The 72,089-nt window shown below is 35.3% G+C and overlaps 5 protein-coding genes across 7 annotated transcripts in view; 3 read left to right on the top strand and 2 right to left on the bottom strand.

Annotated features, from left to right (window-relative positions):
- The window catches only part of LOC127832569 (uncharacterized), a 67,867-nt gene extending 64,602 nt beyond the window's left edge, over window positions 1-3,265 (top strand). The window contains exons 1-3 of one of the 2 annotated variants that reach the window (XM_052358098.1): window positions 805-1,237; window positions 1,558-1,785; window positions 2,232-3,265. In XM_052358098.1, coding sequence (XP_052214058.1) covers window positions 949-1,237; window positions 1,558-1,785; window positions 2,232-2,503 — 789 coding nt within the window. In that variant the 5' untranslated portion in view covers window positions 805-948 and the 3' untranslated portion in view covers window positions 2,504-3,265. Of the gene's footprint in view, window positions 1-804; window positions 1,238-1,557; window positions 1,786-2,231 lie in introns of those variants that run through there. The other variant, XM_052358099.1, reaches the window with a different exon arrangement.
- Window positions 3,266-8,718: 5,453 nt separating this feature from the next.
- Window positions 8,719-10,500, top strand: LOC127831311 (uncharacterized). Its single transcript, XM_052356281.1, has 2 exons — window positions 8,719-9,314; window positions 9,627-10,500. Exon 1 carries the CDS (start codon window positions 8,865-8,867, stop codon window positions 9,312-9,314), a length of 450 nt encoding a protein of 149 aa, XP_052212241.1. The 5' UTR covers window positions 8,719-8,864; the 3' UTR covers window positions 9,627-10,500.
- Window positions 10,501-14,561: 4,061 nt separating this feature from the next.
- Window positions 14,562-19,940, bottom strand: LOC127831310 (NOP protein chaperone 1-like). The gene is made up of 4 exons (XM_052356280.1): window positions 19,782-19,940; window positions 19,545-19,628; window positions 17,380-17,516; window positions 14,562-16,911 (listed from the first exon to the last, which is right to left on the bottom strand). The coding sequence occupies exons 1-4, from the start codon at window positions 19,840-19,842 to the stop codon at window positions 16,717-16,719; spliced, it is 477 nt and encodes a 158-aa protein (XP_052212240.1). The 5' UTR covers window positions 19,843-19,940; the 3' UTR covers window positions 14,562-16,716.
- Window positions 19,941-33,873: 13,933 nt separating this feature from the next.
- LOC127881028 (solute carrier family 41 member 1-like) lies at window positions 33,874-66,005 on the top strand. Of its 2 annotated transcripts, none has more exons than XM_052428613.1 (11): window positions 33,874-33,949; window positions 35,261-35,835; window positions 36,718-36,825; window positions 43,068-43,139; window positions 44,761-44,905; window positions 49,620-49,766; window positions 52,157-52,304; window positions 52,819-52,892; window positions 54,752-54,886; window positions 57,077-57,225; window positions 60,019-66,005. In XM_052428613.1, the coding sequence occupies exons 2-11, from the start codon at window positions 35,293-35,295 to the stop codon at window positions 60,202-60,204; spliced, it is 1,707 nt and encodes a 568-aa protein (XP_052284573.1). In that variant the 5' UTR covers window positions 33,874-33,949; window positions 35,261-35,292; the 3' UTR covers window positions 60,205-66,005. The 2 variants fall into 2 exon arrangements, with proteins under 2 accessions (XP_052284573.1, XP_052284572.1); XM_052428612.1 differs by lacking the exon at window positions 33,874-33,949 and adding an exon at window positions 33,994-34,136.
- Window positions 66,006-66,358: 353 nt separating this feature from the next.
- Window positions 66,359-70,954, bottom strand: LOC127881042 (uncharacterized). The gene is made up of 6 exons (XM_052428636.1): window positions 70,664-70,954; window positions 70,118-70,237; window positions 69,753-69,831; window positions 68,139-68,306; window positions 67,648-67,742; window positions 66,359-66,450 (listed from the first exon to the last, which is right to left on the bottom strand). The coding sequence occupies exons 1-6, from the start codon at window positions 70,823-70,825 to the stop codon at window positions 66,427-66,429; spliced, it is 648 nt and encodes a 215-aa protein (XP_052284596.1). The 5' UTR covers window positions 70,826-70,954; the 3' UTR covers window positions 66,359-66,426.
- Window positions 70,955-72,089: the final 1,135 nt, after the last annotated feature.

Here is a 72,089-nt window from a genome sequence, read left to right as displayed (position 1 = left end):
GTAATATTGGTTTTTAGGATAGACTTTGTTACATCCCTTTGGCTGTAATTGTTTTAATGATAGTTCACTTTCATTGTGTGTATCAATTGTTTGAATTTCTAAATATTTCACACAATGGTCGGTCCTGTTCACAAAGGATTTCCCTGCATTAGTCATTTACCCATGTATTTTCGATATGAACTTCACCACAGTGGGGCGAGGCAGTCTTCCTTAATTGGCAATATTGAAAACTCAACAAACATTAATATCCGCAAACCCCTGGCTGATTTAAAAAAAAACTTAAAGTAGAAATATTTATTAAAGGAACTTTCGATAAACTTTCCTCAAATAATTTTATCACGTTAAAATACATATGGTCTAGGCAATCCGATTATCTAATAACATATTCCTTGGATGATTTGAAACTTAATTTAAAATTATGGCTGTTAGTAAATCATTACAAATAGACGTCAGCACTTAACGTAAGTCATGCTATAACATTCGTTTGAGCAATCGAGGGCTTTCTTGCCACGTTTGTTTTAGTTCATTTTGGAAAAAAACCCATATATTTATTCGCTTGAATTAGCGTGTCGCTTGTCTTTGTTTTTTTAACGTTAGTGCGTTTTTTGCAGCATCGTACATTACCATGCAAGCGACACTTAATATGACTTGTTTATGGTTATTATGGGTATAAATTAATACCACATCCGGGTAATCAATAAAATCACTTCCAATCGAAGTTGTGCGCCTGCGTCATTATATATTTATGGGTAAGTTTTGATTACACAACGTGCATTGACAAGCCCAAAGGTAGGCTTGGGTGGGTATAAAAGCCCCCGGCGTTTGCAAATCGCGATCAATCAAGCTGCATCTCTCAAGCATACCTAACGAAATAGTGATATAGGGATAAACGAGTTGAACAGGAAGACATTTTAATTTTACGAACTTCAAATAATTATTATATTAACAATGCCGTATGAGTATACGTGTATCTCGGTATTTCTGAGTGTGGCAGTGCTAATAAGCGCGGCATTCGCCAATAATCTGCAGTGCAACACGAATGGCGACTACCAAATCATCCCTAAGGCAGACTGCATGGGTTTCTACATATGCGTTTGGGGGTCGCCCGTCGAGATGCCGCCTTGTCCCGCAGGCACCAGGTTCAGCGCAACTGTTAACGCATGCGTTCACAAAGGCAGCGACTTAGACGACTGCATTCCGGATAGTGGAGTGACGGCGACTCCGGTGACAACTACCGGTGAGTAATTTTTGGGGACGCTTACACTATTACTATGTTATCTTGTACGCAAACATGGTTTGAAGATTATGTGAATTATTTACTATACAGGACGTGTAGTGTTTACTCAGAAATTTTGCAAAATGTACACGTATAAACTTAAACCTTAAATAGCGTTCAGCCGTACACATTGAGAATATTGACAGAACATTTCATTACATTTGTACAAGGGATGGGAACGAAAACTGAAAATGATATTCGAATATTCGTTTGTTATTCATATTTTCGGAAAAACATCGTTATTCTAATGTTGGTACCAATATAATACTTTAAATTACCAGGTCCGCTATCTGTCGAAGAACGTTGCGCCATGTTTGGCGGCATCATCGCCCACCCCACGGAGTGTCAGGCGTACTACAATTGTAGCGTGTGGTACCAGTACATACCTCGTTTGCTGGAGCAACACATGGTCGAGTGTCCATACCCACAGCTCTTCAACGCGGATTCGGAGCAGTGTGAACATTTTGAAAACGTGACTTGTGGATCTAGGAAAGAATTTAAAGACGCTTGTAAGTATACTTGACAAATTTTTAAGCTCCTTTGATGTTATTAAATGACCCCGCTTTCAGCGTCTTGTACATATAGATTTATCTTGTCCGTACGACCTTCTCTCGAACCCGCTTGATTGTGCGCGTCGCGCGTAACGCAAAACATATCGAGGAATGAAAATACTTCAAACACATTACCACTCAAAGTTGCGCGCCTCAAGATTTCGGAAAGGATACTTTTTCATTACCAGAATGTTGACCTCTATCTAAACAGTAACAGTAAAGCAGTCACTCAAACAGTATAGAGAGAAGGGGAACATATTTTTAACTGATACACGTCTGGTATTCTCATTTTGAATCGTTGTATAGTTACATCGTTGTATAATTTATGCAAATTGCATCTTAAAATTTAAGTATTTTGTTGTTGTTGATTTTAAGTCTCACCTTCTAATTGTTTGACACCTTAGGCGACTACAGACAGAATCAATGTGCGGCAGCCCACTGTATTCCTTGCAATGTCCGGTTCGGCAACTGCGTTGGAAAACCCGACGGCCTTGCCCCGCACGAGGCGAAACTGTGGAGTCCTTTCTATGTCGTCTGCTATAAAGAACGCGCCGTTGAGCACAACAGGTGCCCACAAGACGCTGGCGGCCGGACGCAGTTATTCCATCCGGTATTGATTCAATGTGTTCCTCTGGAGATGATCCCGCAAAAGTACGGAGGTTCGATGCCCGCGTAATACACATACATTACATTCGGTGGATAAAGTTAAAAACACGTTTCAAGTTTATTTCGTAGAAACGCAAATTTAAAACAATAATGTTCATAATGAGGATATACCCCGAATATCTTGTTTAAAGTTATCTCTATTTTTACAATCATTTTTATTAAGATTTAAATATATATACGATCATAACATTTTCCTTCACAGCTAGTGTTTGAACTTAAAATTGGCGTCATATTAATACGTCATCATAGCACAAAACTGCCCCAATTATTATTCGTTTTAATTTAATTCCATCTGTATACCATTTTAAAAAGCGCGTTATGTAAGAAAGCGATGTCAGAAAGATGAAGTGTTGTTATGTTTGCATATACACATGCATCTTGATAATAAACAAAATAAATAAACCAATTTCTTGTAATACTCATAAAACGCCCCAAAAGTTCTTTTTTATTTTTTACAATATATTTATACTATTGTTCTGTCCCTATTTATGTCTGTTTATGTTTCCGTTTTGTTCGATAAGTAAGATAATGTTGTATTTTGATACTTGATGCCACTCGTTAAAAATAAGTGTTGGGCACCATGTTCGTTGTATCAACTTACTTATTAACATTCGTGCACGACATTATGTGAAAGGACCTTTCCGGTTACAATATCTACACATTAAAATGCTATTCTCAATAATGTATAGTGATGAACAAAGTGCTTTGCTAGCCTATTTAAGAGACAAGCTAATTCATGTTATACAACATAGCAATAAAACGAAAAATAATATTTTTGCATATTTTCACGAGATTTGTGAGCGAATCCCGGGGATATAAAGTATTAAGCAATACACGTTCACGTTTTGCAACACTGAGTTCGATTAAGTTGTTTGAATTTACCGATTGTGTACTTTAAGAACAAATGAACTTTCAATGTGTTTATAAATACTTTGTATAACTGGTGGGTCGGTTTTTGTGTGATTTCCTCATGAATTATTTTTACAGAGGAAAGACTAACAAATAATCAATTAAAAAAAGCAACACCAGATTTTATTTATTGAAAGCCAAAATTAATTTCCTCTGTATTATCGTACAAACGTACGTAACGAACAATTTTAACGTCGCTTAACAGCAAACTGGAATAAAAGTGCAGAAGGAATGGTACTTAACATCAACGAGCTAGTAATTTATACAATTTCATGTTCGTACAGTAATGGATGTAAAATTTACATGCACTCTGTATGAATTTTCCCACTATTATGTTCAAATATTTTCAAGCGCCTCATCGACACGAATTTCGGTTTCGTAACAAATACGATAACATTTTTGGTATTACTGTGTCGCCAAAATGGTTTCGGGCTAACCGAGAGCTAGTTTCTCAATGTGATGTATGAAATACTTAAAATATACATTAAACACACATACAATGATTCTTTGGACGAAATCATTTTGAGTGTTCATCAGATAAACTGTAGTGCAACTTTAAGTAAATACTTGGTATTCAATGATCATGCCATAAAGCACTTAAAATGTAACTACATTCATTTTAAGATACCGAAATGATATACGTACCACATTAAAATGGTTTGATAAAGCTATAGTTGCTTTAAGTCAAGCTTTTAAGTCCATTTCCCTTTTATTCCTTTGTCTGACATCATGTTATATAATTATGAAACAGAAAAGAACATTTAACCCTTTCCCACTTAGAAGCAAAGTGAAAATGACTTTATCAACCAGCATAAAACCAGTACCTCGCAGTCTATTCAGGTTTTATGCTATTTGCTGCTCATCAGTAACTAAGGGTTGGAAATGAAGCCTTTAAAACTTGAATTTATTAAGAAAGGTATTAAATAAATGTAACTTTCTAAGGTACTAAAATGCATCAAAATATGTATCTATGTCGTAAGGGTTTAACAGAACATTGTTTAAGCTGTACAAAAATTACAAATGTTATTTTTTTCTTACGAATGGTTTCATCTGAAATATTAAATACAGTCGAACAGATCCGTGTCCGTCGTCTAGCATAACTTTGTATTGCGTATGATGGACACGCTCTAGCACACCGAGCAAACATTTTATATCGTTACGAAACATATTTGTATCCCAACGTCAGTATTTACATCGGTCCGACATTACCTGCAACAGGACCTAAGGCCATCGATCCACCGCAATCATCACAAAGATTCAAAATATCGACCCGAAATTGCGAATGGGTTAAATCCTTGTTCCCGTCGCATGTCAGCTTTGGTTAGTGGTCACCATAGCGGACAGGTTGGCTTTCCTCAGGGTACTCCGCTTTTCTACGACAGCACAAGACACCACTTAAAATTAAAAGCCTTTCAATTAAATATAAATGCTTGAAAGTGCAGATATATTTCAGAATTCGTCCCATCTTTCGTGAGTTTAGAAAGTTGATTAGGTAGGAGTGTTGGTACACAGGGATTGGCAATCATGTTCTAGCGACGTAAAAGTCTACAAACAGGATTCCTACCTCTAAATAGCTCGGGTCGCAAGAAGAAAATCATACATTAGATCCATTCCTTCTAATCAGCACTCAAAGTCAGTGTTTATGTTCCATATCTAAGGTACGATGTAATTATACAGACCAAGAGTCGTATCTACTTGACCCGAAGTATTGATTACCTGAAAGGAGTCTCGTCTTCTTGACCCGAGGTCTTGTCTTGATGGATGTCTTACCTACCTTGTATAGTTTTATTCAGCACAATTAGTGTAAGAGCAGATATAATTTGATACTTTTTAGTTAATATTGCTGTATATAGTGCTCGAGGACAGCGACTTAAATAACGTTTAACACTGCATCAGTTGCTAATCATAATCCCATGTATCCTGAGTGAAATCGTACATTCAGATTGCTTCAATTTTATTTTCAAAATATATACTTTAAACTCTTATATCGGGAAATATGCTACACTTTTCTTGATGTTTAAAACCAAAGAAGCATGAATATTTTCTGTTTATTTTATCAGTTAATCTCGGCACAGGTTTCGATTTACAAGCCATTAAAATAATAAATTAAAACACTTAAGACCCCTTCAATGAACATCTGTTCACATAACTTTTTTAAAATGCTGCACTTTGAAAAATTACTCTTTACTTTAACGCATGAATAATTGTTAAAATTGTTGTATGACATCGTGTACTAAAGGTGTTTACTATTCAGCGTTATAAAGCCAATACGTATCAAAGGGAGTGCTCAGGAAGTTCAATGAAATAAAAACAAAATATATAAGCGTTACGCGTATTTCGTATTATCAAAGCAAAAACGGTAAACGGGAATACACGCTTTACTCTAATATACAAATGTTTGATTTTCGATATATTCAGATAGAACGAAACGTATATACGGAAAAAAGTTTCGTGTTTTGTTGTATAATAAGAACAACGACAAACCCTATTAAGAAAACCTTTTGATTTTCTGTATTATGTTGTTTTGTTTGTTTATAAATCACAATACGAAGTAACGGGTTGTTTTTTCTTGTTCCGTTTTTGTCGAAAGAAAGCGAAAAACAAAAAGACCGTATTTACACGGACCAATGTAATTTGTCATTTAGTCTTATTCTTACCAACAGCCTTGCTACGCTATAAGCGTTTGGATAATGGGCCAATCGCTTCTGATGGCCATCAGCAAGGTCGCACTCGAAAGAAACTTTTGTTGACCGCCATCTGCCAATGACTTGCGTAAATAAAGTATTCATATGTTTGCAGTCCAATAATAGACCCGATTTCTTTCCGAAAGTTTCAATCTTGTTTATATTATATTAATTTATTTAGATGGAGTTTCGTTTGCCTCTTGATTATACATTTTAAGCAAATTATGGTGGTTTCTTTTCTCATTAAAAAAACAATATTACATAAATTGACCAATTAGAGAACAAAGATTAATATACATGTACCAACCACGTATGTAACATTTTACCCCATCCAAGATAGAGATTTTTATACTAACACATATGCAATCTGTTGGTGGGAATGTTGACAAATTTACGTGGGTGTCTAACTTGACTTAAGTTTGTAGTTTATTGATTAAGTACAGATGAAATGAAATGATGAAAAATGCATAAACGACATAGCAATTATATTGCCGTGTACACTTATATGACATACAGACACAATACATACGAATTCTTACTGAAGAGGTTTCAGACTACACGTTGTAAGTAAAAACAAAAACAATTATAAACACAAGTTCATCTAGTTTCTTTAAATAATGCATGTCCTCACTTATTCTGTTTATTTTTATACAAACATAATGGGAAACATCAACATTTGCATGTGCATTATAAGAAATAGGATATTCAATAAAAGCATTTACCCACTCATGAAATTTAAATATTAAATGCTCCATCGCGTTGAGCAAACTCAATGAAATAATTCCGACCAATCCGATGCGCTACAAAGCAAGAAGGAAGTATTTCAGAAATTTACGCATGAGGGCGGTATAAGAAATGTTTTTGGGAATGTTATGCTTTTACAAGGATTAAATGTACGTGCATGTATGAACGATTTTTATGATGGTATGTTGCAATCAGTATGATACATGCATTCACCGAAACGAATACCTACTTCATTTAGCCAACACATATGACACTGTAAAAATAGTTTCAATGACGCAAGTCTTAACGTACGCAAGAGCAACTTTCATGCCATAAACAAGGTTTCAATATGCGCGCACGTGAAAATTTTCGCGTGCGCACATGCAAATATATTTTATGTAGTTATATGGTAATTGTCACTGACAAAGGGTTGGCACATGCTCGCAAGTCTGATTTGTTTACTGTCTATGCTCATTTTCTATGATGGCATTAATAATCATAATGTATTATTTACTGTTGTTTTTTAAATAAATTAAAAATCATTTAAAGTTATGATGCTTAATTTACATCTAAAATGAAGTTCATAGTTGTTGTGTAAGCTATTACAAATACAATAAAAATACCATAGAGTAGTAAGGTATTTTAAAAGGCTATTTTTTTTTAATTTTTACCAGTATTGATCTTTTTCAATTTTGACTAAATCTATAATGTTGTTAATACTGTATAGTCTTATGCTTATCATTAAATATTGTATTGTTCTGATAAAACTGGTCATAATGCATGTGCGTAAAGTGCCGTCCCATATTAGCCTGTGCAGTCCGCACATGCTAATCAGGGACGACACTTTCCGCTTAAACTTGATTTTCGGTAAGTAGGGACTTCCTTGAAACTAAAAATACCATTGAAGCTGAAAGTGTCGTCCCTGATTAGCCTGTGCGGACTGCACAGGCTAATCTGGGACGACACTTTATGCACATGAATCAAGCCCAGTTTTCTCAGAACAAGACACATATTGTATTGTTGTTTTTTTGGTAAGCTGTTGTGATCCCAGTGACGATTGTAAACAATTTCTAATGTTTATACATATTTCTAGCAATCTATGTTTATGTATAGCTTGTAAACGGATCGTTATTAGATATTTAATATCCGAGCAGTATACTGTTAACATATGAACATTTAATTACTTAATTTGTCATTTAATATTCTTTATCTGTAATCATTGAATTTCAAGTTTTCTATATGTTTTTTTACGCTAAAATATCCTTTTAAATATTTTCAAATCGACCATTTTAGCATACAAGTGTAACTCTCTTGGTCCTGTTAGTGATTAAAAACTAAAGATTAAAAAGGTTAGACATGTTCATTTTGGACTGTTCTTTTAAAAAGATGAAGTACCGGTAAGTAAGTGGAATAATTGTCTTTCTCATTAAGAAATCTAATTACTTATTTTTATCTTCTTCTGTTCTTCAAAAAACATTAAGATCGCTAGACAATAAACGATACAAATAAAACCGCTGAACGAACAACCGTATTTTTTTAAACTCAGTTTCTTATTTTTCGTTATATAAAGGAACCAGATTTTTAAAGCATATTGGCGCGTAATCGAGATAACGTTGACGTCATCTATATTGACTTCCGGTAACACAAGTTCGTTTGGCGCATGATAAGACGCTGTGTTTAAGATATTTATGAAACTAAATTATTGAAAAGTCATTGAATTTAACGATTAATTAAAATTAAAATAAATCGATGAACAAAGAGGAAAACGGAAATCATTTGGTTGGAGAAAGTTGATAGATACCTGCTTGATACATTTGCACAGAAACGCGTAGCTATTTTTCTTCAAGGAAAATGGCGGATGAAACCGGAAACACAATCGAACGTTATTTTACGTCGGTCTCGTCGAACCACACTATATTTCGGAAACGACGTCGTATCCTGGCACTAAACGTTTATTTGTCAAATCTATCAGACGTGCTTTCTAGAGCTCTCGAAAAAACGAAGATATTCACGAATTATGGAGTCAAAAAACGAAACAAAGGTTAAAAATAACCTATGGAGGCGTCTGTCCCGAGGTGTGGGAACAGAACACGTGAGCGCATTTGCGGCACTCTTCAGAAACTGTTTTCGGATTTAGTAGCCTGTGTCAGACCCGCTAGGTCCACGTTCCCCGACGGTGATACCAAATGCCCAACAAAAGGAGGGGAGTCCAATACAAATCCCATCTACAGAGGGCTCCAAATCACCGTGCCATGGACCAGTCCCGTGTTTGAGTACCCCACATCTCGGTTCCTTACAAATGAGGAGCTGAAGGCTCAGGTGAACCTGCTGGAACTCAGGTTCCGAAAGCAGTCCGAGATCCTTGCGAGGCACGGGCATCGGACCTCCGTTCTGCAGAAGATTGCAGCCACCCGTTTTCCGTATTTCAACGACGAGAAAGTGGCTGAAATGGCCGATCTAGTTGAGAAGATCAAACTGCGCGGTTCAACTCGGAGTCAGGCTTAGGTAAGGCTTCATTTGAGAACATGTATAACATTGTTTTTTTCTTGTCAAAAGGGGTATTTTATATTGTCCGTCCACCGTCTTGAACATTTGCCAAATGTCAAGTTTAAGAAGTTAAAGTTTTGAGAGGTAAAATGCCTTCATATAAAACTTTCTTTACCTAAACACTTGGCTGATAGACATCATGTATCTGAAATGTTTATATTTCACTCCATACATTTGTTGAAACAGCCTATGTACTACCGGTATTAATTGGTGATATAAGAGAACAGACACCAAGCAAATGCATTTTTATAAGAGCTTTGTTTACAACAGACGGTGATTCCAGCTCCCCAACAAAAGAAGAGAATCCCATGCCGAATCCAATCTACAAAGGGGCCCAAATCACCGTTCCTTAGACTGGTTCCGTGTTCGCATACCCCACATCTCGGTACATCACAAACGCCGAGCGGAAAGCTGGGATGGACCTGCTGGAACTCAGGTTCCGGAAGCAGTCCGAGATCCTGGCGAGGCACGAGCGTCGGACCGCCGTCCAGCATAAGATTAAGCAAAGCAAAGCAATATACCCCCTCTTCTTCGAAGGGGGGCATACAAATGGTTACAATAAAACAGCATATTTATTTATACTAAAATGTATTAATCAAAACAAAAAGTTAACATAGAACACAAATAAACTAATTTGATTCTCCTGGGGCTCGAACCTTGTGCCTCTCACATGTGAAGCAAGCGTGTAACCACTACACTACGGAACCGCTTGAAAAATCACCTTCTTACTAAGATATTAATAAGCTATTAATAGTCGGTTTAAATGTAAACCCGGAAGTTTAAACGCTGGATAGTGAGCGGGGTTAAAGGTCCATACCAAAGGGTTCATACCACTGGCAAGATACGGGTCAGGCCTGCGGTCTTCTATATGTGGTTCTTAAATAAACAACCCTGTAGGAGGACTTGATAGTAATGAAACTGGGGTGCTGTGATGGTACTACTCATTGATAAGCGGCTGTTTCCTTTATCAGCCATTGTGTGAATACGTTTTTTGTCAATGTGACCTTGACCTTTGACCTAGTGACCTGAAAATCAATAGGGGTCATCTGCGAGTCATGATCAATGCACCTATGAAGTTTCATGATCCTAGGCCCAAGCGTTCTTGAGTTATCGTCTGACAACCACCTGGTGGACGGACCGACAGACCGACATGAGCAAAGCAATATACCCCCTCTTCTTCGAAGGGGGGCATAATTAAAAGAATTAGCTTTGCATTATTGGCAATAAATGTTGTAGTAAATGTAATAGACAAAAATGCAGTACTTATTTACACTAATTTACACAAAAAAATCACCACTATGCAAGATATTCTGACAACAAAAATATATACATTGATCCGTAAAATAACTTCTCCTTCCATAAGCGGAATAAAAACGTATTACATACTAGTCGCCGCACTTCAGTGCAACGCCAATAACAACAGTTTCAGAGTTTGGTATATTTCCTAGTGTCAAGTTTGACATAATTAAAACATTGTGGGCAGTTCTGTATGTGGAGCAGAACAGATGCCATGAGATGTTGGTAAAACTACAAAAAAGCTACATGCTTTGTAGAAATGATTTGTTTTCTTGCCATACAACACAAAAATTTATCCTGTCTTAAGCATAGCTGATATTTTTTGTCTGAAAACCCTGCAGGCGATCCGAAAATGGTTGTACGGGGATATAACAAAAAGACAACGCAGTCTGTCGAAAATGCTGCATACAATCGTTAATTGTTATAAATCGTGGTATAATGCAAAATTATTAACCAGTGACTCATTAGTCTTCGGCAATAGTCGACGGGTGTCTTTTGCTTTCCGTCATTTTCGGAAGCTGGCATAACATTCCGTTAATAATAATCTAAAATGTTCTCTCTTTCCTGTCGGTAGCATATTGAGTTCAACAATATTGTAACGCTTAATACGAAGACTCACTGGATTCCGGGAAAAGATAAATAATCGTTTTTGCGTCTAATAAAGTTTGGTGCATCTTATAGTTATCAAATATTTTTTTTACTCGTCTAAAAACATTGGGTGCGAACGCACCCCCCCCCCCCCCGGCTGCGGGTATGACTTATTGGTCAATAAATAATTTGCACTACGGCTGTGTGTATCTACATGTCAAGTGAATTGTAAGTCGAGTGGGACGAAACTTGAGTCTAACTCCTGTTCATTGCATATGCAATAATGTTGGTATGACCTGACAAATGTATAATCGCTAAGATGTGAGGTTTATTTGTCCTTCACCTATCTTATACCATTACATTTGAACACACGCTGTGCAAGTTAGGTAAGAACAGATGCCAAATACACGAAGAAAGTCGCGATATGATCAAGTTTACTCATCTCATTATTTTTGTTTAAATATCATAAATGTCGTTGTAGCAAAATTAATTACTGAACATAACTAGAGCTCTGTCACAGACGTGACGTATACCCCCACGTGCCGCATTGACACAGACTATTTTGCATGCTGCCTTCACAAAACAAGAGAATCTAATTTATGGCGATTTTTAAGAATTATTATGCCATTATCATTTATGGCCATTTTGACCTTTGAACTCTTGAATTCTTTCGCATGACACGCCGTCCAATGACTGTGAACACAATTAATGTACAGAGTCATTTTAAAATCTCACAATGAATGACTTAGTTATGGCCCGGACAAGCTTATTTATGGCAATTTCTTACTTTTGAACTCCAAGTGTGACCTTGACCTTGGAGATATCGACGTAATTCTTTCGCGCGACACACCGTCCAATTATGGTGAACAAATGTGCCAAATGATTTTAAAATCTCACAATGAACAACATAGTTATGGCCCGGACAAGCTCATTTATGGCCATTTTTGACATTTGAACTGAAAGTGTGACCTTGACCTTGGAGATATCGACGTAATTCTTTAAGGCGACACACCGTCTGATAATGTTGAACAAATGTGCCAAATGATTTTAAAATCTCACAATGAACGACATTGTTATTGCCCGGACAAGCTCATTTATGGCCATTTTTTATCTTTGAACTCAAAGTGTGACCTTGACCTTGGAAATATCGACGTAATTCTTTCGCGCGACACACCGTCCAATGATGGTGAACAAATTTGCCAAATGATTTTAAAATCTCACAAAAATGATAAAGTTATGGCACGGACAAGCATTTGACCTTTGAACTCGAAGTGTGACCTTGACCTTGGAGATATCGACGTACATTTTTGACACGACACACCATCCCATGATGGTGAACAACTGTTCCAAGTCATTTTAAAATCTAACGATAAATAAGATAGTTATGGTCTGGACAAACTTTTGGTTTAAAACGTACTAATTGACCCCGTGACCTAGTTTTTGAACCGGCATGACCCATATTCAAACTTGACCTAGACATCATCTGGATACAACTTGTGACCAAGTTTGGTGAAGATCGGATGAAATTTCGGGACAGACCGACAGACTGACCGACAGACCGACAAAGTGACTCCTATATAGCCCCCATTACCAATATTAATGAGGGTATAATAATAGTTTCAGTGCTGTAATTATTTGCAACAAGAAACTACTATAAAACATATATAGATTTTAAACTATTCGACTTGATATTGTGGGCTAGCTTTATTGAGAAGACCTTGTACTTACATGCATGCTAAATGGAAAGCCTGAAAAATAACGAAGTAAAACTACGTTTAAATGATGATGTCTATGTAGCAAAGGGAGTCATTTTATTTTCCTACTTATGCTTATTTTGGTTGAAATCTGATTCTCAATTTCAACCAATTTTTTTTCCATATTAGTCACTTGATTATTATTATTAACTCTTAAACTGAATAGACAAACTTACATAATATTTTGCATATAATTTTGACGAATATTCAGAGCTCCAGATAAGGATTTAGTCTAAAGGGTATTTTACCACCTGAAATTATTGAAAAAGGGTATTTTACTCCTTTGTTTCAGCCATAAAGGGCATTTCGGAATTTTGAGGTGTATTTTCCATTTCCATAGAAAACTGACATAGTACATGGCGTGTTTAATCTAGAATATGTATTATTTGTTAATTAAAAAATGCAAACAGAATAAATTATCAATCATGATATGAACAAACTTTCTTTAAAATATTCAACTTACATGTATTGTATCTCTGTCTTGATTTGGGTCTTTCTTGCATATAGTATTCATGTAGTACACCACGAACGCCATTTCTCAATTAAACTAAGTTATGGCACTGCTTGTGCAATGAAAAATAAAGTCACACTATATGTGGTCTATGCAAGTTAACCATAAACTTCTTAAACAATGAGATTGCTTAAAATTATTTAAAAATTCTAGAAGCATCATTAGATTTATGGCATATTGTAATATACAATTACTTCCTGCAGGAGCCGCTGTTCGATTGAAACGTCCCCTTTTCGAACCTAGAACACAATGTGCCGCCATTTTTATTTCAGGTTTTTTTTTTATTGATTTACTTTTGATTCAAAGGTTAACTTACACTAAACCCTTAACAGGATTATTCGTTTCACCGGTTACGCACTTAAATCGATCAAAATTGCGTACCGAGATTTGTATTGCGTAATGTTACGCACTGCGCCGATTTTTAAAGCGTTTTTTAAATTTTTCAATGCGTTTATACGCAGGTACGCATCTTATCTGGAGCTCTGATTATTATTACGTGAAGATGTTTTAAATTAAATTAACGAGAATCGGTTATCCTTAACGGGTGGGTCTTTCGCTTTTCCGGTTCATTTATGTTGAGTTAATGCATCGAAAAACTAGAATGGTTTCTTGATGCATGATGCTATTTCGCTCTTTATTAAACAAATACAATTTTTAATACGGTACATCATGTTGCGTTAATATGCTGCTCGCAATAAATATATTTTTTAAAGATTTTCTAAAATTTAATATGTTGATTCAGTTTGTGAACATAATAATTTCAGATTCGAACTAGGTATTTACATTATACCATGTAATTTGTTTGACTGAGTAATGTCTTGGGTACGGTTCATACAGTATCGCCGGAAGCAGTTCGTACCACGCATATTTGGCAGTGTCTGGTTGGGTCTATGCGGGAAACTACAAAGTACATAATAAGCATGTACTTTATGGACATATTTTGGGGTAATTGTTATACAATGTATTTGAAAGCAGTTTGTACAACGCCCATCCAGCTGAGACTGGCAAGTTTACTTGCAATTGAAAGGCAAAGTTTTAAAGTCGTTGTTGCAACTCTTCAATTAAACCATTTTATTTCAATTATTAATTGAGGTAATGTTGAAATGAAAAAAATCCATAGTATTTCTTAAAGGATGCAACTCTGTTGCCAGTTAATTATTTGCGAAAAAATGCGCAGATATTTGAAATTTTACAGCTTGCAAACTTCAACAAATAGTTACATGTATACAAATAAGTGGCATATTTTAAGAAACTAAATATATATAGTATCAACACTTACTGTTGAATTGGACATAAAGTATTAACTGTCTATGTCACAATCAGAAAATGATTTTAACTTCCACAACTAATTAACTATTTTGTTTAGCATACAAACAATACCAATATCAATTCTTAAATTCACCTTTAGGTCGTAGATGACAAACTTTTAAGTACAAGCCCTCGTGTATATTTTCACAATGCTTTACGAGTCATTGATAATCAAAAATATTATTGCTTGAAAAGTATAAATATTAAACATTTCCTCACACTACACAACATCAATGGAACAACTAAACTTAATACAAAACTGAGAGTCAATGTAATTTTACAAAACAATCTTAAATTTCATACACAATTTGATATAAAACAACAGGACAGTACAATTAATATTATGAATATAAATTGAACACAAGAATATAAAACAACAATATACGCAGGAATGGTAATCTAATTTACCTGAAGCAATATGCCATACATGGTGTTCTACATTCTTTTATTTATCCCTTTGAACTGCCTAAAGAGTATGTTCACAAAACATAAAATTTCATACAAACAAAATGTAAGATGGTTTAGTAAAAAAAACACCACAAAAAACAAACAAAGCTACACATTTATAATGGACATTTTAAAAAGTTCTACAAGCAGAAAGAAGTGTCAAGATTTGTAAAATGAGTACAAAATACAATCCATAAGTAAACATTAGATTTGTAAAATGAGTACAAAATACAATCCATAAGTAAACAATTTAAGATCAAACGATTCTTCTCTTCTCTTAATTAACAAAAATCCTGTAGACATACGAGTTGTATGAAGACTAAATCAGTACTGTATTGCACAATAAATCTGCAAATCCAACTGTTACATACATTTAACCTGATGGGGTAAAAGAAAACCCATGTACAGGCTTATTACTGGTATCATCCATCAATGTAAATTAATATTAATATATTACATGTGTAGTTTAATACACAAGATTTTGATATTACCATAACAAATTTATTTATCTATCCATAAGTCAACCAAATATTAAAAATATCACTAAATCACATTTTATTTACAATAACATATCATTACATGGTATTCAAATACAAATGAAAGATAATTAAAACATAACTAAAATACTTTTTTTAACAAAAACACTTCCTAACAGGTTATACAAATACAAAGGGACAAATATATTTTTTTTAAATGTTCTATTTTAAATTGGGTCCTAAACCCCAAAAAAGAGAAAACGAGAAAGTAAAATACGCTTGTTTAAATGTTGGTTTATATTGATCTTTGAAGGATGTATTTATTTGTTATATGAATGTTGGTTACAAGAAACATAGAAATGCCAGGAAACAAGATCTTCAGTATTTTACTAATTAACCTAATTCAATTCAAACAAATCTGCAATCCCAAGAAAGGCCAGCAGGTAAGCTACCTACATACAACATGTCAGCACAAATCCACCAAACAAACTTAAGTTTTTGAGTAAAAACAGAATCTCCATTTAATATTTAACATAACAATAACCTTCATCCAACTTGCCTGCATTGCAATCCCAAACTAGGTCTATGTGTAAGCTATCTACACATGTTTTTCAGACCAATAACTATTTCAAATCTTGAATTAATGAGTGGAAACAGTTTTTCTATTTTTAATCACAGTGACCTTGACCTTAACAAGCTAGGTCTGCAGGTACGCTACCTACGCACAAAATGTCAAGGAAACAGCTCCATTTATCCTGAAGACATTGAGCATTTTTCAATTTTAAGTAACAGTGACCCAACTTGAACAGAACTTTTTCAAATATTTAACAGACACTGTCTCCTGGACGCCACCAGCTGGGTATCCCGCGCTGGTGTTCCCTTAATATATCCTGCTTTTCAAAGGAGTGCATTAAAAGTCTTTGTTTTGAAATTAATTAAAAACTAAATATAGCATCGCTACATCATAAATTGTTAAGTACTTAATCAGTATCACAGTTCACATCTTTAACATCCAAAATCTGCTCCACAAGTTGTTTACCGTGGCCAATCTTTCTGATGGGAAGTTTAATGTTGTCCTCGGTCACAGGACCACAACCCATGGCAATGTCACTATCAGATAATTCCGAGTCCAAGTCACTATCCTCACTGTACTGCTGATCAATCAAGGCAATATTCTGAAACAGAAATATACTACAATCAAAAACGAAATACACTGCACTTTCTACATCCAACTTTAACACAGTTGGAAATTGTACCAGTTTGAATTGATGTTGAATGGAGATAAGAACATCAATATGGTCGTTGATCGCACACCTGTATAATATGACATGGCCAGTTTCAAACTCAGGGATATGATTTGATTTTTTTAAGAGGACCACAATCTTCTTATGTCATATACCAAATATAAATTCCATGTTAAACATTTCAACTCCCAGTCTGATGCAGGGCCTATTTTCATGGTCTCAGGTTGTAAAATAAGAACTCAGACTGGCTTGGAAGAACTGGTAATTTAAATGTCTGAATTAGCAGAATAAACTAGTATAATTGACTACATTATGACTTTTAAAATCAGTGACTTTCACAACTTTTATGCAATTAAACAGTTTGTAACAATATACTACAAGTGTATATTCAGCACACACCATCTCTATGTGAGGTTGACTATCATCATCAATGGCCTCTATGTCTGCAGAGAAGCTGGGATCTGATTTCAATTTCCTCTCCAGTTCATCATTGGCTGTTGCAATTTGCGGAAGAAATTGTTTCACCTGACTTAACACTGAAAATAGATTGAGTGGACCTGGACAGTTTTCAAGAAAGAATATTTACAAGGACAGAGGAGTATGCCTGGATTATGCACCTTGTTTCACTTAAAAGTGATCTGCAAATTTTCCAGTAAACTTAATAATGAAAATAAAGAGAAATAATGTTCACATAGGACCAGAACAAAAGCACACAAAATCAAAATGCTACTACTACTATGAAATTAGAAACCAAACTTTTAAAATGGTTACTTTCTTAATGATTATTTGTAAATAAAATGTATGTGTCATGGCTGTACTGTAAGCATGTATACAGGTTAATATTATCACAGTCTTAGCAAAAGTCACAAAACCAATCAAGGATATGATCGAGGTGAAGTCCCAGGTGAGGAAAATTAATTTATGTTGACTTATTTAAATTATGCGATTTGCGTGCATAATTCAATGGCAAACCTTACAACAGACATTTAAATAAACACCTTCTTAAGGTTCATAGCTGTATTTATTTATGAAAAACTGTTTAACTTCACATTGAACATATATTATTTATTGTGCAAGGTAAACAGTGTTCAACCACAATATGTCATCCAATCCTTGTGAAGGATGTCGGCAATCTTTCATTTGAGCTCAATGTCTTTACCTTTGAAATTAATATGGTATACACTGTCACAGTTTTAAACTAATGACACTTTACCACGGGATCCGAAGTTCAAGATTTGTCCACATGGAACACAGGTATTGGGCGCGTGGCCAAGTCATTTTGACTTAAAAAAAAAAAATAATCTGATATAATTGGGCGCGTGGCCATTTTGACAAGAAAACACTTCTTGAACTCATAGAAATGCTAGGTCGGCTTCGATCTGACCGAACGTTCAGTGCCGATTATACAAGAGTAAAACTATTGAATTACCCCAGCTACTGAACATAATGCGCATTAATGAAATAAAAAAATACGAGTTTATATCGGACGGACGGACAGACTGACATACACACATACTGACATACTGACTGACGGACAGTTCAACTGCTATATGCCACCCTACCGGGGGCATAAAAATTCTGATATATATATATATATATATATATATATATACAAGGTAGGTATCTCTTCAATAGTGAAAAAGTTATGGCCTATGTTAAAGTTTTTGGACGGACAGACACCATATATTAGACATTGGACCTTGAAGGATGACCTTGACCTTTCACCACTCAAAATGTGCAGCTCCGTGAGATGCACATGCATGCCAAATATCAAGTTGCTATCTTCAATATTGAAAAAGTTATGGCCAACGTTATTTTTTTTTTCGGCAAAGGACAGACTGACATACACACATACACACATACTGATTGATGGACAGTTCAACTGCTCAGCGATTTTTTTCCTTCTTTATAAAGTACTGGTAAACGGCACTTTCCCAATTATGAAAAAACTACAAATTTCCCAATTGCTGTCCAAAAAATTCCCAATTTAAGTTAAAAAAAAAAATTAAAAAAAAAATTTTTTTTTTGGGAAAATGCAACATTTTGTTAGTTTCCCTATGCAGCTCTATGGTTTGAACCTAGGTAAATAAAATATTGACAGCTTGAAAACACTTAGTTATCAATTTTAAAGTATTTGGGAGCATAAAATCAAATACACCAATTTCCCAATTTGAGGGTTTCACGACTCGATTTTTCCCAATTTTCAGGCTTTCACGACTCAATTTTTCCCAATTGGACCGGTACGGGTACTTTTCCCAATTGGACAAAAAAAAATCGCTGCTGCTATATGCCACCCTACCGGGGGCATAAATTTCGATCTTAAATGGAAGTTTGGGAAACGTAGCCAGTGACATCGCTGGTTACCGGAGCGGAAATCCGCAGAAAAATCACACTTCTGCCAATACTAGCCAACCTGGTCCAATTCCATTGTGCTGGTCAGTCAACAACAAATTGGAACTTGACCTGATTTTGTTTCAGCAGCAATGGCAATTATTCAGTTTTATATGGCTTTTTTTGAGGGCTGGAAGTGCATGTGAAGCATTGGTTAAGACAAATTTACTTACCTGATGTTGAGCATGGCATGTTCTTGAAATTTTGTCGGAGATCATCCAGTGTGTTCAATTTCTTATTAACCAACAGTTGTGCATCTGAAAACAAGCATAGTTTTCTCTTATATGAAATTCAAATATTTTTCTCAGAAAAGTGTAATAGTCTCATGGTTTTAAACCTTATCCGAAACTAATAATGACCGAAAATAAATCCAGTGACAGCGTTAGATACATGACCAAGTGATTACCTACTTTTAATGTTTGGCTGCACAGACAAAAGATCCGTTGATTTAGAAGATTCTTTTACATCCATGTTGCAATTACATTAGCTGTTGTATACTGGTAAAATTTTGTAAATTTATATTTATTGCATGTTACAATAATTTAGCAACATGTATGCTGACATATTGGAATAGTACAGTATAAATATTTGACGAAGCGTTATCGAATTGTCAACAAAAAACACTAAGAACAAATACAGAGATGTCAGTAAAAAAAATATTGCCAATGTCGGCATTTATTTAACCGTTTACATATGCCGATTAAAAATTGTGTTTCAATAAAACTTTAACGTTTTATTAAATAGTATTATTTTTGGAAATTTGATACCGATACAAATATTCCGGTTCGTTGAACACACCAAGACACCTAAATAAACACAATATCCATGCAAAGCTGTCGTTCCATGCTCTCTCATAAAATCTCTGCCTTCACAAGAAAATCCTAAGATTTGGTAGGATTTTTAAAAATTATATCTTATGAAAAGGAGACTCATTTTCTTTTATATTTAGAAAAAAGTGTAGAAGTTTAGGTTCATAATAAAACATAAATTACCTAAATTGAAAAAAAGTAAGAATAACAAAGTGAAAATAATTGTATGCGGTGTCTCGGCTTTCATCACGTGTTTGGTAATGAAGGCATGGATTTGATCCAGTTATGCTGGTTCCTGCGCGGAGGTTGAAATAAACATTGAATATACCGTGTATACACATGTTCAATAATAATTGTAAAAGTAACATTAAAATAGTAGATTTTCCATGAAATACACATACAAGATGTTCTCAAGTAAAAGTCAAGTAAAATTTATTCATACCGCTTAACATGGCAATTGAAGTAAACATATCAATATATGGCAACAGAAAGAAAATAATTAACAAATTTACATACAGATCTTTATAAGATTAAACATATTAGATCAAATATCCATAAATAAACATTGATCTTTGATTAGATCAAAGACTCAGTTGTTTCAAAGATCTTTGGTTTTATCAAGATAACTTCCAATGAGCTGAAGAGTCGTTATAATTTATAATTGTCACTGGTAAGGTCACCTTGTGAACTTATATTGGTATTTAATTATTTTAAAATAACTATTTCTAGTGTTGATAATCATATTATATCTGACTTATATCTGACTTTTCCAATGTGATGGAGATGTTCGAAAAACAATGAGAGTGTGTGTGTGTGTGGGGGGGGGGATATGGTCCTGACTGATTAAAAGTCGCTATTTTCCACAAAATATGGCACACTCAATACTAAATAATAGCACACCTAAACATTGGTAATTATTATTGGTTAATAGTTAATACATAAATGCTGTAGTTACGTAATTATTGCAATAATGAACTCGATAATGGCTGTATATTTTCATTTGTATAAAAGATGGTAAACATTACAACACTGAAACTCTGACAAAATACATAATTTTCGCGAAATTTGTCAGACGCTCAATTCTAAATATGGCCTCTGACTCTGTCGCAAAGGAAATATGCGAAAAACGGGCTAAACATTTAGTGACCAAGAGGTAGACGTTATAATAGACTTCATGAAAGAAAATCTTCATTATAAAATAAACCAAATATAAACAATGGCTTCGGAGATCAGGGCATTGTGGTCGGAGTAAAGCTGATGGCATGAAATTATGTGGACATGTATATGCATTCAGAGGAACTGAATGAATTTGTCAGTTTTGTTCCGTTTCTTTATACCGTCTTTTCGTTGTTAACTAGAAAAAAACGACATACAGAAATCAACACATATCAGTACGTATTCTCATTTTCAAATTACCAAAACTCATACAAAATATATATCAAAAACATAGATTTTTTTCAAGCATGTTTGTTGTACTTATTATAAACACAGTTTAAATGAAGCAACAATCAATGCTTACAAATTAACTGAATTTAGGTTTCTCGTTTTCCGTTTATAAGCTTTGATAAACCGTAATGCTGCGTTTACATTATGTTCCCGGCAGCCACGGCAGTCCTGTTTGTCCGAAACGTATCGCACCGTGTGAATGTTGAATATTTTGACCTTTAATCCAAGATTTGCTAGGTTGTGCTAAGTTTCCTCACGGTTTATCAAGGTATTCTTGACGTGCCGTCGTAGCGAAAATGCGGCCCTTCGACGGTGTTTTAAGTTTTCATCCATGGTCTGCCACGGATGTATAAATGTTGCTCAAGGTACAATGCGTTCTGTAAAGTTCCTGCACGTTGTTTGCGTTTGCCATGCAGGTTTGATACGTTGTACACGTTCTGTCAAGGTACCGTGCGGATCAAACGTGGACATTCGAGAGGTTTCGGGCACGATTGTTCTCCCGGTATAAAAGAAATCTCTCAATCAAAAGTATTTATCATAACAAAATATTTCCAGTGGCATGAATGTGAACGACTAGGATGATTTTGTGATTGCCTGCTTATTTGCAGCATTAAAAAAATCTTTGCGTTGTAAAGAGCTGAAAGAAGCACAAAAGTCCGGGAAAAGACGACGAAGGAGGCCAATGTCCCTGTTGGTTCTTGGTGGCATTTTACTGATCGAGTGTTCAGGCTGAAATGAAGGTTTCCTGAATAGCACAGCTTTTATATACTTATCTCCGGACCGCGCGAATCGTGTCAAACCGTACAACAACTCAACCGGCCCTAACGCATCTGTCTGCAAAACGCAACACACCGTAACGGGTCGGAATAAAAACGTAGCAAAACGGCTGTCAATTGTCCTAGCTTGCCGTGGTAATCTTGACAAAACGTAAGAAAACGTAATAAAACTTGATAGAAACTTAACATATCGGGGAATGAATAGGATTCCCGTCAGAGTACGGGAGGCGGAAAACTACAACGGGCGAGGCATGGTCAGGGGTGATAACCCCCAAAAAGGGTTAGGGTTTGGGTTAGGGGTCGGGTTAGGGTTAGGGTTGGGTTTAGGCTAACCCAAACCCTAACCCGACCCCTAACACAAACCCAAACCCTAACCCTAACCCTCTAACCCCCTTGCGCAATACCATACCATGCCTCGCCCGTTGTAGTTTTCCGCCTCCCTCAGAGTACGGACTCTGTTCGGGTTTTGTTACGGCCTGCTACGTACTGTCAAGTTTTGTTGCGTTTAAAAAGTTCTATCACGTCTCTCATTTCCGCCGTGGCTGCCGTGGCATTTTTTTTACAGTTTAAAATTTTGGCACGGCAACCAGGACAACCCCGTTGTGTCACGTTTGGCTACCCCGTTCTCTTCGTTGCCTCACGTTCATCCCGTTTCCTCCACGGTGGCCCGAAACGTGATTGCCGTGGTCGCCGGGAACATAGTGTAAACGCAGCAAAAAAAACAGATTTGCGCTACTGTATTGGAAGACACTTTATGAGCGACATCTCACTCCACAAGGTACGAAAATGCAGCAGCATGGCATCGTTAAAGAATGTGTGACAACGTATCTTCGAAGGTGGTGGGGCGGTTTTATATTAACTGACAAGATCTATACAAGCATCGCACCTTCATTCTACGATAATTGGCAAACACACTAGCGTTTAAACGATGTCTTTATAAGGAGGTCAGCCGTAAAAAATACGGCGATTATTCATTTTAACTTGAAAAAAAAAATGGTTTCAGATTCGCAAATTTTCGTTGTAGTTATGATATTTGTGAGGAAACAGTAATACTGAACATTTACCATGCTCTGAAATATCCATTATACCGGTATGCATCTTTTGACAAGTATAAAACCTGAAAATTATAAAGCGTTGCAACGCGAACCGATTTAATAATTATAGGGGGTGGATCGTACGCAAGTAGCTGGCGTGGCGTAAGTGAGAAAAATAGTAACTGGTGTTCAAAATGGCGGTTAACGGGTGAAATGTGAATGTTTTCGTCGGAGTTTTTGAAAGGTTTGTACATTTACCATATATATTCGACATTGTCCTTACGCGAAGGATGATCTACTGATATCCATTTAACCTCGGTATAAATCCTATTGATGAATTATCAATATTAAAAAAGTTATTAAAAACTTTATGCACAAGATTCTCATTGTTTACGATTGACACGGTTCATTGTATGTGCATTTTTATGCCATATATAAGGGTTTCTCAGCAGTTTTTATGGAAAGGTGGACTTAAAAACCATTATAGTTTACCTTTGAGCAACAGGATGCTTCCAACAGGCAATCGCAATATATGCATCAAAATTCGAAAATTAAACCCCATTTCAATAACTGGTGAGCACAGTAACCCCACTTTAGTAACAGGTGTTTATTCAAAAAGCACACTAGGTATGTGTACATAAAAACAAGGCTTGAAATCACCAACGTTTAAGTCTGATTTATAGACTCAAACTTAAAAAAAAAGAATCGCATTATCATTTTATCTACAATTCGTATCATACAAAAATCACATTTAATATCAAGAGATTTACACAAAGACCACTTTTCATTCATTATTAAAGCATGATTTAATATCGCTAGATACTTGATTGAAAATCTCAGTCTGAGATATATTTTAGCCTTTCAACGTTTGTGAATACGGGCTTTTGTGCAGTTACAATCCAATTCCTCACAACTTAGCTTTGTGCGTTTAAAGATAACATCGGTATATTGATGACTACTTATAATTCTTTTAATTTCAGTAAATTATGAAAAGGTCAAATGGTCCAGGGAAATCCATCCAATAATGAAAAAGATATAGACAGGACGCGCCTATCAATGCAAAATTATTAATTATGGAATAAAAACAGGCTAGTTGTGAAATTGACCTTTGTGATAGGGACCTGGTAATTGCGCGTGACAATTCCTCTGTGCTATACATGTGTGCCAAATTGATTTAAAATCCATAGATTAATAACAAAGATATGGACCGGAAACACATTTATGGACAGACGTACAGACCGACAGACAGTGCAAAGACTATATATCTTCCTTCGGGAACATCATAACGCATTATTTAATTTTAATTGCAGTTTTTGGATTTCTCTCTCTATGCTACAAACACTTATGTTTCAGAAACCATGAGTTTGACATCAGGGCTCCGCACAAAGGAAAGAAGGGAACGATCAGCAACCTCGGTGGAATTCTGAAAGGCGTTCAGTCGATTCGGGAACACTCCAAAGTTAATGAATCAAAGATACTACCTTCTTTAAGACTTGGCATTTCATCTAATGATTTAAACGAACTCTAAATAAAACAAATAATTCTCTTTTCATAAAAGCTGATTTAAAGTGACTTTGACATTAAAAAGGGATTCATATTGACACTGTTGTTTTAATCATAAATAAATGATTTTGTATAAGCAAATAATAAGTTATGCAACGGATATCATTTCATGTTAGCAGTACGCGACTTGTTCATGAGCGATAAGTGTGTCTTAACTGTGTGTAGTATTACAGTTAATAAAAATGTGAACGATATGGATTCTTTGTGTTATTGGAAGGTTTAAACTATTTCACCACGGCATAGCGGGCACATGGGTATTTTTTTTCAAATACTTGCGCACGCATTACTTATGTGTTCACGTGCGCACGTAATAGTGAATACTACTCCTACAAATATGATATACATCCACCTCATTTCGTTTTACGTCATTTGTATAGTTCCGACAGGAAGTCATGTCGGAAACTTCATGTCGGTAGCTGTAACGACTGCAAATTCATATAACAGCGCAAAATAATAATATAGACATTATTGAACATAAAAATAGACAATAATTTTCTAATGGCATAAGAAAAATGTTAATTTAAACTTACAAGTAAAGCTATCCAAGGTCAGAAAACACTACCACTGTTTGTTGCCATATAGGCTTGGCAATGTGTCAGTTGAAAGTTGCATAGTTTAACGTCATTGGCCGGTTATAATTAACTGGTTTCTCTATATGATTTGATTCTTTTGCCGTGTTTTATCCAGGATGACTCAAGTGTAGCCCCTTTTGTTATTTGATCTAGTTCAAAGTAATTCTGCATTAAAGAGTAACCCATTTTTCTAAACTTACACAAGTAGTGTTCTTGCACAGTTCTCACACATTTAAAGGGTAATCGTTCTCATTTGTGTCTTAAAAATGACTATTTTATGCATTAGCAATGACTTAACAAGAAAAACTTAAAAATACGTTGAAATCAATTTGCAATAGAAAAATATAGTAAACCGTTGAGATGTAATCGATATATTATGTCTAATTATTTGGACTAAAATGAATACTTGCGGCACGGAAGTGTGTATAAATACGAAGGCATTTTCTAATGAATACATGCGCACTAGAAATCAATATGTGCGCAATTAAAAGCAATTCGAGCGAAAAAGAAAGCAATACGTGCGCATGTGATAAATAGATCAATGAAAAAGCAAAACGAGCGAACGCAGAACTTAAAGCATGCGCACATAAACATTAATAGGCGCGCGCGTAAGCGTTTGTGCGTGTGTACTTACAGGTGAATACGTGCGCACTTATTCACTATTATTTGCGCATGATAAAAGCCATTCTTGAGCATTCAAAAGAATTCGTGCAAAAATGAAACCAATACGTCCGCATGTGAATTGAAAAAAAAATCTTCCATGTCTCTTCTTTGCCACCTTGCAATTTATTGTGACTTCACAAATTATAGTAACGCATCACTTATTTAAAAAACAAATATAAACATGCGTATTTTATTATATTTTCTTTTTTTCTTTGTACTTTTGAATAAACACCAGTTACTAAAGTGGGGGTACTGTGCTCACCAGTTATTGAAATGGGGTTTAATTTTCGAATTTTGATGCATATATTGCGATTGCCTGTTGGAAGCATCCTGGTGCTGGTACAAGGTAAACTATGATGGTTCTTGAGTCAACCTTTCCATGAAAACTGCTAAGAAACCCTTATATATGGGTTTAAAATGCACATAAAATGAACCGTGTCAATCGTAAACAACGAGGAATTTGCGTATAAAGTCTTTAATTACTTTTTTAATATTAATAATGCATCTACAGGATTTATACCCAGGTTAAATGAATATCAGTAGATCATCCTTCGCGTAAGGACAATGTCGAATAAATATGGTAAATGTACAAACCTTTCAAAAATTCCCACGAAAAAACATTCAAAAATAACCCGTTAACCGCCATTTTGAACACCAGTTACTATTTTTCTCACTTACGCCACGTCAGTTACTTGCGTACGATCCACCCCCTGAATTTGGAGAGTTGTATTGTTGTCGTTAAATTGTGTGACACTACGAGGATTACTTATATAAAGTATAAAATACAACAATCATAGTATGAGCACGGATGGCTGAGTGGTCTAAGCGATAGTCTTTTACTCCAGGGGTCAGTGGTTCGAGCCTTGTTGAGGGTTACTTCTTTTTTCTTTCTTAAATTGTATTCTTGTTTTTACTAGAGCTTTTTAGATCCAATGTTTACATTTATCTACATTGTATATAAAGCATTTAATGACAAACTTCAATACATGCCAAAAACTGTGAAAAGGCACCTTTAATTCAATCTGAACAGACTATACTTACTTAAAATTGCTTTCAGTTTTTAAACTTGCTATATTAAGAACATTATATTGAAACATAATATGCCCAAGTTTAGTGGAGAATATCCCGGATTCGACCGTGGTCGTTTTTGAGAGCATCAAGCATGGAGATTTTACAGATAGCAGTGTCTTATTGACTGAAACGAGACAACTGACTCTTGTCGACGACTTGTTTAGCTGCGTGAACGAGATACATAACTTTTGGTTACGATTTAACAAGCAAAATCTACGTAAGAAAATGTTATGTCAACCGCCCTCATACCGTATTGATTAGAGTGTTCGCTAACTAAGTTGAATGTCAAATTTTCGAGCCAATTTAATCAATAAATCAAAATAACGCAGTTAGGCAGAAACAACAGTGGAAACGGCATAAATTCAAAGACAGACATGCTACATCTGTAACAATTTATCGTTAAGACATCCATAAAACAATGGCGTACTATACTCTCTAGTCGTTAAGAACACCACCGGTAATTTGCTCACGGATGAAATGCACGTTCAAAGGAAGTGATTCACGAATAAGGGTTTCTTAAAAGTCTGAACGACCCAGTTGTTATGCTTAAATATGTCCAGATGAGGTTAACATTTTCTATGAATTGTTTATTTCTACTTACATATTATTTTATATCATAATAAATATAATAGATATGTTAGTAAATACATTAATTGACATGATGATACATTGAAAATAAATTATTGTTCGATAGTTTGTTATTTCGGGTTATTCTAACAAAATAAGTACGTAAACATTAATTTCATTATTGAAATATGAAAATCATGTTTTTAAATTAATAATGTCAGTTAATTCGTGTTCGTGTCCGGTTCAGTTGTGCGGTAAGTAAGTAAGCGGTTTATTTTAATTATGTAGACCATTTTTTAAGTAATACGAAATGGGACACATGATTGGTGCGTTCAAAAAATGTATTTTCATTGAAACAATACATTATTGAAAAGGATCTGTCGTGATATGATACAAACACCATTAAACGAAAAACTCATTACTTTATCGCGATGATAAATCGACTTTGGTTAGCTTACTATAGGGCACGCATATTCATGGGGACCTTAGTAAAGTTCACGTGGCAATAAAGCGGAACGAAAACATCCTTTAGTTTAAAGGTATACTAGTGTATAGAATTGCCCTTGGCGTACTGCTTTGTTTTGCAAACTAGATTCAATATTTGATAAAACAATTATTTAAAGTACGCATACAAATATTATTCGGAACGAATGTTCATCAAATTAACTTCAGTGTGTATTGAAGTTGCTTATATGTATCCAATGTTCGTGCCATTACGCAATAAATCTTGGGAAATGACAACTACATTTGTTTAAAGGTATACCTAATCAAATACGCACCATCACTTAGACAATGTTTTAATTAAGCAGCACTTACTCGTGGGAAGGGGGGGGGGTTATCTGGAGCTTACTGGGTTTAAGTGAGGTTAGATGGAACATACTTCCAAGGTGGCGTCGTTTTAGTGATTTTCGTGAAGGAGTAGCGGATATTTTAACCCGGTAAGCCACTTTATATTTCTTTTAAATGTATACACCCTTTCGACTATACGGTGTTTGTGCTTCCCTCGTTTTTTGGTTCAAGATCGTAGACGTAGTGATACAAAAAGTTATTGAAGGAAAACCGTCCACAAATATGTTGTCTACTTACGTAATTGGATGTACACATATCATTTTATCTTATAATGCACAGTATTGACGCACATGTACAATACATCACAAAAATCACGATTATTTCATTTTCCTTACGCCGTTTTATCTCTGATAACTAATTTATTGCCATTTTGGAACCTGGCTTCCAAATGATAAACATAGCTCATACCCATGTTAGAAGTTTTTACACGAAATACCTGTCATGAATGAAGTTACAATTGTTATGAATGTTTTAAAGAACGTTTTCTCTGTCAAAATATAGACCTCATTCATACTTTTCAAAGATACGAAGCCTCATGCTACATTACAAAGGATTAAACATAGTTTGTATTGTTATAGACTACGATATTATTTTTGGTTTGCTTCGCCTATTTGCAATACAATGTACTAACTAGTGAGCAGCATAGTGCCATTTTTAGAAGGAATATCATGCTTCAACCGCAGTTTAAAGGGAATGCATGGCTTATGCATTTAATTATAATTATGAATTTTATTGCAGTCAATTTAATTTCAGTAAAAATATCAAACTAATCAATAAGGTCATGGTCAAACCGTTTAAATGCATATTGAGATTCAGTCCTACTTTTGTAAAAAAAAATCTATTGTGTAAAGAATATTGTGAACTCTTAAGATAACTAATGAAGTGCATTAATACAAAAAAATAATCGACTGTAAAATTCATTTAGGAACAACAAATGGTGGCATTCGTGATTGAATTAATAGCAATAAACAAATACGTTTTTCGTCTGGTTTCTAACTTACTTTCCACATCCCTATAACATATTTCAGAGGCAGAAAATTGAGTATATTACATATTTTTGACATATTTTGAACGTTTAAAAAAAGTCATTTCGACTAATAAAACAGTATTTGTGTTAGTTCTGATTAAATCTGTCGCTTTAATTATGTCTAATCAGAAAATCAGGTAAACGTATCAATTCCTTGAAACGGTCATACTCTTAACCGGTCAAAATGTGTGCGAGTTTTTAAAATACAAAAGTAGAGAAAAATCTCACATTATATTCAGAATATGGCCTTTGTGCAAAATCGTTCTTAGAACGTCCGTTTATAAGACTCAAAACACATATGCATAAGGTTAAGGTTACATTAGATGTCAAATGTTAACATTTGTATTTTTTTGCAGTTGACTCAATATATAATATATGATGAATTGTTTAGTTTTTAGTTATGAGCACTTAAAACAAGAGTTTATTGGCTGACACAAATTCTAACTCGTTTACCAGCCAACAACGACAATCCCTCTGAATTTAGGTGAAATTATGCAGTCGGTCAACATCAGGTTGTTGCTACAGAATTAATGTAAATCTAAGTCACTCGATTAAGCAAATGTGTGCATTGTACCACGTTACTTGCTGTACAATTACAACATCGATGTACTCGTATAAGCTTTATTGAAGATTGGAAGGTATTTCTCGTCAAGCTCTTTAATATAGGAAACAGCTGTTTGTCATTTGGAAGTAAGGTCCCAAAATGTGCTTAACAAGAAGACAGTTACAAAAAGGGAGGTAAACCCAAATTGTTTTAGCCATAAATTAGTTATCAGAGATGAAACGGCGTCTAAAAAATTGAAATAATCGTGATTTTAGTTATTTTTACTTTACACGTGCGTAAAGGCAATGTATTAAAAGAGAAAGTGGTATATGTTCATGAAATTTCTCGTAGACAACATTTTTGTGGACGGTTTTCCTTCAACCACTTTTGCAACCCGACGTCTACGATATTGAAACAAGAAACCGAAGGAGGCTAACACCGAGGTGCTGAAGTGTATTCATTTAAAAGAAATATAAATATAAAGTGACTTACCGAGTACTTACTTGTTATGTTAAAGTCTTAAAGGGTATTTTAACATAAATTCATGGGCTATTCGATATGAATACGCACAAATGTTGTACGTGTTTTGTGTTTAGATGTGTTGCAAACTATTTAATATTCAACATACATTTGCTGTTATTTAACTTAACAAAGGATTGTAGATGAGAGGACATAGTTTTGAAGGAAATATCTTACGGTCAGACGCTTAACGATGTTCGCTTTACGGTGACGACGCATGTACTAAGCGTGTATATATTTATAACTTATGATTACGTACACTAACAAAATTGCATGATAAATAATACATACTCCTACCAGGAAATATTTCTTCCAAACAATCCGTTTCATTATTTATTAAAATACATTTATCAATAAGAGCTGTAATATTTCAGTCTACCAACACCGATATCTGGCGCAATAAATTCGTGAGTCACGGAGCTGGTGTCATCAATACTTTTCGTTGAATCGTTAGCGTCTAGAGCAGAGAAGCGGGTTTGAATTTATGTCGTTGCTTTAGATGTTAAAACAAACCTTTACAATGTAGTAAGGGTAACTTATCGCTTTTATTGCTCATGATGAGCTTTTAGGATACCGTGTGGTCCGTAGTCAGTCAGTCCATGCGTGCGTGTAAAAACAAATTTCTTCTAACGAGTTCTACCCCTAAACCGCTGGGCATGTTTTACTGAAACTTCACAAGAACGATTCGTGATGGCGCTCTTTCAAACTTGGTCAAATATTTCCGGTCCATTGCATATGTAGGTCACCGAATCTAAATAGCGAAATAGTATTGTTAACTTAAAAAAACAAACATGTAAAATTATATGTTGATAATACAATCTACCTCTCTGAAACCGCAAGTACGAATTTTAAGGTTTAGTATTTGACATGTATTATTGGATGTTGGCTCTATACGACCTGTGTTTGAAATAGGCCGCTGGGGTCAAAAGTAGCCTCGCCAAAATCACGTGATGTATATCGATTAATATACTAAATAACTTTTAATTAAAATAATCTTCTTTAAAACCACTAGGGTCGGTGGTTTGACATTTGGTATTAGGAAACCGCAAAGCCGCGATGTTTTGTATCTGGCACGTATCATCGTATGGTGGTTCTCTTCAAAGTTTGTTGGAACCATGCTTCATTGGTGCCGCACTAGGGGTTACCGTTTCCCGATTATGTATTCAGTGAAAACGTAACAATCTTCTCTGATACCGCATGTTCAGTTTGTTTTAATAAATGTTTATCATGTAGCATCGTATAGTGGTCCTCTGCTAAGTTTTTTCTTGTTATGCCCCTTGGGTCGTAACTTGCCAAGTTACAGGGGATTAATCATTCGTAAAGACTTGTGTAGTAGATAGCAATAAACTAAAAGCTTCGCTGAAACCGCAAGGGATAGTGGTATGATAGTTTATGTTTTTTCTTCTTAGTTTGTTTAAATCATTCGCTTGGGTTCAAAACTAACCACGCCCTAGGGTCACATGATTGATCTAGACTTATATAGTAAATTTTTCAAAATAATGTTCTCTGAAACCGGAAGGGTCATGGGTTTTATAATTGGTGCGCGACATCGTGCGGTGATCCTCTGCAAAGGATTTTCGAACCAAGCCCCTAGGGTCAACACTGACCCCACTCTAGTATTTTTGTATATTAATAATGTTTTTTATTTGTTCTAATACTCGCGCAGATATCATCAAGTCTGTGTCATAGACAGTAAAGAAAACTTAATTGAAACAGCAGTTATTACACAACCATCACAAAATCTTCACAGAAAATGAAAGTTTTTACATGTCTCAGGTGAGCGACCTAGGACCTTTCAACCATTTTTTTATGTTTTACTACGTATAAATTGTATTTATCTGAATTGAACATGTGCGTGTATGCCTTTAAGCGAGTCAACATATAGCCAAACGTATTTCTTACACTTATTTAAGGAATAAAAAAGAAATTGTGACCTTAAATTGAGAAATCTTATCTACCCGGGATGAATGTATTCGGTCTAAACACCACGGAGCGTATATTGTCATCTAGATTATTAATTGTATTCATGAACTGATTTTCATGCTGAACTATAAATATAAGGAATTTATACAATTGTTACTTTTCTTCCGATTAGGTAATAGACGAGTTTCATCATCCCAATACTAGCCATGATCACTAAGAAATATTGTTTTGAGTGAATTTGAAACTAGCCCCTGCTGTTTGGTATTGGTTACTACTGTCTGCACACACATCCATATTTATTTAGCGATGAAGAAAAGGCCTTAGAAAATCCATTCAATACACGTTCTCTGAGTCCAGGCGCTACCTGGGCACAGCACTTCTCAAAGACAACGTTGAACATCCTTTGCAAAATAATTTAGGAATGCAAAAACATATGCGCGATACGATTATCAGATGTGTTAAATATGTACATAATGAATGTGAATGTTAATTTATACTTTGCGTTTGTGATTATAATGTTCTTATATATTAATTTAGATTCGATGCAATATAATAAATGTTTAACTTTTAATATGTCCTTAAATGATGTTTTAATTCATGTCTTTAAAACAATAATTAAAAGCAAGTTCTAAAATGTTTGAATTGCATAAAAAACGAAAAACAAATACAATTCAGATTGAAACAAACATTTACAAAACCATAAAATTATATTAGAATTAAATAAGGGCGAAACAACCCACTTGTAAGGGCGAAACGACTCAGCGTGACCTAGGGCGAACAGCTTTTAAGGCGAAACGACCCGATACCTGGATAAAGCAGCATCTTTATTTTCTGTTCGATTTGCTTACATTTATTTTCGGTTGATATAAATTAGATTATTTAAAAAAGTATAATTATTAACATTTAATAACGATTATTGAAAATAGGAGTGCATCTATAACTGAAAGCTTTCAACTTATAAAACAGCGTAACGCTCCCAACTTATAAAACATCATTTTCAATTATATTGTTAAGCCTGCACATGGATACCCTATATATTTTGTTATAAATGTACTGTCAATTAATCTAAATTAAAAACGCATAAAAGTGTGTTTAAGATTTAATGTTTCACTCGATTATCTTGGTGTGTATTAGGGTGTGTTGGAGTGTTTCAACGGACCCAAAATATTCCACTACCTGTCAGTTCAGAAATGTTGACAACTTGGCAAGTTGTCGGTGCGCAATTCCGCTTTTTTATTTTGTGATTGTTGTTATCAAGTATTATGTCTTATGAATTAAAAAAAACAAACAGACCAGCTGTCGTAATTCTGTACGGAATTAACACGAACTTAAATTGTTCTATTACCCAATATGATCAAGAAATGTTGGGAGTTTAATATATTTCGGATGTCAATCTTTTCGGGTTTGTCTGACACACATTGGTTTTTACTATGGAAAACTATTTTGATAATCAATCCCTGTACACTTTCTCCGTACATAATATGCCACTTTGACATAAGCTGTACGGATGATTGTGATAATCCTTATGGGAATGTCATATATCGAACACAAGTATGACTGTCTTTTTCATTCCTTCATTGAAATTTGAAACTTATACATATTTTACAACTGAACGTATTTTTCTCAAAGTCAAACAATATATAAAACCAGGATATAACCCATAAATGAAAACTTTAAAATCAAAGAGTTGATCCACAATCACCTAAAATGTACTTTATATAATGTGAAGAGATTTAAATTACACTTTAACACCATTACTTCGAACACCGATAATCCGAAGTCACCATTATTTTCAAAGTATTTTTCTGGTCCAGGTTTTGGTTTTTCTTTGTTTAATGTTTAATTTCATTGTTAAACCAAAGAAATCGTTAATTCGAAGTGATTCTGTTAGTGCCAACACCTAATTCTCACCTAATTATCAGTCTTTAAATCGAAGTCAAAACTGCAAAACACTGAGCGTAATTTCACACCTTTGTCGTCTGCGCGTGGCGCGTCAAAAGACGATTATAACACCTTTGTTGTCTACGCATAGCGTGTTAATTTTATGTCATCAAAAGCCGGTAATTACTATTTATGTAGTTTTGCATTCTATAGTAACAAACAAACGTGTAAAATAAAAAGAATAAAAAGAATTGTTTAATTCCTCCGTTTGTTAAAAGTAGAAATCTATTGCTATCTGACTAGTTAACGTTTTTAAGTAAAACAATTATTAATAGTGGCCATGCAAATTTCACAACGTTTTAAGTTTACAGAATCAAAGAAGTATTCTGTCAAATCTTTATTTCGAAGTATCGTTAATCCGAAGATTTTTTAATTGTCCCGACAACTTCGAAATAACAGTGTTGAAGTGTATGTTTATTGCAGGAAAAATGTGAAAACTGGGCTTAATACATGTGCGTAAAGTGTCGTCCCTGATAAGCCTGTGTGGACTGCATCGACTCAACTGGGATGACACTGTACACACCCAGTTTTCCCAGAACGAGAATCATATGGTAAATGATGCACAAGTACCTTCTGGCTTTGCAGGAGACATTCAGTAATATGATGGCTGAGTGATCATGACAAGTTCTGGAAACGGAGACCATCCCTACAACCTTCGTTCCCGAAAACCAAGAATGGTTCCCTATTCCCAATCTGGCTCCAGCTCCTTAGTTTCCATGGATACCAAAGATGTGTTCCCCAGCGATATTCATACTAACTTTACAGTGAAGCCAGATGGCAGAGAGAAAATTTTGTATAAGACTAACAGTGGTATAAATGGCAATACTTTACCAGCATCTTTAGAAATTGGAAGTGTTCGAGTTGATGGATTTGTAGACAAGGGTGGGGGTGATTCAGTTAGTGCTAATGGATCTGAGAAATCAGAAAAAGAAGAATCATTTAGAGATGGTGACACAGAAGAAACCAGTTTTATAAATGGAAATGCAGACACTCAGCCTTTGATAGTAGAAGACAGTTTTGATGATGACATTGGCAAAGTTATTGTTAAGCTTGAGGATAGCTCAGAGACTTCTCTGCAGATCATTCTGCAGGTGTCCTTTCCATACTTGATAGCAGGATTTGGAATGGTTGCAGCAGGAATGGTGCTTGACGCAGTTCAGGTACTATATTGCTTTTTCTACTCTATTTGTTGAAATACCACTGATATGATTAAAGATGTGTAGCAAAGGCAATTTTTGTGGTTTGCGCTTTGTGTGTCAGTCAGTCAGTCTGTCCATCACACTTTTCTCGATCCTGCGATAACTTTAAAAGTTCTTCATATTTTTTCATGAAACTTCAAACATGGATAGATGGCAATATGGAGATTATGCACGTCATTTTATTTTGTTCTTACGTCAAGAATTCTGGTTGCTATGGCAACAAATAAAAATAAAAAATTCTGACAATGGTGGAGTTTCACAGGTAGGGGACCATATTGCTTGGCAATCTCTTGTTTTCAATATGACTGGTGGCATGATTCCCACAAAACTTAAATGAATAGGCATTTTTACCTGTATATAAACATTCCAATTTTAACCTCTGCTTTAATTTTTAATTTTTGTAACGCACGTTTTCGATGACATTCAATCTGAATTAATGAGTACTGTATGGAGATGCATTTGTGCATCAATTTCAATACGAGTATTTAATTTTTTAGCTTGGCTGTTTTCGGAGAAAACCCGAGGTATTGTCATAGCCAGCTCGTGTCTGCCGTCCGCTAAAACCTTGACATTTTGTCAAGGTTTTGAACATTGGCTCTAAAATCAAAGTGCTTCAACCTACAACTTTGAAACTTCATTTGTAGCTGCACCTTGATAAGTTCTACATGTCACACCCATTTTTGGGTCACTAGGTCAAAGGTCAAGGTCTCTGTGACCTCTAAGAAAATTAAAAAATATTCTAAAAATTTCTGACAACCTTTCATTTATTCAAAACTGCACCTGCAGCCGAGCGTGGCACCCGTTATGTGGTGCTCTTGTTTATGCATCACAATTCTTTTTCAGCACTGGCCTGTGTTTGTAGAAGTGTCCGAAATTTTTGTTCTCGTGCCAGCGTTGCTTGGTCTAAAAGGAAATTTAGAGATGACTTTAGCTTCTAGACTTTCAACACAGGTGAGTGATGTTGCCTTGAAACAACGTCCCCACACTTAGTGACTGTCTCAGTGATATTTGTTCTAATATTAAACATTCTCAAATGATAAAGAATTGTTTCAAATGTTCACCATTATGCAATTTCTATTTCATCTTACTTAATGTAATGATCAGTGGGCGATGGATTGATGTTTGATGTCTGAACCAAACCATTTCCCAAATTGCAGACAGTGATTTTAATGAAGAATATACCAAAACAAAGGACAATTTATTATTTAACCCAATTAGAATTGTAAAACAATTAGTTGTAAAAACAGGCCAGAACAAACTGATAAGATGCGCGTCAGATTTGCCACTCATGCAAATTATAGAATACATTTGAAATATTATATTTTTATCATTTTGCCAACTGTGTCCAGTTTGAATGCACCATTTTTTCTGCATAATAGCAAATTTTACAATGGTACATTTTTTGTTAAAATACTTAATGAAACAAAATGTTAGCATTAAGCTGTTTTGTTGTGTCTTAAGCTACACTCATTTTTCATTTGTAAGTTGTTTCTGATCAGTGGGTTACAAATATTGTTTTGCAAATTTGTTTTGTACTTTACAGTCACTATACTATACTACTGACTAAAAAGATGTTGGTAAAAGTGCAAGATAATTTACTCTAAATAAAAGACAATGAAATTTGGTTGCTCAGCTATTTTATATTAATTTATATATTAAATACAGTTTGTCAACCAGTTCTTGATAATCAGCAGTTCCGATTAATTTGTATTTTATTTTCCATAATGCCCCAATAAAAACAAAATGATAAGTGTCTATGGTATAGATTTGGTAAAGGAATAAATTAACAAAGTTTTAGCAAGAAAGCTTTTGTATAATGCTTACAGGGGGGATAAATGCAGCAAAAAGTTAACTGGAACTTATTGAATAAGTTATTTTTTTACATGTGCATATGGATATAGAAGGCTTTATTATTTTTAAATACACTTTTTGCTGATTGAAAACAAATGTCATGACAATGTTTTGAAATACTAATTCTGTAAGTTGAATGATTTTTAATAAATTTCCGAAGGGTGAACTTTAATTGGCTATTTTTTACAAAAAACTGCATATGCCGTCTGGTCTAACCTGTTATCATACAAAATAAATGTTTCCCTTTATTTTTACATCTTCTCACATTGACACTAAATCCTGAAAGAAATTATTGTGGTCAAAAGAATTAACGGTTTTTGCCGCGTTGTTCTAAACTGGTTTACTGACTTAATATAAAGTTAAGTGTCAGTTATAACAGATATTTTGTACCCTTGACAATTACGCAATATTCTAGCAATTGGATAATTGCCAAAAGTGTTTATAAATAGATATTTTTCGGAAGGGTACACTTATAGTTTCATTTTATAGTTTAAACAAAATCTACATATACATTTAAATGTTTATGTCTTCCAAAAATTTTGGGAAATTTACAATGAAGTAAAATGAACTCAATATAATATGTAACAACTAAATTGATCAAATTTTGTAATGTGATAAACTTTGATATTGTTTACATAAGGTTGATGAAATCAGTAAAATATGCAACAGCTGTTAAAAAAACCGTAAGTACTAGTATATGGTAAACTTTTACTTTGTCTACAATGAGTTAGTAACAAAAGTGATACAGAAGAGATTGTCAGAGTTGATTAAAATATACCTTAAGTGATCAGGCCTTTTTCTGCCTATCTCACGGGTCCGATAGTCATACCCATTCCCAATGCCAAATATGCATATTTTTTTCCCAATTCTCCAAAAAAAAATCCCAATTGAAAACAAGAGGGCCTAAAAGGCCCAAAGTCGCTCACCTGAGATAACAAGATATTATTGGGACAAATCTTCTGACCAAGTTTCATTAAGATCGGAAAATAAATGTGGCCTTACATATATATATAATAGAGTGTTAACAAGGTTTTACTATAGCCATATTAGGAAAAATGCCCCGCCCCCTGGCAGCCATGTTTTTCAACCAACCGGCTTCATTTTTGAACTCGTCCAAGATATTATTGGGATGAATCTTCTGACCAAGTTTCATGAAGATTGGACAATAAATGTGGCCTCTAGAGTGTTAACACGATATTAGTTTTTACTAAAGCCACATAAGGAAAAATGCCCCGCCCCATGGCAGCCATGTTTTTCAAGCAAAGGTTACCATTTTTTAACTCATCCAAGATAACATTGAGACAAATCTTCTGAGCAAGTTTCATGAAGATCGGAAAATAAATGTGGCCTCTAGAGTGTTAACAAGGTTTTACTATAGCCATACATGTATAAGGAAAAATGCCCCGCCCCCTGGCAGCCATGTTTTTCAACCAACTGGCATCATTAAGAACTCGTCCAAGATATTATTGGGATGAATTATCTGACCAAGTTTCATGAAGATTGGACAATAAATGTGGCCTCTAGAGTGTTAACAAGATTTTACTATAGCCATACATGTATATAGCCATATAAGGAAAAATGCCCCGCCCCTTGGCAGCCATGTTTTTCAAGCAAAGGTTACCATTTTTTGAACTCATCCAAGATATCATTGGGACAAATCTTCTGAGCAAATTTCATGAAGATTGGAAAATAAATGAAGCCTCTAGAGTGTTAACAAGGTTTGACTATAGCCATATAAGGAAAAATGCCCCGCCCCCTGGCGGCCATGTTTTTCAACCAACCGGCACCATTTTCGAACTTGTCCAAGATATTATTGGGATGCATCTTCTGACCAAGTTTCATGAAGATCAGACAATAAATGTGGCCTCTAGAGTGTTAACAAGATTTTACTATAGCCATATATAGCCACATAAGGAAAAATGCCCCGCCCCTTGGCAGCCATGTTTTTCAAGCAAACTATACCATTTTCGAACTCATCCAAGATATCATTGAGACCAATCTTCTGACCAAATTTCATGAAGATTGGACAATAAATGTGGCCTCTAGAGAGTTAACAAGGCAAATGTTGACGCCGCACGACGCACAACGCACGATCCATGACAGAAAAAAAGCGATCACAAAAGCTCACCATGAGCACATTGTGCTGAGGTGAGCTAAAAAAAATAATTTTATTTTTTATTTTTTATTTTTTTTTATTTAAAGAAGTGTCTGATGACGTATGATTATTAGACTCTTTATCTCAATTTTATTTTTTAAACAACCTACAAAATATATAACCATAATTTATATGATTGTTATCCAAAATGACTGGAAAAAACCCTGCCCAAATAAGGCTTTTGTCGATGAAAATTCTTCCCAATTTGGAAGATTTCGCGACTCGAAAAATCCCAATTTTGCTAGGTACTTTTTCCCAAAATAGACAGAAAAAGGCCTGGTGATATTTTATAGTTTTCGTTAATGTTTTTGTTTCTTTTGTTCTTATCAGAAGTACAATATTTAATAGTTTTCAGTCCATTAACAAAGTATTGACAAATAATCAAACAATGCAGGCATACAATTTTCCATTTGTGAGTTGGTTTAAACGTATTATATATAAAAACAAGCTGTGTAATTGCCTTAGGAAACCGAATTTCAAAGTGTGACCAACCAACACATTGATAAAATAATCAAGCCTTGACAATATTTGTGTGTAAATATGTCATCTGTAATTTACACAAAATTGAACCAATATCCTTAAAGTATTACTAGCCCTGATGAAATAATCAAGCTATGACAATATTTGTGTGTAAATCTGTCATGTGTAATTAACATGAAATTGAACAATATGCATGAAGTATCACAAGCCCAGATGTTACATCGTTGTAGTTTTCCCAATCATGCCCCTGTAATTACCATAAAAAATGTAATGACATCCCCACCACTATAGTGGGGAACATATTGTTTTTGTCCTGTCTGTTGGTTTGTTAGTTTGTTGCTTTGTTTGTTTGTTTGTGCAAACTTTAACATTTGTCATAACTTTTGCAATATTGAAGATAGCAACTTCATATTTGGCATGCATGTGTATCTCATGGAGCTGCACATTTTGAGTGGTGAAAGGTCAAGGTCATCCTTCAAGGTAAAAGATCAATTATATGGGTCAAAATCTCTCATTCAATTTACACTTTTGCAATATTTTAGATACATTGTAGCAACTTTATATTGGCATGCATTGTATCTCATGGAGCTGAACATTTTGAGTGGTGAAATGTCATGGTCAAGGTCATCCTTCAAGGTCATAGGTCAAATATATGGGGACATAGTGTTTCACAAACACATCACTTGTTTAATAACCATTTCATACTTCTTTAGAAAATAAAAAATACCTATCCTAACTCCTGATATTTGTCTGAAATGAACTGTTTATTTTATACAATGATGATATATTTAATGTGAAAGCAACGTTGTAAAATTCATCCTAATCTGTTGCAATTTAAACGTCATAAAAATGATTTCTGAAATCCAAAGTGACTGTGTTACATAATGATACAATTGCAATTGCATGAAAGACCATATTGTAAGATATGCTCAGAGGGAAAGTGAAAATGGATGTATGCAACTGTATGCACTAGCAAATAACTTGAACCATATTTTATGCTGTTAACTGTTCATCAGTATCTAAGCGCTGGTAATGGAGCTTTTAAAACACAAATCTTTAACAGGGCAACATTTAAGATTTCATGTCAATAAGTTTTCACCACATGCTTGTTGTAACAATTATTTTTTTCCTATCAAAACTTTTTGTCAATTAGTTTTTGACAATTTGATAAAAACTTGCCTATTTTCTTTTTTGTATACTTGTGTTAAGTACTATTATTGTGCTTTACTATTGACACCGCCTTTTGAATATTGCATGATCCATCCCTAGCCCATACTGTTTTAACATTACCTTTCATACAAATGGTGCACTTAAGGCGCATTTCCTAACCCTCTCAATCAATGACAAGCTAGTGGACATTATTTTTCCACAATATTATTTGTTTTTCAAACACGGAATCGCCGCTGCGTTTTGCACTGAAAATTTAAGAATCTATTACCACCTGTGGGATTAAAACTGAGAGTATACTCTCAGCAACGTCTTTTCCCGACAATTCGGGTCGTGTAACAAATTGTAAAATATTTGGTGCACACACCAATAATGAAAGTTTCTTAGCCTGTCCGCGTTTAGCAGTCCACATTTTTATTCTCCAAAAATTTTGCGGGGAGCATATAGTCGCCGCTTCGTCTGTCCGTCCGTACGTGTGTCTGTCCGTGCACAATTTTTGTCCGGGCTATTTCTCAGCAACTAATGACCGGAATTCAATGAAACTTTATGGGAAGCTTCACTACCAAGAGGAGATGTGCATATTGAAATTTTCCATTGACTGAACAAATAGTGCAATTCTTGTCCGGGCTATTTCTCAGCAACTAATGACCGGAATTCAAAGAAACTTAATGGGAAGCTTCACTACCATGAGGAGATGTGCATTTTATCAGCGGGTTCTGGTAGGATGATTTTTCACAGAGTTATGGCCCTTTTAAATTTTCCATTAACTGTACATATAGTGCAATTCTTGTCCGGGCTATTTCTCAGCAACTAATGACCGGAATTCAATGAAACTTTATGGGAAGCTTCACTACCAAGAGGAGATGTGTATACTATCAGCGGGTTCTGGTCGGATGATTTTTCACAGAGTTATGGCCCTTTGAAATTTTATATAAAAAAATTCTTGTCCCCGCAACTACTGTGCCCTCAAGACGTTTCTTTTTATCTGAATATATAGTGCAATATTGTGACAAAAAACCTTTGGGGAGCATCACCCATCATGTTTCTTGTTTACAATGGAAGTAAATTTTTAAATAGACACCAGCTCGAACCAGTGTCTATATAAACATAATACATAAATTACAGCCAGACTTAAGGTCACAATGTACTTATTTAAATCAAATGGGGTATAGAGTGAAATGGTACATCTCAAATGACCAAGAATTGATTGCAATTTGTTTTCCCATTTTCATAATCATTTTCTGTACAATTAAATTTTTAATTTTAATTTATTTTTTGTCAAATATAAATTGTAAGAACGATGTAACAATCCTTATCATTGCCCTGCTGTAAAGAAAAATCTTTTCTTTTGATTTTCTAAGGGACTTCAAAGGGTTAAGATGTGTATCTGACTGGTAAAGAGTAACTAAGTATGTCCCACATGAAGATCACTATTTCATGAAGTTAATTCCTGCAGGAATATGTCTTTTCTTTTCTTATGTTTTTTGGCTTATTTGCACTATGTTTGTGGACGTCTGTCTAGAAATTTCTTCTTTTTCAGGCTAATTTGGGTAACATGAGTAAATCCTCTGAGAAGTGGAAGATGATTGCTGGAAATATGTCTCTCATTCAGGTATAATGAAAGAATTTCCTTCTAAATGCTATTTTTTTTTAAATACCAGGAGCATGTGAGATGCCATCATTCATGTGAAAGTGTCCATGGTGTTATACGCATGCCTTGGGCCGCTTGAAGAAAGCTAGATATAACAGTAACTTTGTTGTTCATAATGCAGTTTAAAAATTACTCACCACAAATATTTACCATGAGGAGACAACTTGTTGCTGTATACTCAAAGGTTAAGGTCACACTAAGAGCTTAAAGGTTAAAATTGGTCATATAACAGCTTGCCCGTACTGTAACTTTGTCATTCATCTCAAAATGTACAGATAACTTACCCCACAAATGACTGTTTGTATGGATGTTACACACCATCTTCCTTTCTGAAATGTCTAAATCAAACTTATTGGGGTAGTGAATATTGTTACCGTCTAGCAACCAGTAGGTTCAGGGTTTGATCCCCGCTGTGTGAGCGTTCTTTTGATCTCCCCCAGACACCAAGCACTGGTTCTAGTCCCAGGAAAAAGATTTGAGAGCGTTTCAAATGAGCCTTAGGCATTCTATGCAGTTCAACTAAAAAAATAGGTTTAAATTAAATTTAGTTGGGTCAATTTTACAAATTTACCATATAAAAAGCTTGTGTGGATTGAAACATGGTCCTTCACCATGCAATTTTACAACAACTTACCACAATTTAGCATGAGGAGACAGTGTAGCAGAAACATTCTCCTTACTACAAAGATCAAGATCTAGCTTAGAGGTCAAAGGTCAAATTCCATGCAATGTGCAGTTTTAATATAACTAAGACAAATGTCCGACACAAGAAGACAGCATGTAGCTTGTAACACTTGTCATCTTACCTTAAAGGTCAATGTCACATTAAAAATAAAGAATGTTGTAACTTGGCCAAAAAATAACTTTTCAAGACTTCTACTTCATATTTCATTATGCAATTATAAAATGATTTACCGCAAATGTTCACTATGTGAAGATCTGAAGGTACCCTTAAAGGTCAAAGTCTCAAAGGTTAAATTTTGCCATGAAAAAGATTATTTTCATCATCTTGCAGTTTAGAATAATTTACCACAAACAATCACCATGAAGCGGTGGCCTGTCATTTATAATTAATGTAACCCTTCCTCATAGGTCAAGGTTACAAGTAGAGGTCAAAGGTCAGGTCCCAATTGAAAATTACATGACATATATATTCGATTGTAGGCAAATTACAGTTTGTGTGGACTGTAAGAGCATCATCATAGTAATAACAAGAATGATTGACCATGAGTTTGAAATGTTGTAAGCAGGCATCTTGCTATAACTTTGGTGAAATACTTCTCTATATCCTCATAATCTCAGAGAAAAAAATGTTTTTTGTTATGCCTGTTTAAAATGATGAAATGTTAATGTTGTGTCTCTCCTTGAAATACAAGATGGAAGTCTAAAAACCAAAAATATTTGTATGTTTCTCTTACAGGATTTTTTTTCCACAATTTTTTTAATGAGCCGTCATTTTAGTCTCATTGCATGCTTTAATTATAATTATGGTTATTTCTCATAAAAAATGTCACTTATAGTAAAAAAAAGTATAAGCAATAATTTCTGTCTGTTTGTGTTCATGTACCATTAATGCACACAGGCGCAGGCTCTGGTGGTTGGTTTCCTGGCATCACTGTTTGCCATGGTGATGGGCTGGATACCAGACGGCAAGTTTAACATGCAGCACGCCCTCCTCCTGTGTGCTAGCAGCATGTGTACAGCAGCCCTAGCCAGCTTTGTACTAGGTAGGCATGGTTGTGTTTACCCTTTCCCACTTAGAAGCAAAGTGAAAATTGCTATGTGCAAACAGCATAAAACCAGAACAGCCTGCAAGTGACTTGCAGTCTGTTCAGGTTTTTTGCTGTTTGTTGCTCATCAGTATTTAAGGGTTGGAAATGAAGCCTTTAAAACTTGAATCTAGTAAGAATGGTCTTTAATTAAAATAACTTTCTGAGGGACAACAAATACGTCAAAATACCTATCTATGTGGTAAATGGTTAAACAATCAGGGCTTGCTCTGACATTTGCCAAATGAGCCAATGGCTACACATATGGACATTAGCTCAAGACAAGATTTTCTTTCTATTTGCCCATAAAATATCCAAAATAATAAGAATTCTGACATAAAAAAGTAAACGGCTACAGAAAATGTTGAGCCAGGGGAGCCCTGAGGTCAATAATTTTTTTTTGGTTGTGTTGTCATTTGGTTTTGCCATATCTGATTTTTTAATGAATATCATATATTAATTATAAGATTGACTCCACTTCATTGTCAGGTTATTTCTGGTCAAACGATTTTTATGCCCCCGGTAGGATGGCATATAACAGTTGAACTGTCCGTCAGTCCGTCTGTCACGTCTGTCAATCTGTGCGTCCGTCCGAAAACTTTAACCGTAACTTTTGCAATATTGAAGATAGCAACTTGATATTTTGCATGCATGTGTATCTCATGGAGCTGCACATTTTGAGTGGTGAAAGGTCAAGGTCATCCTTCAAGGTCAAAGGTCAAATATATGGCTTCAAAGCGGCGCAATAGGGGGCATCCCGGTGGGCATCAAACGTTGTGGGAATGTTGCTGCAAAGTAATATTTAGGTCGCAACGTCGGCAACCATTACGGAACATTGCCACAACGTTGCATACAAAACATTACCCGGACGTCCTGGTAATGTTTTGTATGCAACGTTGTGGCAACGTAATATTTAGGTCGCAACGTCGGCAACCATTACCGAACGTTGCCACAACGTTGCATACAAAACATTACCCGGACGTTTCATCAAACGTTGCAGTTTGGTTGTCACAATGGTGTTATGAAAGTTTTCGCGACGTTTTTTTCCAACGTTGCTGCAACGTTGTATTTAGGTTGCATTCGAACGTTGCAGTTTGGTTGTACCAATGGTCTATATGAAAGTTTTCCCGACGTTTTTCAAACATTGCTGCAACGTTGTAATTAGGTTGCATTCAAACGTTGCAGTTTGGTTGTCACAATGGTGTATATGAAAGTTTTCCCGACATTTTTTTCCAACGTTGCTGCAACGTTGTATTTAGGTTGCATTCAAACATTGCAGTTTGGTTGTCACAATGGTGTATATGAAAGTTTTCCCGACGTTTTTTTTCCAAACGTTGCTGCAACGTTGTATTTAGGTTGCATTCAAACGTAGTATTTTTTAATTCTTTTTTAAAAATAATAAAAAAAAAAATAAATAAACAAACTATTTACTGCCAACCGCTCTTTCGAGTGTTATCGCCAGATATGCACACTGTCGAGTCCATTTCCTAGAAAGAACCAGTATTTGGTGTCTAAAGAGGAGATAATAAAACGCTCCCCGAGTAGGAATCGTACTTTATAATATTACAGTTCATGTATAGCATCAATGAAAATATGATTTCTTGTAAATTTTAGAAATTCAATTTTAGAAATTCAATTTTTTAAATTTTACAGATCAGTTGCTTAAACTTAAAGATGCTAAAGATGAACTTTAACTCAAAATCGCTGGATAAAATATTTTGTTTAAGTTGTGTTATGCATTATAATGGTAGAATCTATAGTTTCAAAGTTTCAACAAAAAATTAATAGTCAACATTTTTGTCTGAAACTTTCAATTGTCTCTGTGGTGTAGTGAATGAGGTGTCCGCCTAGCGATCGGGAGTTGGTGGGTTCGATTCCCACTCGGGGAACGTTTCATTAACTCCTCTATAGACATCAAATAATGGTTCTTTCTAAGAAACGAACTCGAAAATGTCCATAACTGCCGATACTAATCAAATAAGTGGTTGGCAGTATATATATATTTTTTTTTTATTATTTAAAAAAATCAAATTTTTAATGCGACCTTAATACAACGTTGCAGTAACGTTGGGAAAAAACGTCGCAGCAACGTTGGGAAAAAACGTCGGGAAATTTTTTATATAGACCATTGGTACAACCAAACTGCAACGTTCGAATGCAACCTAAATACAACGTTGCAGCAACCTTGGATGCCCACTGGGATTGTGTTTCTGACAAACACATCTTGTTTAGTTGTGTTGTCATTTGGTTTTGCCATATCTGATTGTGAATGAATATGATATATTAATTATAAGATTGACTCCACTTCATTGTTAGGTTTTTTCTGGTGAAATGATTTTTTTTTCAGTTTTTGTCCTTTAATTATTATCATGTCATTATCTTATTGATTGTTTGTTTCCTTGAGGGACCTCCGCACCTAATGATCTGAATTTGATGACAATGCTTTCGATTAATTAATTGATAAATTGACAAAATGCATCAATTGGTAGCATCCATCAGTTTTACTGATATTCTTGTTGCTTTTAGAACAATAAGAAGTTTTTTAATGTGTTTACAACAAACAGAACAAACTTTTCAAGCAACCATTCAATGCATATTTTTTAAAGATGATATAATTTTTTTAGCTCATCTATTTTTTGAATAAAAAAAAGAGCTATTGTCATCACCTTGGCGTCAGCGTCTGCGTCGGCGTCAGCATCGGCGTCCGGTTAAGTTTTGTGTTTAGGTCCACTTTTCTCAGAAAGTATCAACGCTATTGCATTCAAACTTGGTACACTTACTTACTATCACGATGGGACTGGGCAGGCAAAGTTAGATAACTCTGGTGTGCATTTTGACAGAATTATGTGCCCTTTTTATACTTAGAAAATTGAAAATTTGGTTAAGTTTTGTGTTTAGGTCCATTTTATTCCTTAAGTATCAAAGCTATTGCTTTCATACTTGCAACACTTACTAACTATCATAAGGGGACTGTGCTGGCAAAGTTATGTAACTCTGACTGGCATTTTGACATAATTATGTGCCCTTTTTATACTTAGAAAATTGAAAATTTGGTTAAGTTTTGTGTTTAGGTCCATTTTATTCCTAAAGTATCAAAGCTATTGCTTTCATACTTGCAACACTTACTAACTATCTTAAGGGGACTGTGCAGGCAAAGTTATGTAACTCTGACTGGCATTTTGACAGAATTATGGGCTCTTTATACTTAGAAATTGAACATTTGATTAAGTTTTGTGTTTTGGTCCACTTTACTCCTAAAGTATCATAGATATTGCTTTCACACATGGAACACTCGCAAACTATCATAAGGTGACAGTACAGGACAAGTTGCATAACTCTGGTTGTCATTTTGACGGAATTATGGCCCTTTTTAGCTCATCTATTTTTTTTTTTTAAATTATAAGCTATTGTCATCACCTTCCGGTTAAGTTTTGCGTTTAGGTCCACTTTTCTCAGAAAGTATCAATGCTATTGCATTCAGGCTTGTCATTTTTACGGAATTATGGCCCTTTTTTGACTTAGTAACTTTGAATGTATGGTTAAATTTTGTGTTTTGATCCACTTTACTTCTAAAGTATCAAGGCTATTGCTTTCAAACTTCAAATACTTTCATGCTATCATGAGGGTACTGTAACTGGCAAGTTGAATTTTACCTTGACCTTTGAATGACCTTGACTATCAAAGTCAAATTATTAAATTTTGCTAAAATTGCCATAACTTCTTTATTTATGATTAGATTTGATTGATACTTTGACATAACAACTCTTACCTGACATACCACAATAGACTCCACCCAAACCATCCCCCACGCCTCCCCACCCCACCCCAGAATGCCCCCCTTTTTTTTTCTTTTTTTTTAAAAGATCATCTTATTAATGACTACACCCTCACACTATACCCCCTCCCCCCCACCCCGCAAATTTTTATATTTTATTTTTTTATTTTTTGAAACATGGTTAAAAAACAAAAAAATATATTTTTTTCTTTTAAATACCGTCCAACCATCCCAAACAAGAATACCCCCCCCCCCCCCCCCCCCCCCCAAAAAAAGAAAAAAAAAAAAAAATTTTTGCATTTATTTGCTTATTTTTGGAAAATAATGTAATAAATGACCACACACCCACACCATACATCCCTCTCCACCCCACCCCTCCTCCTTTGTGATTGAAGTATTGAGATAGGTCCCTTCACCTTTAAAAGAAAAATAGATGAGCGGTCTGCACCCGCAAGGCGGCGCTCTTGTTTAAATTATAATGCCACATTGACCATCAATATACCCCTTATAGTAAAAGCAAGACTTGAAAAAATTGACACAAGCAGCGAGTCAATAAAAAATTATTGAAATAATAATTTTTATGTTCATCTCATCAATTTTAAACTACTGCTACTCAACTGCTGGGCTTCGACATGAAACCCTGGTAGTTGATGCTTTTCAGAAGCAAAGTGAAAATGGCTGTATGCGACCAGCATAAAACCAGACCAGTCTGCGAGTCACATGCAGTCTGTTGAGGTTTTATGCTGTTGGCTTCTCATAAGTATCTCAGGGTTGAAAAAAAGGCTTTAAAACTTGGATCTTGTCAGAAAGGTCTTAAATTGAATTTGATTTTGTAAGGCACTACAAAGGTGTCAATTTTGAGTGGTACAGGGTAAAGCAGAATGATGTTTTCTACAGGTTGTGTGATGGTTGGAGTGGTGCTGTTATCGAAGAAGGTCAATATTAACCCAGACAACGTTGCCACGCCCATTGCAGCCAGTCTCGGGGATATCACTACACTGTCTCTTCTTGCAGGGATTGGATCTTTACTCTTCAAGGCTATAGGTGAGAACAGGTGTGGAGACAGTGAAACAATGAACATACAGTCGAAATCCGATGGCTCGAACTCGTCGGGACCGGCAACAAAAGTTCGAGCCATCTGGAATTTGAGCCATCCGATTCTAATAAACTTTTGTTTACGAACAAGTCTGCAGTATATTTTCATCTCCAGTTGAAGAGTACACATATTGCTTAAACTCCCTACTACTTCGTACTTCTTTCTGCTTTTGAGTTCATAAGAATTAAATATATACTTAATAACTTTATTTACCAATACAGTCTAACCTGGCAATAAAGACCACTCAAGGGATTTTGTTATTGTGGTCTTTGTTCACAGGTGGTCTTTATTCGCAGGGTCGATTGAAACTTGGCAAAATATGCTAGTAGTTTTTTTAATAGGTACCTTATGTATGTATGTGCTCTATTGTTTAAATGTTTAAATACTAATGCATGTATAATGAAATAAATGATTGAAAACACAGTTTTGTTTTTATATTTATTATTTTTCCATTCCCTTATGTTTTTATTATTTATTTCATTAATCATATACACGTATAAATAACTATTGACACACATGTATATGTACATGTACTTCTACAAAGAACAATGTACAAAATACACATAACATAGCAAACATTTATAAATATTGTGTTTAAGGCATCGCAATTGATATTAAACCCTTAATTTCCTTCATGAGTTGATGAAAGCCCCAAACTTGTCTTTGATATTTTCGGCAATTAGTACATTAATGGCGAGTCACTTAAATACAAAGGCAAATTTTTACACTTTTAACAAACTGTCAAATGCATAAAAGAAGCAGTTGACTACCAATTAGCAATGTGTGTTAAATAAACAAACAACTGCTATCGAGTGCAATAAAATGTTAATTGCCAATATCTCCATAGCGACCGACGAGTCCACTGGTAAGATGTGTATCACGTGACTACACAGCGTCATGGTGGCCATTTTGTTTTTTGAAAGTTGCGAAATCGCTGATTTTTATGATTGCAGTGGTCGTTGTAAGCTATCAAAATGGACTTTTGGGAATGTAAAATGCCGGTCTTTGGTCTTTGTTCGCAGGTGGGCTTTATTCGCAGGTTCAATATATAGTGAAATCGGTCGGGAGGAAATCGGTGTGGTCGTTATTGACTGTTGGTCGCTATTTACAGGCGGTCGCTCGGGCAGGTTGGACTGTATTTTAAAACAGTTACAAATACAATCAAACACATATATTATATAGTAAATTATATCAGCACGTTTTAACGTAGCACATTTTCTGGAACAACAGAGCACTAAGGAACAAACATGCATCATGTATCATCAAATGATACGCATCATTTACATATGAGACAGTACTACATTTACTGATTTATTTTAAAAAAATGAAGAAACACTTTATGTCAGTCTGTGTTGCGTTCCTTAGCTGTCGTCGAGCAACCAAGCTTTCTATTACATCCAGTTGACATTGAACGTGCTTTGAGTTTTCGCACTCCTAAAGATAATTTCTGATTGCATTAATACAAAATGTAATCTTTTACTCAAATCAATTAACGATTAAGTCGATGACATGTTTACAACCGGTGTTAAATCAATTATTGAGTGCCTTTACTCAAGAGCTCATAATCGATTTACAGTTTTTGCGAACCGAAGCGAATTCGAGCCATCGGAACATAAGAACGTGTGAAAATTGTCACCGGGACTGTGAAAACAGTTCGAGCCATCCGATAATTCGAGCCTCGCAAATTTGAGCCATCCGACAAAATTATATATGAATATATAGCAATAAAAAATCGGTGCTTTGATGAGAGTTCGAGCCAACCGGAAATTCGAGCCAAGCGAGTTCGAGCCATTGGGTTTCGACTGTACATGTCTCACAAATGATTTACGTGTAAAGAACAATGTTTGTTAAATGTACATAGCTTAAATAGTGCAGTTATCTCTTCATAACTGGTATCAATATTATTTTTTCAGAAAAAAATAAAACAAATAACTGAGAGAACAATTCGTCATGTTAATTATTTTATTGGATTTGTCTAAGACCTTTTTTAAATTAAAACAAATTTGCTAGATTTGGGTTTGTGATAAATTGTTCTTTGCTAATAAAACAGAAGGTTTCTCAGGATCAAAATTTGAATGACCGTAACTATCAGTAAAATAGTCTCTTTATACAATCTTTTTCAAATATTTCAGTTTATGTAGGAAATGCATTATAATTATCAAAATATCAGTATATTAACTTATATATCAGGAATAAAACGCCACTCTTAAACTGCCAGGATCATTTGTTCACTTTGTTTATAAGATTTAAAGGGGCTTAGCCATTATTAAGCTAATATGACATGTTAAATTATTTTGTGAAACTTTAAATCTAATAGATTGTCTCTCTTTGTCTGTAGGTACTCAACAGTGGTTGTCCCCCCTGTTGATAGTTATATTTATTCTCCTCATACCACTATGGATCTACTTCTCCCTGCACAACAAGTATACCCACGATGTTGTGTATAACGGATGGAGTCCCGTCTTAAGTGCAATGGTAATCAGTAGGTAAGATATTCTTTATGACATGGACTAATTAGTTTAGAGAAGGTTGCAACCTAATGGTCCAATTCGTACCTTTGGTTACCAGTATTATTTATATTCTTCTTTAAAATGCAATGTCATACTAAAAGGGACGATAGTGAAAACAAATGAATATAAATTTATAAAAAGGTATGCTATCATGGCATGAAATCAATTAGCTTTTCACACGTATTTTAAATTCAAATAATTTCTGTTCATCTAAACAGCTTACCTTTTATAAAATGTTTTGAACAGGCTTTCAACCTCACAGTATATACTAGGGATGGGAACACATAACGGAATATTCAACACTTGGCTGAATATTCTAATTCAAAATTCATATTAGAATATTTGATTTTGGTGCAAAGAAACTTCCAAAAAAGTTATTAGTTGAATATTCGAATAATGACAAAATAATGAATATTTCAATATCATTTTCAGTATTTGTTCCCATCCCTGGTATGCACATTGAGATTTGATATATGTTTGAATGTTACAGTATAGGGGGTGTGATTCTGGGCTTCACAGTCTCCAAGTACCCGGGAATAGCGGTATTCCAGCCTGTGATAAATGGTGAGTGCGCAGGCTGTTGTTAACTTTTAGCTCATTGCCACTCTATAGGCCACATTTTTCATCGAATTTGGATGAAACTTAGTCGGAATTTATATCTTGAGTATATCTTAGCTGAATTCGAATCTGTTTCAGGTTCATTAAAAAACTAGTTAACCAGGTCACTTTTTAGGGAAAAAAAGTTACCACTCTAGAGGCCACATTTATGACTCATTGTTGATGAAACTTTTTCTGAATATTTAATTTGGCAATATCAAAGTTCAAATCTGGGTCACATGGGTCCAAAAACTAGGTCACCATGTCAAATCTTAGAAAAACCTTATTGTCACTCTAGAGGCCACATATACCGGTATTGTCCCCTACCGATGAAACCGGAGGGGACTTATGGTTTGCGCTCTGTCCGTCAATCAGTCAGTCAGTCTGTCTGTCAAACTTTTCTGGATCCTGCGATAACTTTAAAAGTTCTTAATAATATTTTTTCATTAAACTTGAAACATGGATAGATGGCAATATGGAGAGTATGCACATCATTTCATTTTGTTCCTATGTCAAGAATTCTGGTTGCTATGGCAACAAATTAAAAAAAAATTATGACAATATTGAAGTTTCACAGGTAGGGGACAATATTGCTTGGCAATCTCTTGTTTCTCAACATTAATTGTTATATTTATAAATACCTCATGATGGCATGTTATGTTCACAATTTTTTTGAAATGAATTAATAAAGAATATATTGCATGATATATTGCATGGGTGAATGAATGTTGTTTTGGATAATAAGAAGACATATTTTATGGTTGTGTTATTTAATGGGTTGTATCGCAATTGTTGATTGTTTGAAATTATATTCCACTCGCCCTGCAGGCTTGTGAGCAACATCTCACTATTTACTTGTGCGATACAGCCAATAGGGCTACCTTAGTGATGTTTTATTCACCATTTCACTTATTGCACTTAACTCTTTACCACGCAGATAAGCACTTTAATGGGTTTGTAGTCCCTTAGAAAATCAAATTAAATTCAATAACTTTCTACTAGATTCAAGTTTTAAAGGCTTTGTTTGCAACTTTAAGATACTTATTAGCAGCAAACAGCATAAAACCTGAACAGACTGCAACTTACTTGCAGGCTGTTCTGGTTTAACGCTTGTTTTTATAAAGCCATTTTCACTTTGCTTCTGAGCTGGAAAGGGTTAACTACTACATCTGTATATTCCCTCCTACAGGTGTGGGGGGTAACCTGGATGCAGTTTAGGCCAGTCGTATCTCCATCTCCCTTCACAGGGTCTGTCAACCTGGTTAACTACTACATCTGTATATTCCCTCTTACAGGTGTGGGGGGTAACCTGGATGCAGTTTAGGCCAGTCGTATCTCCATCTCCCTTCACAGGGTCTGTCACCCTGGTTAACTACTACATCTGTATATTCCCTCTTACAGGTGTGGGGGGTAACCTGGATGCAGTTTAGGCCAGTCGTATCTCCATCTCCCTTCACAGGGTCTGTCACCCTGGTTAACTACTACATCTGTATATTCCCTCTTACAGGTGTGGGGGGTTACCTGGATGCAGTTTAGGCCAGTCGTATCTCCATCTCCCTTCACAGGGTCTGTCACCCTGGTTAACTACTACATCTGTATATTCCCTCTTACAGGTGTGGGGGGTAACCTGGATGCAGTTTAGGCCAGTCGTATCTCCATCTCCCTTCACAGGGTCTGTCGCCCTGGTTAACTACTACATCTGTATATTCCCTCTTACAGTTGTGGGGGGGTTACCTGGATGCAGTTTAGGCCAGTCGTATCTCCATCTCCCTTCACAGGGTCTGTCACCCTGGTTAACTGCTTCATCTGTATATTCCCTTTGACAGGTGTGGGGGGTAACCTGGTTGCAGTTCAGGCCAGTCGTATCTCCACCTCGCTCCACAAGGTCTGTCGCCCTGGTAACATGCCGGTCAACATGGTGCAGGGTTGCCCAAACTGCATGGAGGCATTTATCGGCACTTGTAAGTTTGGCTTGTTTTTCTGCTTAGCATCCTTGCTCATACAATAACATTTTTAATCATTTTTGGCTCACTTTATGTGCAAGTTCTGTAGTTTGAGCTATTTTTGTGCGTCACTTTTTGGCATTTGTTGTCCACTATCAACCATTTTCTTAAAATAAATTTTTCAAACCAACAGGTGTGATTTAATCATACTTTGCTGAAATGTTTCATTCATTGGGTTTTATAAAAAGTTCTTCAGTTTAAAAATGATCATTTGGTGACCATTTACAACATTCCTAAAAATTGTTATGATTCATTAGAAAACATGACCACCAAGGTGCTTTGCAGCTTTCTTTTATATGGCTGTATGTAAATTCATTTCAAATATTCTGCTCAGAATCTTATGATTGGATTTCAAAATGCTTTCACATAAATTTTCCTTGTTTAATTCTCTAGTTGCCAACAAAGGATATGGCAGACAACGTGCTCATGGTCAGCTTTTGTTATTTGCTTTTTGCCTTTTTTCAACATTTTACCTTGTTAACACTCTAGAGGCAACATCTATTGTCCAATCTTCATGAAACTTTGGCAGAACATTTTCCCTAGTTTATCTTGGCTAAGGTTGGAACTGGGTCATTTGAGGTCAAAAACTAAGTCACTAGGTCAAATGAAAGAAAAGCTGGTTAACGCTCTAGAAGTCACATTTTTTGCCCAATCATCATAAAATTTGTTGGAACATGTATTCTTATGATATCTAAGATGAGTTTAAAATGGTTTTGGTCTGTTAAAAAACATGGCCAACAGGGTGCGGCAGTTTTCTAATTATTGGTATGGTAAAACGTGTGCATACTTAAGGGGCATGCTTGATTGCACGCTGAATTATGCCAGACTAAAGTGCTTATTGTGCCACCAATTCTGCCATTATATTAACTTGATTGATCAAACACATTATGATGTACACAAAATATTTATTCAATGAATTAATATCTGATGATCAAATATAAAAGAAACGACAAACATTTGTGTGTTCACACATATGTGACACAAAATTTCATTCAAAATTTCCTCACCTCGTATTTTTTGCCATTTTTATTACATCTCACTGTTGTCCGCTTGGTCCTGTATAAAATGCTTATGAATTATTGCCGAACCTCCTTTTTCAGATGAACAGTCGGAACTGTGACATATTAAATTTCTGGTGCATTTGATTCGAGTTCTACCTTAGAAATGCCAAAAGAGCAGGCTCTAGGGCCAAACAAAAAAAATAGGTCAGTTTCCGGTCGCCCGACCTTGTCTCCTGCATCGGCGCCAACCCTCAACTTTTTATTGGGGTCACCAAAAAAAAATTTGTTCATTTTCGTTCATATTAGATGTTATATCAAGCAAACAAAGCAATAATATACATGTATTTCTTATTATAAGCTTTAGTAGCCTTCCATTCTAGAACCCCCCCCCCCAAAAAAAAAAAAAAAAAAAAACCCTACCTACCGACCCTGTTTTTTTTTCCAAGGAGAGCAGAACGGACCTAATTTTTTTTTTGGCCTAGAAGTCACATTTATTGTCCAATCATATGAAACTTGCTCTGATGATTTGTTCAAATAATATCTTTGATTCGTTTAAAAATGGTTCAAGACAATTGAAACACATTGCCACCATGGGGCTGGTTATTTTTTCTAATTTAGCTATAATGAAACCTTGTGATCACTCAAGAGGTCACACTTTCGCCCAATAACCATGAAACTTGTCCAAAACATTTGTTCTATTGACTGATAATTTTTCAGCCATTTTTGAAAATGATTTGGGTCAATTGAAAAGCATTGCCACCTGGGGGCATAGCAGTTTTCCTAATATTCCTATTAACAATGAGGCAATACCAGCATAGAAAGTTTAATAGGGTCTGAGGTGAGGGACTAAGTAGGTCTTGTTAAACTATTATTAATAACTATTATTATGATTATTATTATAATACTTAAAAGTGTTATTATCACGTGCCAAAGGCCGAGGGATATAGAATTGGCGTTGTCTGTCTGTTTGTCAGTCCTTCATCCGTCTGTCACAAAATTTATTTTTGGCAGGGAATATCAATTCAACAAATTTTCTTGGTATGGTAATTATTTCTTTACCTGATAGACATTTGACACTTGGTATGGTAATTATTTCTTTACCTGATAGACATTTGACACAGCAGTTTACTCTGGGCCCATATTTCAGCTGTGACAGCGCGTGCGGCCCGTATGTTGCTGGCTCTAGTCATCCCAGGGCACCTGATCTTCATGTACACCATTTCCTTCATGACTGCAGGACACACCAGCATCACTCTCAAGTTCTCTCTGCTGTACCTCTCAGCAGCCGTACTACAGGTTTTAGTTTAAACCTTTTTATTTAAGTTGGATTAAATTGAAAACATTAGGCTCATTGAAACACTTTTGAGTCTGTTTCCTGGGTAGAACCAGTACTTGGGTGTCGCTGTTGTGAGATCTAAACAATGCTACCACATTGGGGATCAAACTTGTTACCTCCTGGTTGCTAGGCAGACACCATATCCACTATGCTGTGGCGACCTTAAAAGCCATTTTACAAGTAACTTCAAGTTATGTGGTTAAATGTTACAATTTCATCATCTCAAAATAGGGCGTATTGATGGTTGATATTTTTTTTCATTTTTAGCTCGACTATTATATATGAAATATATATAGTGGAGCTATCCTACTCACCCCGGCGTCGGCGTTAGCGTTAGCATCTGCGTGCAAATGTAAAAGTTTTCGTACTACCCCAAATATTTTCTTTGTCCCTTGACATATTGCTTTTATATGTTGCATACTTGTTAACCAACATGACCCCAACCTATAAACAAGAGCAGAACACTGTATCAAGCATTTTGACATAATTATGGCCCCTTTTACACTTAGATAATTAAACATTTTGCTTAAATTGCCATAACTTCTTTATTTATGATCATATTTTATTATTACTTTGACATAACAACACTTACCTGAATACCACAGTGGATTCCACCCAAACAAAACCCCACGCCCCTACCCAGAATCCCTTCCCCCCCAACCTCCCCCCCCCAATTTTTTTTTTAAACATCATCTAATAAATTACCACACCCCACATTATACCCCCCTCTCACCCCCCATCCCCCTCCCCCTACCCCCCCCAAAATGGATTCCACCCAAACAATACCCCACGCCCCTACCCAGAATCCCTTCTCCCCCCCCCCCCCCCCCCAACCTCCCCCCCCCCCCCAATTTTTTTTTTTTAAACATCATCTTATAAATTACCACACCCCACGTTATATCCCCCTTTCTCCCCCATCTGTAGAGTATATATTTTTCTCCCAAATATTTGAAACATTCCCCTCTTGGAAGTGTAATTCAATTTTAATCAATGCCTTATTTAAATAATTCACAGAAAAGCCAAGAAATTATGATCTTTGAACATGAACATAACATGTTGATGATTAAAGAGTTGGAATAATGTTTTTCTCTATGTATGGCGAACTATATTATTTAAACTTGATTTTGTTATGTTACTTGCTAAGCATTGAAATTTCCCCTTTTGCCCCCTTTACGCGCGAATTTCCCTTCCTCAGGGGACCCGACCCCTTTCCCCCAAAACTGAAAAAAAAACACTGCCCCCCCCCCCAAATTTTGTTTTTTTTTTCCTTTTTTTATTTTTGAAAGATCGTCTTATAAATGACCACACCCCACATTATACCCCCTCTCAACCCCCCCCCCCCAAATTTTTTAATTTTTTTTTTCCTTTTTATATTTTTGAAAGATCGTTTAATAAATTATCGTATATGAACAATTTCCCCATGATGGCTTACGTTATACTGTCAAGCACTCGAATAGTCGAGCGCGATGTCCTCTGACAGCTCTTGTCACTTTGCTTCTAATGGGGGAAAGGGTTTAGTCAGGTTTTGTGACAAAGCTCGGTATGGAATTACAACAAGTAAAAGTGTTCCCCTGAGGCATAAAAATTAAGAGTAGTTGTAAGTTTTTTTTCTGAATCTTTTGTAAATAAATAAGTACAACAATTCTGTAGTGCTGTCAAATTTACTTTTGCATGTCAATTTTTTGTATAGTTAAGTTTGACTCCCACATGAAACGTGCTGTTCATTTTCAAGGTTTTGCAAGGATAATTTTCATCTGAACATTCATTTTAAAATGTCCATCCCCCATCTGTACCTCTTATTGTTGACAGGTTGACATACTGTTGTACATTGACAGGTTGCCATACTGTTGTACATTGACAGGTTGCCATACTGTTGTACATTGACAGGTTGCCATACTGTTGTACATTGACAGGTTGCCATACTGTTGTACATGGACAGGTTGCCATACTGTTGTAAATTGACAGGTTGCCATACTGTTGTACATTGACAGGTTGCCATACTGTTGTACATTGCCATCTGGATGGTGCACTTTCATCTGTTGTTGTCTGGTTGCAATACTGTTGTACATTGACAGGTTGCCATACTGTTGTACATTGACAGGTTGCCATACTGTTGTACATGGACAGGTTGCCATACTGTTGTACATTGACAGGTTGCCATACTGTTGTACATTGACAGGTTGCCATACTGTTGTACATGTACAGGTTGCCATACTGTTGTACACGTACAGGTTGCAATACTGTTGTACATTGACAGATTGCCATACTGTTGAACATTGACAGGTTGCCATACTGTTGTACATTTACAGGTTGCCATACTGTTGTACATCAACAGGTTGCCATACTGTTCTCCATTGACAGGTTGCCATATTGTTGTACATTGCCAGGTTGCCAGACTGTTGTACATTGACAGGTTGCCATACTGTTGTACATTGACAGGTTGCCATACTGTTGTACATTGACAGGTTATGCCATACTGTTGTACATTGACAGGTTGTCATACTTTTGTTTATTGAATGGTCGCCATATTGTTGTACATTGACAGGTTGCCATACTGTTGTACATTGACAGGTTGTGATACTGTTGTACATTGACAGGTTGCCATACTGTTGTACATTGACAGGTTGTGATGCTGTTGTACATTGACAGGTTGCCATACTGTTGTACATTGACAGGTTGCCATACTGTTGTACATTGACAGGTTGCCATACTGTTGTACATTGACAGGTTGCCATACTGTTGTACATTGACAGGTTGCCATACTGTTGTACATCGCTAACTGGATGGTTCACTACATCTGGCGTGTGGGGGACGACCCTGACAACGTGGCCATACCGTACTTGACTGCCCTCGGGGACCTTCTGGGTACTGGGTTCCTTGCCCTTGCCTTCCAGATACTCTTCATGCTTGGGGACAGAGACAGTGACCTTGGCGACTGAGGTTGACGTATCCCATCTTAGGATTGTGACTCGTCTTTTTGCCATGGGAATCCCTAGTTACTAACTGTTTTTTCAATAAAAAAGTAAAAATATTTTCAATCCAAAAAAATAAGTGAATTATCCTATATTGATTAATGGTAAATACTTATATATACAGTATATTGGAATTCTTAAAGTATGCTCCTTTGAACTTGTTATCTTACGCATGTATTTATGAAATTAATGGCAGAATTGAGTATAGTATTGTCTTCAATTGTGATGGGTGTTTTTAGCATGGTTACCTATTGTAGTCATGTGTCATAAATACAGCTGAACCTATTTGAAGATAGATCTGCTCTTATAGTATACGTGCTATCATGCAAACAACCAAGGTATCTATAATCATTGCAAAGCAGTTAATTATTTAATATCTTGATAAAATTTGCATGTTTCTTATGTTTTTGTAATTTATGCAAAAATTACATCTCATGTTGAGAAACATCTTACAGCTGATCATATGATTGCACCGGTAATTTATTTTCCCACTGATAGCAATGGTTTTTACCAGCCCACATTCCACCTTGTTTTAATACCGATTGGACCATACTATGTTATCTGGTGCTCGTATTTTCCCAAGGCCTTTTGTTTTGCAAATCGGTGTTATTGTAAAGGACTTTTGTTTTATGTTGAAAAATGCATGACTATTCGTCAGAAGTGTTTGTATAGATATATGTTAGAGCAGTAAATGGGTTTTAAAGTAATTTCATTAAAGGAAAGGGTAATTTAATTATTTGTTAAAAAATAAAGTTTAAAACCCATGCTGTTTTCTTTACATAAATTATATTAAAAACTAGTTGACCTGACATAAATTAACATAGTTGGCATATTTAGTGACACAGTTGATTAGCATTATAATATATTGGGTTTTGCCTGTGCACAATTGTTGTAATAATGAAAAATAAAACATAAAAATGCACTAATACAAGTCAGAAAACTAGAAGTTTAAGGTCATTATAAATGATGTACTGTTTTATGTATTAATTTATTGTTAAATGTAATACTCACAATTTTAAAAAAACACTTGTATTTAAATAAACATATTTGTGTATAAAAACATTAGTTTAAAATGTGTTATGTTTCGTTAATAATGTAAACTTTGTTAATGTAAGTTATTGTAATATACATATTAATGTCATTTAATTTGGTGCAGTCCATTCAATATTTTACAGTACTGGATGTACATGTGTTCAATACATTTGGTATTGGATTGGTCTGGGTTGTATAAAATAATAATGCCCAGGTCTATCCAAAATAGTATCTTTCTTAAAACAAATTAATAGAATTGACATATAATGATAAATAAAATGTTGAAACTTTATTATACCCCCACAAACGAAGTTTAGGGGGGTAAACAGGAGTGAGCTTGTCTGTCGGTCGGTCGGTCTGTCGGTTCGTATTTAGTGTCCGCTCTCTATTTCAAGTTGTTTTCATCCAACCTTCACCAAACTTGGTCAGATGTTGTATCTAGATAATGTCTAGGTCAAGTTCGAATATGGGTCATGCCGGGTCAAAAACTAGGTCACAGGGTGTTTTAGTGCGTTTTAAACATTGAGCATGGTGTCAGCTCTCTAATTAAAGTAGTTTTCATCCGAGCTTCACCAAACTTGGTCAGAAGTTGTATCTAGATGATGTCTAGACCAAGTTCAAACATGGGTCATGGCAACTCAAAAACTAGGTCACGGCGTCACTTATTGCATTTTAAACATTGAGCATGGTGTCTGCTATCTACTTAAAGTAGTTTTCATCAAATCTTCACCACACTTGGTCAGAAGTTGTATCTAGATAATGTGTAGGTCAAGTTCAAACATAGGCCATGCTGGGTCAAAAACTAGGTCACGGGGTCACTATGTGCGTTTTAAACATTGAGCATGGTGTCCGCTGTTTTTTGTGAAGACAACATGCAAGATATTCTGTGTCAATGGGGAATGTGGGGGTATTCGTTACGTCTGTGACAAAGCTCTAGTTTTTTTTAATTCACTCAATACATGCTGGAAATTACATTTTGCAATGTGGTAAAAAACTGGCGACTCCCCAAGGGCCAGGTGAATTTTAATGACTTGTATCGTAAATATGTTTTAAAATATTTTCTGAAACTAAAATGGTCAGGGATTAAGTATTTGGTGTGAAACTATTTATAGTGCTGCTTTTCTAAGCTTATTAAAATCATGCCCTTTAAGTCAAAATTGGTCATGCCAATTACGCATGTTAGTAATAATATACTGCCATTCTGGGCCTCGTGTTCATATTGCAAGCTCATTTCATAAAAAAATAAAAAATGTAATATATAATTTATTAAAAGAAATTTAATATATATTTAACAGAAATGTTGTATGTAAATAGAAAGTCTCAATTAGTACTCTAACTGTCTAGTCATGCTTCTCTTATTTTTTCATGCATTGGTCGAACATTTTGATTATCATGTGCTTCACACTTTGTAGCTTCATAAATCATAATTATCAATTATTTGTAGAAATGGTTTTAATGTATTTAGTTTTAACTTGTTAAGGTAACTGGACTCTGGAACATGTTCTTATATATTTTAAGTCATTGGAAATTGTTATTTATGCCCTGGTAGGGCGTCCATCCATCAGTCTGTCCATCATTCCGTTTTTATCGAGGATTTTTACGGAACATTTTCAGATATTGAGCTAATTTTTGGTATGTGAATCTGCCTACATGACCTACAAATTAAATGTGAGTTGCCGTCTGGTCCATAATTTTTGGCAAAGTTATTGGTGTTGGATTTAGAATTCTTTATAATAACCGATTTCTGGAGGTTTTTTACGCAACACTTTCAGATATTCAGCTTATATTTGGTATGTGAGTCTACCTAAATGACCTAAAGATGAAGTTTGAGTTTTGATCTGGTCCATCGATTTTTTTAAGAAGTTCGTTCTGGTCCATTGATTTTTATGCTCCCCCAAAAAAATTTTGGGGGGAGCATATAGTCGCCGCTCTGTCTGTCCGTCCGTCCATGCACAATTTTTGTCAGGGCTATTTCTCAGCAACTAATGACCGGAATTCAATGAAACTTTATGGGAAGCTTCACTACCAAGAGGAGATGTGCATATTATCAGCCGGTTCTGGTCGGATGATTTTTCACAGAGTTATGGCCCTTTGAAATTTTCCATTAACTGTACATATAGTGCAATTCTTGTCGGGGCTATTTCTCAGCAACTAATGACCGGAATTCAATGAAACTTTATGGGAAGCTTCACTACCAAGAGGAGATGTGCGTATTTATAAGCCGGTTCTCGTCGGATGATTTTTCACAGAGTTATGGCCCTTTGTAATTTTCCATTGTACATATAGTGCAATTCTTGTCCGAGCTATTTCTCAGCAACTTATTACGGGAATTCAATGAAACTTATTGGGAAGCTTCACTACCAACAGGAGATGTGCATATTATCAGCCGGTTATGGTCAGATGATTTTTCACAGAGTTATGGCCCTTTGAAATTTTCTATAAACTGTTCATATAGTGCAATTCTTGTCCGGGCTATTTCTCCCCAACTATGGACTGGAATTCAATGAAGCTTTATGGGAAGCTTAACTACCTTGAGGACATGCGCATGTTATTTGTGGGATCTGGTTAGATGATTTATTTTTAGAGAGTTATGGCCCTTTGAAATTTTTAAGTTGCTAAACCATCCATCGTATTATTTTGTCCAAAGTTATGCCCCTCAAGACGTTTCCTTTTATCTGAATATATAGTGCAATATTGTGACAAAAAAAAAACTTTGGGGTACATCACCCGTCTCTGACGGTTTCTTGTTTGAGAAGTTATTGGCACTTTACTTCAAAATTTTCTGTTTACCTGAGTGTTTTTACGAAAATCTTTCAGATATGTATTAGTAGCTGATTTATGGTATGTGAGTCTATCTACATGACTTACAGATGTTTAAGTTTAGTTCGGGATCTTTTTTGGCAAATTTATTGACCTTAGACTAAACAATTTTCTCTAAAATAGCTACTGTGCGGCTTCAAAGCGCAGTAGGGAGCATTACGTTTCACAAGCGCAGGTCTTGTTTTAGTATGAAATTGTAATTCATGCAGAACACTAGTTATAGCATATAAATGTCATTTTTTTGCATTAGAAAAACCGTGTTTCAAAAGCCAGGCAGTTTTTCAGTATTTGTTGTTTAATAATGACAATAGTGAAACTTTTGTAATTGCATAAACTGATTTTTTTTTTATTGCATAATAATTATGTGAAAATGACTGACATTTTGTTTTGCAATCTGATTTTCTTCTTTTATGACCAAGATGCATACATATATTACAAACATCTCAAAATTCATGCAGTCTTGTCAGGGCTACCCTTTCTGTTATTAAGTCACTTAAGATTTTATTATTTCATTAGCGGTCAGGGCAGCTTCCGACTAGCCTGAGCAAATTTGCATGGAGGTCTGGAGTCACCCTGGCTGCATATGGCATAAGACCCATTTTCACATGATGTAGATTTTGCTTATAAAACAATTTGTGTTGTTTCGTGTCAATATTGCTAGAGACGAAATGCATGTTACCATTTTTTTTATTAAGGTAGGAGATCATGGGTTCAACAATCGTTTTATTTCTAAATATCTTAACAAATACGTTTTCTACTTTTAATGAATCGTAGTACTTTGTGAAAGAGGAACCAACAATTTTCTATATAACCTGTTTTAGGTGTGTTTTTACACCCTTTCCATAATAATATATGTAAATATGCTATACTTGGCATGTTTTTCTGTGATTGTTAATAGTGTTTATTCCTTTTTTGACATACCTTTTTTATGTCCCCCACCACTATAGTGGGGGACATATTGTTTTTGCCCTGTCTGTTGGTTGGTTGGTCTGTTGGTTTGCGCCAACTTTAACATTTTGCAATAACTTTTGCTATATTGAAGATAGCAACTTCATTTTTGGCATGCATGTGTTATCATGGAGCTGCACATTTTGAGTGGTAAAAAGTCAAGGTCATCCTTCAAGGTCAAAGGTCAAAAACACTAAATCAAAGCAGCGCAGAAGGGGACATAGTGTTTCTGACAAACACATTTGTTGTTTCAACATGTTAGTTATTTTTTACTCCTTTAATTTAATGCCCATTTAATTAATGGAATTTAAAAATGATGAGGTTTAATTTTAAAGGATAGCATATGTACATATTAAGATTTATATTCATATTAACACTGAATCTTTAAAGTATTTTATGATGTGTTCAATTGTAAATGACAATATTTCCAACAGAGGCATTTGTGTGTTTGTTATTAGAATTTTCTTCATGTTATAAAAATTATAAAATAATATATAAATCAACATATATGAATTTGAAATGCAGCTGTTGTAAAATTTATCTATGCTTATAAATTGTTTTAAAAGGATGCTAATGTTATATGTAGTAATTGTTTTTAAAGCAGGAACTTGAAACATTCCTACTTTTATTAAAATAATAACAGGCAGTAACAGAATATGTTGGCGACAGAAAAAATACTCTGCTTAAAACAAGAAAGTAGACCTGAATAAGATTTATTTATTATATTTTATACTGTTAACATGTTTCTTTTGCAAAATGTTATGTAATTATGAAACTTTTCGGTTGAAAAACTTACTTATTGATGTGATGCAATTTATATCGTGATTTATATTGGTTCGGGTTTAAGACTTTGAATATGCCAAATGTATTCATTTTTATAATTGAACTATTTATTCATCTCGGTGCATAAGTCACAAAATATGATATGTTAAAATCCTTCATGACAAAATACATTATTTACCAATTTATTCACTGTTCGTTCTCTTATATTTCCGTAACACTTTTCTTAACATGGCACAAGGAAGCATTCACATTTCTTATTGTGAATTTATCTTTTTGTAATTTGAACTATATTTTTCAAAGATCTATCAATATATCTATATATTGATGCATCTTTGAATTATACATTTAAGGCACCAGGCAAGCCTGTGTGGGTCCAATGTGGGCTATACCCGTGCACTAATAAACCATGCCGATACAAGTTTCACCCATATATACGCCTCAGATGCGTATTCACAATGTCATGTGCGTCTAAAACACCAACAATAAAAAACCAGAACTAGTGTCAGCAGAACACTTAAAAAGGCAACAACTAAATGCGCAATGATATCTGTGCTATTTTATCAGTACAAAATAATGTTTCAATTTGAAATGGACACTCCTTAGGTTTTATTTCCCTTGAAGTTGAGGAAGCTGAAACACATATAAACAAATGTATTATGCTTACATATGTGGCAGCATTTTGCAATGCGTGGTTTTAATATGTATAGCTATACAATTCAAGATTCTAAACAGATTGCGCTGTGACTTCTAATTGTGGTATGGAAATTTAAAGTCAGTAATGATCTGATTTGAAATGCGCATAAATAATTTTATATGCATGTATTAATGACCCAAGTTTTACGGGTAGACCATCGCATACGATCACAAAGCCAATTTTGACGTTTTATTTAAAAATGACCCTGACCGTGATGCAAGAGTTACGGTTCATCCGCGTTGCACGACATATAACATTCGTTCCAGCAATAGAAAACCAGACATGGCGCGTTTTCATTTCATGCCCTCACATCGATATGAGCACTAAAATTTACAGCATCGATTTTGATCATGCTCATATAAAGTGTTTACCTTTGAACCTAACTTTGGAACAGAACGCATTAGCATGATAAAAAAATTGTGAAACCTGATCGACTTATACTTGGATATGTTTATATGTATCCAGCTATTTGTCAATTCATTACACAAAATATTGTCTTAATATTCAGACCCATGCACGCTTTATCTGTACGATCTCGTACAGGAAGTGCCGCAATTACGGGTGGCACCGGGTGTGATGGTTTAAACTGTCGGAAGAATTCATTTGACACTCTGGTAAACTGTATGGAGGTCTGTGGAAGCATAATAAGAACGGACGGACGGACAAAGCGAGGACACTTTTGTCACACCTCATTTCTATACATATTTCATAAATTGATATCAAACCTTATTATAACTGAGATTATTCAATTTGCGAATTATCAGAATAACTCGTAGATGTGCTTTGGTACTGCAACGTTTTGAAACAGTATAATTACAATAATGCATAGAGTGTTTAGCATATAAACGAGCCGCGCTCTGGGAAAACGGGGCTTATTGCGTGTTCAAAAAGTATCATCCCAGATAAGCCTGTGCACACCGCACAGGCTTATCAGGGACGACATTTTCCGCATGCAGTGGATTTTCGTTAAGTACTTCCTGTAAACAACAAATCCATACAAACGGAAAGTGTCGCCTCTGACAAGCCTGTGGGGACTGAAGAGCTTATCTGGTAGGACACTTTCCGCACATGCATAGAGCCCGATTTCCCGAGAACGGGACTCAAATAAATGATTGTAAACGCTTTCTACGTACATGTTTACACTCGTCCGGAAGGCTGAAGACGGCAGGAGGAAGTGAAGTGTACGTTGTAACATCCAGAAACCGTGAGGTGGTTAACAGTTGTACGCCTGTGAACAATTATTTATATTTATGTTCGTGTTTAGATCACATCTTAAATATGTAGTAATTTGTTTTGCATTCTTTCACGTTCGTGTAATATTTTTCACAAACTGAAGAATGGTGAATGACAGACGCACACATAAACAGACGGCCGGAATACCATAGCAAGCATAACTTTGTTCTAATCAGTCGGATAATTCTAGCGTGTATGTTCCGCACAACAGAGAAACAGACAAGGAAAACGGCCGTCACATTACTGTATATTAAAATAAAGCTGAAGTCTTTAAACCGTAATCCTCGGGTCCTCAAAGCGTTGCGCTTATTTAACTCAGAAGTTCCTTGGGAAACAAATAAGAAAACAATGTTCTAATGAAACAATTGAAGTTTTCGCTTGTATGGCTTACCAACACCGGGGACAACGCCATGGTAGCTGAGCGAGACTGGTTCGCATTCACTACCGGACACGTGGACGCTCATCATCAGAGCGCCGAGATACAGTCCGCTCCACATGTGAACCTGGGAGCTGTTGACGCCAGAATAGATGTGGTACGAGCCTCCGTAGTTAAAATTGGCTGTATAATTAACGTTTAATGCTTTTTATTTTATGCTTTCCGGTGGTTTACAGAGATTTATCAGTGAATAAAAAGTGATAATTTACTGTTTCAAACTGTGAAAAATAATCACTGTTTTACTATGAAATGACGTAATTTTTGACGAATTGACGTTATTTGAAAAACTAGCAAAATGAAGCTCAATAAGCATTCCGGAAGGAATAACGTTTGTTTGATTTTGCCATGTAAAACCCCCAACTTTATGTCACGGCAGGATGTGTTATCATAGTTCACGTGTCTAACTACACACGTACTCTGAACAGCTAAGCAAGAAATTACACGTTGCAAGGTCGTGCATATTTTGTTGGAGCTAAAGAGAAATCTTAAAACATTAAGATGTATTTAAATCAGCAATATTAACTTTTATACTGCGATGACCTAAGCAAGTTTTGAAAGACTATATATATTAAGCACGAAATGTTTTCTGCATGAATATAAAAAGTATTTAAAGCCAAATGTTAACGTTGCCAAGGCTCGCAATATTGTGTTGTGACAAATAAATAAAAAAACACATACTTTGTAGCATACAAATTGATAATTTCTATTAACAAGTGTGCCATTGGCACAAAGATACGCCCACTAATAAAGATTTTCAAATTAAGATTGGAAACAGTCTTGTTTATCCTGTTTGTCTTTAAATTTGAATTGTAACATACTTCGACTTAGTGACTTGGTTCTTTTGCATTCCACTTCATCGTAGTAATTGTGTTCACTGTACCAAGTTATCCGAAAGTCCTAGTTAGGCTAGATACTTTTTGACTTTTGAACTTGAAGCGTGACCTTGACGCAGGAGCCTGGGTCTTGTGTGCGACAATCGGTTAAACAATGCGTTTCATTTCTACCAAGGTATCTAAAAATGAACGCTCCGGACATGGTGTTGAGAACTCATTCCCTTTATGTAAAGTTTATATGTGACATTGACCTCCTTCCAGGCTAATCCTTTATGACAAGGCATTTGAAAATACATCCGCGCTGGACAAATATACGATTTTGACAAAGTGCTCTGACATATTTCTTATTGGAGCTATAACATGGACACATGACCTTGAAATTGAAGCTACATATCTGGATCTTGCACAAGATACTCCTTTTCCATGCTATCGCTACATTTCTCAGTGCTGGAGAAAGATATGCCTTCAACACAGTTTTGGATGAATTTCTTATATGAGCCCTGACATTGAAATATGACCTTGACTTAATGACCTGGTTATTCGGTATTACTCGTCTTATGCTGCTTTTCACTCCCACCAAGTTATTTGAAAATCAATTCATGCTCAACAATTTTTGTTGCCCCGGAAAAATACTTCCCCGACGCCTGACTGTACAACCGCTCGCCTGCTCCGGATTTTCAACAATACGGAAGTTGTTTTTAGACATGGAGTACTTGTTTGTACAAGGTATGGTTACCTGCTACACACGGCTCTATCATCGGGAACGTCAGCGGCTCCACAGAGCACATGCCATGTTTAAGAGTGTACACCTTGTGCTGCAATAAAAACCAAATTTTGGGAAAACCGACAGGCGTTTCTAGGCGTCGCACTTATTCTAAATGCACGAAAGTACAAAAAAGTAATTTTGAGAAAATCGCTTCTAAAGTGTTGAAATAACAAACCATGTATTATTAAACAAGATATCTTTATGAAATTTTGACAGGTGGTTGAGATGTATGCATTCTATCGATTTTCAAAATTTAAGACAATTGCTTTTAAAATAAAAAAGTATTTCCCAGAGCGAAGCTCATACACCTGACACGTAAAAAACCCAACACGTACGTGTTTATAGTCGCTGTACATGATGTAGTTGGTCTTCACCCCGGTGGCCGGATTCACCAGCTTGCGACCGATCTGACGTGTCTGTCGGCGCGTGTAGTCGTACGTTAGGTGGATAACGTCCTATTAACGAGGGAGACAGTGGCTTATTACAATGAAAGAAATTATTTATACGAGCATCTTACTGGTAAAACTGGTCTTAATGCATTTGCAGTCCACACAGGCTAATTAGGGACGACAATTTTCGCATTAACCGGATTTTTGTACAGAATAGATTTCCTTTAAACAAAAATACCGTAAAAGCGCAAAGTGGTCCACGTTAACAACAAACAAAACACACACTTTTTGACGGAGGAAATGAAAATTCCCACTAGAACATGTACCTGTAATCTCAAAAATGTAATGGGAATCCATTTGGTGTATACCTTCTTTTTTCCTATAAGTGAAAACAAGCACACAATAATCCATCGGTAACAAAAACCCAAACTCTGAGACGGAGGAAACGATCCTTTCAAATCAATCAACGAGTGACTGCAGACGCAAACCTACGTCACTGATACTTGGTTGAGAAGAACCGGATGTCAGCACCGCAGACAGCACGTACAGTTCCGCAGTGAATATTTCCGGTGTGCAACATGGCGTCCTTGCTGCGTCTGCAGACGACACCACCGGAAGTGATAACAGGAACGCTAAACATACCAAAATGATCATTTTTTATTGCTATGATAGTTTCAGACAAATACATAAATCAAAATATGCAGACGACAACACCGGATGAGTGCAAACTCTGTCGCTCATGTCTTCCTGGTTTTTGTGTGTTCCTATATCCTTGTCTGATAAGGAGACGTCCTTGAGTGCAGTTTCGTGACGATACAACAACTAGAAGTTACTAAAATTGCACTATATACATCCCTATACGAGTATAAGAGAAGACGAATTAAGTGTCAAATAACGAGCTTGCGTCAATAACAGTCAGAAGGTCATTTTTTTTGCAAACAGAATGCGCATTTTCAAGGGCAGGAACTACGAGTAATACAAAATGTACATAGTTTATTTACCGGGTAGATGTCTTATATCGAAAACGTGGTAACAATTCAATATTAAACTGTTACAAAATGTAAGTGAAAACGTAAAATATTTTATTTGTTTCACGCACTGTAAACGTTGTCTGATCGAGATATAGTTTAAAGACTTCATATATTATCTTACCAAACTCTCTTAAAGTCCCCATTCGCGGATATATGTATATGGGCAGAATCGTAAGAAAACGTGTTTTTATTGAGGGTATCACTGACAATCCTGTTGAAATCGGTTTTAACCAAACAATATAGTGATTTATATTTTGGGGTCGAGTACGGTAGAGTACGAAAACGACCTAATTAATATTCTTGATTCGACACGTTAATTCAAACCCAAACAAACACAATTGCGGATATGGGCGAATTTAGCGGAGAGATGATAAGAACAAATGCAAATACATCTGTTACAGACGGAAACTGAGTTGCAACGCTACGTTTTTGCTAAATCTATGTTTGTATCTTCCATATGCTAATAATGTTTAGCGAGAGCTAAATATAGATATAATTTGCATAACTCGCGACGCTGCAATGATTGTCGCCTATTGCATGTATTTATGATCATTTATATATTTTTTCATCGATTCAAAACCAATTTCGACCAGGTTTTCGATGTCAACCTCGAACAAAAAAATATTTCAATGAATTTATCTAAAGTTTATTTCTCGCTATACGATTTATATGCAAAACAGAGATCTATTCCGCTAACGGGGACTTTAACGTACTGATATCAGTTACTTGTAGATAGATGTGGATCCCGCGTGCACTATTCATAATCCTGACAAAATCATCAAACAATCGCAAACACATAGATATACATAATCTAAATTAATGAACTTACTTTAAAGTATGTGAAAATAATTATGACTTACACGGGTAATGATTAACTAGACTATCAA

The sequence above is a fragment of the Dreissena polymorpha genome, chromosome 5 (assembly GCF_020536995.1).
Source record: "Dreissena polymorpha isolate Duluth1 chromosome 5, UMN_Dpol_1.0, whole genome shotgun sequence".
NCBI classification, from domain to species: Eukaryota; Metazoa; Mollusca; class Bivalvia; order Myida; family Dreissenidae; genus Dreissena; species Dreissena polymorpha.
The sequence above is the reverse complement of the archived record's forward strand: the minus strand, read 5'-3'. Positions and strand labels throughout refer to the sequence as shown.

Bases quoted from the DNA above. Each gene is read 5' to 3' on its own strand.
- LOC127881042 (XM_052428636.1), bottom strand. From the start codon at position 70,825: ATGATCATTTTGGTATGTTTAGCGTTCCTGTTATCACTTCCGGTGGTG. The intron at 70,238-70,663 runs GTAGGTTTGCGT...CCTCGTTAATAG, and splicing joins CTCAACCAAGTATCAGTGAC to GACGTTATCCACCTAACGTA. The intron at 67,743-68,138 runs GTAAGCCATACA...AATTGTTCACAG, and splicing joins TGGCGTTGTCCCCGGTGTTG to GCGTACAACTGTTAACCACC.
- LOC127881028 (XM_052428613.1), top strand. From the start codon at position 35,293: ATGACAAGTTCTGGAAACGGAGACCATCCCTACAACCTTCGTTCCCGA. The intron at 35,836-36,717 runs GTACTATATTGC...ATTCTTTTTCAG, and splicing joins TGGTGCTTGACGCAGTTCAG to CACTGGCCTGTGTTTGTAGA. The intron at 44,906-49,619 runs GTAGGCATGGTT...TGTTTTCTACAG, and splicing joins CCTAGCCAGCTTTGTACTAG to GTTGTGTGATGGTTGGAGTG.
- LOC127831311 (XM_052356281.1), top strand. From the start codon at position 8,865: ATGGAGGCGTCTGTCCCGAGGTGTGGGAACAGAACACGTGAGCGCATT.
- LOC127831310 (XM_052356280.1), bottom strand. From the start codon at position 19,842: ATGGATGTAAAAGAATCTTCTAAATCAACGGATCTTTTGTCTGTGCAG. The intron at 17,517-19,544 runs GTAAGTAAATTT...ATCTATTTTCAG, and splicing joins CATGCCATGCTCAACATCAG to TGTTAAGTCAGGTGAAACAA. The intron at 16,912-17,379 runs GTGTGTGCTGAA...TTTCTGTTTCAG, and splicing joins GTCAACCTCACATAGAGATG to AATATTGCCTTGATTGATCA.